The sequence below is a fragment of the Cupressus sempervirens genome, chromosome 10 (assembly GCF_028749045.1).
Source record: "Cupressus sempervirens isolate cs-2001-9-10 chromosome 10, ASM2874904v1, whole genome shotgun sequence".
Classification (NCBI taxonomy): Eukaryota; Viridiplantae; Streptophyta; class Pinopsida; order Cupressales; family Cupressaceae; genus Cupressus; species Cupressus sempervirens.
In genome coordinates this window covers 467369584-467440199 of record NC_143127.1, presented here as the reverse complement: position 1 = coordinate 467440199, position 70616 = coordinate 467369584, and the positions used below count along the sequence as shown (strand labels likewise).

At 34.3% G+C, this 70616-nt stretch overlaps 1 protein-coding gene across 1 annotated transcript; it reads right to left on the bottom strand.

Annotated features, from left to right (window-relative positions):
• Positions 1-26024: 26024 nt before the first annotated feature.
• On the bottom strand, positions 26025-56151 carry LOC149534722 (FHA domain-containing protein FHA2-like). The gene is made up of 3 exons (XM_089804178.1): positions 54852-56151; positions 30984-31141; positions 26025-26564 (listed from the first exon to the last, which is right to left on the bottom strand). The coding sequence occupies exons 1-3, from the start codon at positions 55471-55473 to the stop codon at positions 26355-26357; spliced, it is 990 nt and encodes a 329-aa protein (XP_089660304.1). The 5' UTR covers positions 55474-56151; the 3' UTR covers positions 26025-26354.
• Between the last annotated feature and the right edge of the window lie 14465 nt (positions 56152-70616).

Here is a 70616-nt window from a genome sequence, read left to right as displayed (position 1 = left end):
TCTCATTTTCCAATTCTTTATTTAACTTATTGTTTACATTTGCACCATTCTCCAAGTTTTTGTATAATTTTTTTGAAGATTCTTTTTCATCTTGAATTTTTTTTTTTCATCTTTTCCAAATTTTCTCTCAGAGTTTTCAGTTCTGCGTCCATTTGTTCTTGCTAATCAATTGCTTCTTTAGAGCCAGAGGATGAATTTGTTATCCTTTTCTCTAATTCTTTGCACCTGTTTACTGTTGCTTTCTCACTTGCCTTTACATTTGCCAGGTTTGCCTTTAACTTATCTATTGTGCCCTGAAGCTTTCTTTTCTCTCTCTCCAACTTCATCACTGAGTTGTAGACCAGTTGGTTAGTCATTTTGGACAAATTGATCTTGTCCACATTTTTAATTTTGGATAAATCCATTTGGAGGGTGCTAATTTGAAATTCAGATGGATCTAACTGACTCTCCGGTGGATTGTTATCTCTAGCTGGGGGCATAACAACCATGAATTCCATAATATCTTTATCTGGGTCATATGTGGGAAATAACCTTTTGGTTGCAGGTTCTGCATCACGAGCTGCAGCAATTGCTTCCATCTTCATTGTCTTACTATTTTCTCTATTCTTTTTTTTCTTTTTTTTTTCATAGTTAGTTACAAATTCATTGTAATGAAAATCAGGAATTTGTGAGACAAATGAATGTTTGAATGGTGAAATAGCAGTAGCGCTTGCACTGATGTACGAGCTTCCACCAATACCATGAGGATAACCAACACCTAGACCCATTAGTGGGGTTTGTGGACTATTCTGAGGGTTTTGTCCTAAAGGATGGGCAATTGTTGGACTCACAGTCACCATTGGCATTGTTGTACTAGTAGTACTACTAATACTTGTCATAACCTTCTGCTTCTTTACACTTTGTTGACCATGAAAGAGTACATATGTGCTCTCCATTTGTTATACATATTCCAATGCAAATACCCTCTCTGTTACATGTATTGGAAGTTTGCAGGGTTCTACCCATGAATTGTAAAACCTTAACACAGTGTACTCTTCCATTAAGTACCAGTCAGCCAATTGTAGTTCACTTCCGAGTTGAATGCAATTTCTACAAGTAACAGGCAATCTAGGCATTGGAGTGCCTATAATTTTATGGTACATTGGTGCCAAAAAGAAGTCTACAAAATTGTTGTAGTTCCTTCTGTTATCAATCATCCTTATCTGAGGTGTCCACTCATATATTGGATTTTGGCCTTGAGTCTGATTGCAAAGCTTGTTTGCCTTAAATAATGCACGATGCTTTTCTAGGAGAAGATAGCACAAGTAGGTTGTGAATCTAAATGTCTTCTCTGAACCTCTTTGAATCATTAGTAATTGATCTTGCATGCAACGAACAATGTGCTCAATAAAACGATATCTTACTGGTTCTTTTTTTAAATGAATATGATAAAGCATTTCAAGAATGCTAGCATCCACTTGATTGTTACTATCCAATCCCAAACAAAATGCTAGCAAGGAAATATTGTCTTGTGCCCATGGTACAAAAAATTCAAAATCATAAGGAGGCATATGATTTGAACTCAGCCTACAACCGCTTGTTATTCCTCTAATATAAGAATCTCTCTGTTTTGCATCTATTTTTTCATAATCATCTGCCAGCTTTCCCAATTCAATATGTACATTTGACTGTTGTTGTTGAAACCCTAGGTTCAACAGACTAGCAAATTCACTCTCAGTTATGGACAAAATTTCCTCCTGAGTAATTTTATTCACAATTGCTTTTCTATTTTCATCATAATTTTTGGCACAGAGCATAACAATTTTTGGGCAAGGGAATACTTGAGGTAATGCCATGTGTGCCGACCCAGCTACCCACAGTGCAATTTTATTTGCAGTTGCATTTACACTAGGGTTAAGTGTACAAAATTTTGAAGCCTTATTTGGATCGTTCCACTTGTTTTCAAGTGCAAATCTTATCTCCATTATACCCTTATTTCCATGAATAATAGGATCATGTATATCATCGAATAAATCATTGAAACTTGGTGTTTTAAGCATATTGTGGAATTCTATTATTTTGCCCATCTTGTTATTCTTGGTATTTGTTTTGCCCATCGTGGTAAATATTTTAACACAGCTACAAGCCTACAAGGGTGATTCAAAAGTAAAACCTTACAGACTAAATTTTTTTATATAATATAAACAGTAAAGTTGTAATTAAAATGCGGGACGTAAATTTTTAGGATTTTAGTAGTTACACTTACCCGTTCACGTTCACATTGCCCTTAGTTTTGATTTTTGCATAGAGTTGAGAGACTATAGTTTGTTGGTTTCCTCATACCACAATCCTCAACCTAGAAATTAAGAATCCATAACTTTGTTGTGCTGTAACTTTGTAAATTGCAAAGTTCAAACTCTAAGTTCTAACAAACTAACACCAAACAAACCAGACCTATCGACTACCAAAAATGAGATGAGCAATGATGAAAGAAGTAGCTTAATCGCCTATAAATAAGCTTGGTGGGTAGGGTGCCAGGGATTATTAATTTTTGTAATGCGTGTGAAGCTGCTTAACCGATGGAAAAGGCCAATTGTAATTAAGACTAATAGTACTACTGCTAGTGGACTGTGGCATGTCTTGTAATGCGTGCAAAGCCACTTAGTTGATGGAAAAGGCCAATTGTAAATTGTAATTAACAGTGACAAGACATAAATAAACTATCTCTTGCAACTTAAGTGATACACGCTCGACAGAAACGTGTCACCATTCTGGACACTTGAACAAGATCAAGGCTTCATTCCAAACATTTGGTCCCGAAATAAACCTTCAACGTTGATATATTATCATCAGACGGTAGTCTGAATCATGTAATTAATAATCTATATGTAATTAATGTTTATCATTTAAATAACCCAAGCTTTGTTCATTTTAAATTTTAAATTTTTGTCTATAATCTACATGTAATTAATATTTATCATTTCAATCATCTGTGAGACAAATGAATGTTTGAATGGTGAAATAGCAGTAGCGCTTGCACTGATGTACGAGCTTCCACCAATACCATGAGGATAACCAACACCTAGACCCATTAGTGGGGTTTGTGGACTATTCTGAGGGTTTTGTCCTAAAGGATGGGCAATTGTTGGACTCACAGTCACCATTGGCATTGTTGTACTAGTAGTACTACTAATACTTGTCATAACCTTCTGCTTCTTTACACTTTGTTGACCATGAAAGAGTACATATGTGCTCTCCATTTGTCATACATATTCCAATGCAAATACCCTCTCTGTTACATGTATTGGAAGTTTGCAGGGTTCTACCCATGAATTGTAAAACCTTAACACAGTGTACTCTTCCATTAAGTACCAGTCAGCCAATTGTAGTTCACTTCTGAGTTGAATGCAATTTCTACAAGTAACAGGCAATCTAGGCATTGGAGTGCCTATAATTTTATGGTACATTGGTGCCAAAAAGAAGTCTACAAAATTGTTGTAGTTCCTTCTATTATCAATCATCCTTATCTGAGGTGTCCACTCATATATTGGATTTTGGCCTTGAGTCTGATTGCAAAGCTTGTTTGCCTTAAATAATGCACGATGCTTTTCTAGGAGAAGATAGCACAAGTAGGTTGTGAATCTAAATGTCTTCTCTGAACCTCTTTGAATCATTAGTAATTGATCTTGCATGCAACGAACAATGTGCTCAATAAAACGATATCTTACTGGTTCTTTTTTTAAATGAATATGATAAAGCATTTCAAGAATGCTAGCATCCACTTGATTGTTACTATCCAATCCCAAACAAAATGCTAGCAAGGAAATATTGTCCTGTGCCCATGGTACAAAAAATTCAAAATCATAAGGAGGCATATGATTTGAACTCAGCCTACAACCGCTTGTTATTCCTCTAATATAAGAATCTCTCTGTTTTGCATCTATTTTTTCATAATCATCTGCCAGCTTTCCCAATTCAATATGTACGTTTGACTGTTGTTGTTGAAACCCTAGGTTCAACAGACTAGCAAATTCACTATCAGTTATGGACAAAATTTCCTCCTGAGTAATTTTATTCACAATTGCTTTTCTATTTTCATCATAATTTTTGGCACAGAGCATAACAATTTCTGGGCAAGGGAATACTTGAGGTAATGCCATGTGTGTCGACCCAGCTACCCACAGTGCAATTTTATTTGCAGTTGCATTTACACTAGGGTTAAGTGTACAAAATTTTGAAGCCTTATTTGGATCGTTCCACTTGTTTTCAAGTGCAAATCTTATCTCCATTATACCCTTATTTCCATGAATAATAGGATCATGTATATCATGGAATAAATCATTGAAACCTGGTGTTTTAAGCATATTGTGGAATTCTATTATTTTGCCCATCTTGTTATTCTTGGTATTTGTTTTGCCCATCGTGGTAAATATTTTAACACAGCTACAAGCCTACAAGGGTGATTCAAAAGTAAAACCTTACAGACTAAATTTTTTTATATAATATAAACAGTAAAGTTGTAAATCAAAAGGCTTGAAAAATTTAAAATGCGGGACATAAATTTTTAGGATTTTAGTAGTTACACTTACCCGTTCACGTTCACGTTGCCCATAGTTTTGATTTTTGAATAGAGTTGAGAGACTATAGTTTGTTGGTTTCCTCAGACCACAATCCTCAACCTAGAAATTAAGAATCCATAACTTTGTTGTGCTGTAACTTTGTAAATTGCAAAGTTCAAACTCTAAGTTCTAACAAACTAACACCAAACAAACCAGACCTATCGACTACCAAAAATGAGATGAGCAATGATGAAAGAAGTAGCTTAATCGCCTATAAATAAGCTTGGTGGGTAGGGTGCCAGGGATTATTAATTTTTGTAATGCGTGTGAAGCTGCTTAACCGATGGAAAAGGCCAATTGTAATTAAGACTAATAGTACTACTGCTAGTGGACTGTGGCATGTCTTGTAATGCGTGCGAAGCCACTTAGTTGATGGAAAAGGCCAATTGTAAATTGTAATTAACAGTGACAAGACATCAATAAACTATCTCTTGCAACTTAAGTGATACACGCTCGACAGAAACGTGTCACCATTCTGGACACTTGAACAAGATCAAGGCTTCATTCCAAACATTTGGTCCCGAAATAAACCTTCAACGTTGATATATTATCATCAGACGGTAGTCTGAATCATGTAATTAATAATCTATATGTAATTAATGTTTATCATTTAAATAACCCAAGCTTTGTTCATTTTAAATTTTAAATTTTTGTCTATAATCTACATGTAATTAATATTTATCATTTCAATCATCTGAGCTTTGTTCATTTTGTATTGGTAATAATAATAAGATATCTTTCGGCTTATTATATATAGTTATAGATAAACTAAACTGCAATGGTATTGGTAACTATCAATAAAAAACTATCAAAAATTGACTGTACAATTTGGGAAGTGGTGTGTGATTAGTGGTAGTGTACTAGCGAGAGAATTTTTCTATCACTGACATGGCATTTAATTCTTTTCGGGTACATTGTACTCCGCAAACAACTTACCTTGATATGTGTCAACATTTCGGTGACTACCTCGACAATTCTTCTTCCTTCAAGAAATGTTGGTTGAAATTAAACCTCGGCCATTGATCTTGGATCATCAGACGGTCTGAGTTCTCAAATAATACATTTAACATAATTATAGTGGTAGTGGCAAAGATTATGCTTCCATAATGTACGGTCAAACAACCACGTCTTTAAACCATCACTTGCCACTTGCCAATAATTTATGTAAGTTGGTATGTTAGGTTAGGCTACTTATTTCCCATCTTTTGAAAATAGCCATACCAACTATAACTTTCTGAAAAACATTCGCCATAACAAATAAATTAATTCAATTATTTGGAAAATAATTTTGCCATTTTTTTATAAAAAAGGTATCAGTTATTAAAATATTCACCAACCAATATCCATATTTCAAAACATAATTCGCCATCAATATTAATAATTTTATTAAAAATAAAAATTATAATCGCCATTATTTTATAAAAATTGTCTAAACTATTAAAAAATTCGCCACCAAATATCCATCGATTGACGCATAATTCGCGAACACTATTAAAAAAAATTTCACCCAAATGACATGTGATTCGCCACAATTTTATAAATTTTGGGAGGGGGGGTTCCTTAAAGTTATCCCTGTATATATATATATATATATATATATATATATATATATATATATATAATGTGTTAAATAAAACACATGCACATGTAATATATCTTGTGTATGTGTGTGCATGTGTTTTATTTAACACGTTATATATATATAACGTGTTAAATAAAACACATGCACACGTAATATATCTTGTATATGTGTGTGCATGTGTTTTATTTAACACATTGTGTGTATATATATATGTGTGTGTGTGTGTGTGTGTGTGTGTGTGTGTGTGTGTGTGTGTTTATTAATACATATATATATACGAAAACACAAACTATACACACAAATAACTAAATATATAAAAACATACAAACACACACACACACACACACACATATATATATAACGTGTTAAATAATATAAATGCACACGTAATATATCTTGTGTATGTGTGTGTGTGTGTTTTATTTTACATGCTATATATGTATGTATGTATGTATGTATATATATACATATGTGTGTGTGTGTGTGTGTGTATATGCGTCTATATATAGGTATACACACAAATATATATATGTTATATATATATATGTGTATATATAGTAGTAGTAGTAGTATATATACATATGTATTTATACACCCACATATATGTATATACATATGTATGTGTGTCCATATATATTTGTATATATGTATATATATATACATATGTATATGTGTATATACCTCTGTGTGTGTGTGTGTGTGTGTGTGTGTGTGTGTGTGTGTGTGTGTGTGTGTGTGTGTGACAACAAGAGTTGCAAGAACCAAGGGACAAAGTGTAAGAGAAAATAACGCTACAAAAAACTAAAAATTAGAAATAGCCCAAGACAAAGAAAAAACATGAAAACACAAGCAAAGAAAAGCCTAGAGAGGGATGGCGAGCTACTCAAAGCAAAGGAGGAGACAAAAAGAGATAGAAGGAAACCCCACTAGTGGAGAGGGAGTGACCAAGCAGGATGGGAAAAGGGAGCGGGGGGAGAGAGATTACCCCTTGTGACATTGGTCTATGTACCTTGAGGCTAACATTGGTTGCCACGAAGGGTTGAGGACCCAACCATCATCACGATTAAGGTTGATGGGGTGGTTATTGATCTCAACAGCTTCTTTAAGCTTCCTTTTGAAATAGTTGTCCTCAAGGTACAGAGACCAACGTTACGAGGGGTAATCTCTCTTCCCCCCCCACCTTTTCTCGTCCTGCTTGGTCGCTCCCTCTCCACTAGTGGGGTTCCCTTCTATATCTTTGTTTTGTCTCCTTCTTTGCTTTGAGTAGCTCGCCATCCCGCTCTAGGCTTTGGTTTGCTTGTGTTTTCGTGTTTTTTCTTAATCTTGGGCTATTTTTTATTTTTTAGTTTTTTGTAGCGTTGTTTTCTCCTACACTTTATCCCTTGGTTCTTGTGACTCTTGTTGTCATACACACACACACACACACACACACACACACACACACACACACACACACATACATACATATATATATATCTATAGGTATATACACATATGCATATGTATATATATGTACATACATATATGCATATGTATATATACGTACATATATATATATACAAATATATACATGGACACACATACATATATACGTGGGTGTATATATACATATATATACTACTATATATAACATCAAGGATAACTTTAAGGAAACCCCCCCCCCCCCTCCCAAAATTTATAAAATTGTGGCGAATCAAATGTCATTTGGGTGAAAAAATAATATTAGTGTTGGCGAATTATGCGTCAATCGATGGATATTTGGTGGCGAATTTTTTAATAGTTTAAACAATTTTTATAAAATAATGGCGATTATAATTTTTGTTTTTTATAAAATTATTAATATTAATGGCGATTTATGTTCTAAAATATGGATATTGGTTGGCGAATATTTTAATAACCGATACCTTTTTTTATAAAAAAAAATGGTGAAATTATTTTCCAAATAATTGAATTAATTTATTTGTTATGGCGAATGGTTTTCAAAAAGTTATAATTGGTATGGCTATTTTCAAAAGATGGGAAATAAGTAGCCTAACCTAACATACCAACTTACATAAATTATTGGCAAGTGGCAAGTGATGGTTTAAAGACGTGGTTGTTTGACCGTACATTATAGAAGCATAATCTTTGCCACTACCATGATAATTATTTTAAATGTATTATTTGAGAACTCAGACCATCCGATGATCCAAGATCAATGGCTGAGGTTTAATTTCAGCCAACATTTCTTGAAGGAAGAAGAATTGTCGAGGTAGTCACCAGAATGTTGACACGTATCAAGGTAAGTTGTCTGCAGAGTACAATGTACCCGAAAAGAATTAAATACCATGTCAGTGATAGCAACATTCTCTCGCTAGTATGCTACCACTAACCAAACACCACTTCCCAAATTGTACAGTCAATTTCTGACAGTTTTTTATCGACAGTCCCCAATACTATTGCAGTTTAGTTTATCAATAACTATATATAATAAGCTGAAAGATATCTTATTATTATTACCAATACAAAATGAACAAAGCTCGAATGATTGAAATGATAAACATTAATTACATGTAGATTATAGACAAAAATTTAAAATTTAAAATGAACAAAGCTCAAGTTATTTAAATGATAAACATTAATTACATATAGATTATTAATTACATGATTCAGACTACCGTCTGATGATAATATATCAACAGTTAAAAGTTTATTTCAGGACCAAACGTCTGGAATGAAGCCTTGACCTTGTTCAAGTGTCCAAAATGGTGACATGTTTTTGTCCAGCATGTATCACTTAAGTTGCAGGAGATAGTATATTGATGTCTTCTCACTATTAATTACAATTTACAATTGGCCTTTTCCATCAGCTAAGCGGCTTCGCATGCATTACAGGACATGCCACAGTCCACTAGCAGTAGTACTATTAGTCTTAATTACAATTGGCCTTTTCCATCGGTTAAGCGGCTTCACAGGCATTACAAAAATTAATAATCCCTAGCACCCTACCCACCAAGCTTATTTATAGGCGATTGAGCTACTTCTTTCATCATTGCTCATCTCATTTTTGGCAGTCGATAGGTCTGGTTTGTTTGGTGTTAGTATGTTAGAATTTAGAGTTTGAACTTTGCAATTTACAAAGTTACAACGCAACAAAGTTATGGATTCTTAATTTCTAGGTTGAGGATTGTGGTCCGAGGAAAGCAACAAACTACAGTCTCTCAGCTCTCTGCAAAAATTGAAACTAAGGGCAATGTGAATGGGTAAGTGTAACTACTAAAATCCTAAAAATTTACGTCTTGCATTTTAAATTTTTCAAGCCTCTTGATTTACAACTTTACTGTTTATATTATATTAAAAAAATTAGTCTATAAGGTTTTACTTTTGAATCACCCCTATAGGCTTGTAGCTGTGTTTAAATATTTACCATGATGGGCAAAACAAATACCAAGAATAACAAGATGGGCAAAATAACAGAATTCCACAATATGCTTAAAACACCAGGTTTCAATGATTTATTTCATGATATACATGATCCTATTATTCATGGAAATAAGGGTATAATAGAGATAAGATTTGCACTTGAAAACAAGTGGAACGATCCAAATAAGGCTTCAAAATTTTGTTCATTTAACCCTAGTGTAAATGCAAATGCAAATAAAATTGCACTATGGGTAGTTGGGTCGGCACACATGGCATTACCTCAAGTATTCCCTTGCCCAAAAATAATTGTTATGCTCTGTGCCAAAAATTATGATGAAAATAGAAAAGAAATTGTGAATAAAATTACTCAGGAGGAAATTTTGTCCATAACTGAGAGTGAATTTGCTAGTCTGTTGAACCTAGGGTTTCAACAACAACAGTCAAACGTACATATTGACCTGGGAAAGCTGGTAGATGATTATGAAAAATTAGATGCAAAACAAAGATATTCTTATATCAGAGGAATAACAAGCGATTGTAGGCTGAGTCCAAATCATATGCCTCCTTATGATTTTGAATTTTTTGTACCATGGGCACAGGACAATATTTCCTTGCTAGCATTTTTTTTGGGATTGGATAGTAACAAACAAGTGGATGCCAGCATTCTTGAAATGCTTTATCATATTCATTTAAAAAAAGAACCAATAAGATATTGTTTTATTGAGCACATTGTTCGTTGCATGCAAGATCAATTACTAATGATTCAAAGAGGTTCAGAGAAGACATTTAGATTCACAACCTACTTGTGCTATCTTCTCCTAGCAAAGCATCGTGCATTATTTGAGGCAAACAAGCTTTGCAATCAGACTCAAGGCCAAAATCCAATATATGAGTGGACACCTCAGATAAGGATGATTGATAATAGAATGAACTACAACAATTTTGTAGACTTCTTTTTGGCACCAATGTACCATAAAATTACAAGCACTCCAATGCCTGGATTGCATGTTACTTGTAGAAATTGCATTCAACTCAGAAGTGAACTACAATTGGCTGAATGGTACTTAATGGAAGAGTAAAATATGTTAAGGTTTTACGGTTCATGGGTAGAACCCTACAAACTTCCAATACATGTAACAGAGAGGGTATTTGCATTGGAATATGTACGACAAATGGAGAGCGTAGATGTACTCTTTCATGGTCAACAAAAGAAAATGATATTTCCCTCCTTGCCATTCTCCTTTGGAGGGTTCGCATTTGAGAGAAGAGGATTCAAAGTGGCAGAAGCCTTTTTTTGCAAATTTTTGATTTGATGTTGACAGTCACTGGCAGTATGATCCATTGAACATAATTGGAGCAAGGCTTAAGGGCATTGGGACTTCTGCAAGCAAATATCAACATGAAAGTATGCCTTTGATTGAAAAATTTAAAAACATGGACTCCTAGGAGGAGGTCAAAAAACAAATGGAGAAATATGCTGCTGAAAATAATATGTCAATACAGGAATTGTCATCACAAATAATGGCATTGCACAAACAGAAAGAAAAAGTGCAGGGCATGACATCGTCCAATTTCTACTAGAAAGTTGATAAACCATCTACAAAACCTATTCCAAAAGAGCTAATGAATGAATTTATAGATGCTGGATGGAGTCAAAGCAAAATTTCTCAATTTTGGGAAATGAGGAAGAATCTCGGTGAGCCAAAGACCTCTGCAGATCTTGATGAGGTTGAAGAGGATACAATGTTTGACAAAATGTGGAATAAGGAGCCTCGAGCTAAAGCACATCATAGTGATACTGATGATGATTACGATGACCAGGATTCTTTGAATCCCTCATCCAGTACACAAATTCAGAGAGAAGTTGATGCATCCACCAAACTTCTATATAGCAAAGGGGCAGAAATTGTAGAAAAAATGAGCTACCAAGGTTCTGGTGGTCTGGGTCCCAGTGGAGAAGGGGTTTGGTTACCACCTCAACCACCAGCTGTAGCACCAAAACATGGTCAGAAACCAGGCCTTGGGCATGGAGATCAATCATCAACTCAGTCAATTCCATCCACATTGGATTCATCTCAATTAATTAAATTTGTTCTTGCTTCATTTACAGTTCCACTTCCAAGCACCCAGATTCAATGTGAATCAACTGTCACTCCCACAGCTGTAGATATCATAGGTACAACTACAACTAGTGGTCTGAAAAGGACATTGTATATAGATGTTAAAAAATTTGGTCTCGAAGATCAAGAAAGTGTAAAGAAGCAAAAGGTTATGACAAGTATTAGTAGTACTACTAGTACAACAATGCCAATGGTGACTGTGAGTCCAACAATTGCCCATCCTTTAGGAAAAAACCCTCAAAAGAGTCCACAAACCCCACTAATGGGTCTAGGTGTTGGTTATCCTCATGGTATTAGTGGAAGTCCGTACATCAGTGCAAGTGCTACTGCTATTTCACCATTCAAACATTCAATTGTCTCACAAAATCCTGATTTTCGTTACAATGAATTTGTAACTAACTATGAAAAATCAAAAAACAAGAATAGAGAAAATAGTAAGACAATGAAGATGGAAGGAATTGTTGCAGCTCGTGATGTAGAACCTGCAACCAATAGGTTATTTCCCACATATGACCCAGATAAAGATATGATGGAATTCATGGTTGTTATGCCCCCATCTAGAGATAACAATCCACCAGAGAGTCAGTTAGATCCATCTGAATTTCAAGTTAGCACCCTCGAAATGGATTTATCCAAAATTTAAAATGTAGACAAGATAAATGTGTCCAAAATGACCAACCAAGTGGTCTACAGTTCAGTGATGAAGTTGGAGAGAGAGAAAGTAAAGCTTCAGGGCACAATAGATAAGTTAAAGGCAAACCTGGCAAATGTAAAGGCAAGTGAGAAAGCAACAGTAAACAGGTGCAAAGAATTAGAGAAAAGGATAAAAAATTCATCCTCTGGCTCTAAAGAAGCAATTGAATAGCAAGAACAAATGGACGCGGAATTGAAAACTCTGAGGGAAAATTTGGAAAAAATGGAAAAAAAAAACTTCAGGATGAAAAAGACTCTTCAACAAAGTTATACAGAAACTTGGAGAATGTTGCAAATGTAAACAATAAGTTAAATAAAGAATTGGAAAATGAGAGGGTAGAAACAAAAGAGTGGGAAGAGAAAGCAAAAGGGTGGGAAAATAAAGTAGAGCAAAAAAGAAAACATAGTGAACACCAGTACTCAGAAATGAAAGAAGACCTAAAGAAGGCAAATGATACTATTAAAAAATATGAAAACGACTTGAATGACCATGTAAATAATACAGTAAAGCAAATAAAAAATTACTTCTGTGGGCAAATAAAGACTTTTGCTGATAGGTTGTGTGATTGGTTCGAACTCTAGGAAGCTCTTACAGATGTTTTTGGGAAGCTAAAAGAGCAACTTGAGGAGAACAAAAGTTTTGGTCAGAGACAGAAAATTGCAAAATGGATTATGGAAGAAATCAACAGCATTGCTAACAGGCATTTGGCAAGCAAGGGAATTCAGGACCGCATTGGTTCAATAATAAAGGCGACCTCTGTATTTCATAAATGTCAAAAACTAACAGAAGCAGAAGAAGTTCTTGCTTTATTTGGGCCAAAGCTCGCCAAGATGAACAATAAAACAACCAAATTGATATCTCTTGGTTTACCGAGTCCTGGACCTGATTTCTCAACAATGGGTTTCGTTGGAAGAGAAGTTTACAAAAAAAAGTTGGAGGACCAAATAACCTCTGATTTAGGCAACCTTCCTCATAACAAAACTCATGAAGGCATTGCAAAGTGCATCAAAACATTCACAAATTTGCATGCACTAGTGGAAGGAACATTGCTTGAAACTCGCTCTTCCAAGTCTAGAATGCTGCTCTTCCAAGTCTGGAATGCTGCTCTTCCAAGTATGGAATACAGGTCATTTACCATAACATCAAATATTTTGCCCTTCCAACTGAAGAAGAATGGAGCATGCTACAAAAACTTATAGTATGTATGTGAAAGTACTTTCAGTTTCAATTATCTCTATATCTTTACTATATATGAATATCTTTCATATTAACCTACATACTACAGTCTAGACTCTAGAATTGAGTTTAAAGTAACAAGTTTGAACTTTTTTTTTTGAACAGGATCAATGTTGCAGTCTTGCAGATGCTATTGCCTATGCTAAATTGCTAATTTACTAAACCGGCCTGTCAAATGCAGAAATGTACAACTAAAGTTGTGGAGATGTTGTAGACTTGTAGATGTCTTACTGATTTAGATTTTGAGACTTCACATTAGGCAAATCGACCTGAAGTTGTTGTTGCTCCCTTGTTTCTATAAAATGGAATTTAGGGTCATTGGCTTACAAGAATTGTACCATATTAGCTGAATATTGCAAATGAAAACCATTAATAATTATTAATTGTGGAATTGAATCTATGAGTCTATCTAATTTTCATGTTTTCCAATTCAATGTATGTTGAATAAATGAATAAAATAGAAAACAAAATTTCATTCAAGAATTTCAAATTCAAATATGAATGATCATTGATGACATGATATAAACTACACTCTACAGTAATAATACTCTTTGTTCTCAAATTTTAATAATGAAACATAATACATTCTAATTTCTTGCTTTTCTAAAATGAACATTGAATGATAGGATATCATATAGTATTTAATAAGTTCAAAAAATACCTATTGGTTGCCACTACTAATTTAGCAGAAATTTCCTAAATTTTCCAATTCATCTCTATGGCGTCGTCATCATCCAATTCTGGTAGTCCATTTGTTTCATTGTTCTCTTCATTTTCGTTTGTGTCTTCTTCAACTTCAAGTTCACTCTGACCTCTGCTTCTATGACTGCCAATCCCATGGCCAGTGCCACTGCCAATTGTACTTGTCCCACTTGGAGTCGTTGTAGGAGATTGGTTAATGGTGTTGCCCACCCCTCTTCTTTTGCATATTTTCTTCCATATTTCCATTTCTTTTTGATAAGGAAAATTATTGACATCATACCTAGATGTGTATACCCTCAAGCATGATTCCAAATTCTTGTCTAGTTTGTTTCTTACCTTTGATTTTAGGAAGCCCAAAGCATTGAAAACTCTCTCATCCTCCACTGAACCCAATATCATGGTTTGGCATAGATCAGCAAGCTTGAAGTACTCTAAAATTTCTTCACGCAACAATGTGCTCTGTTTTAGTTCTGTCCAAAGCTTTGTTACCGGGCCCTCTTCATGTGGGTTACGCATTAATTGATATTGATGCTTCATGGTCCTTGCAAAGGTGCCTGATTGCTATCTAAGAAGACCCTAATCTAATATTTCGTTGATGGTCACTCCATTGAATTCTACAGATTTGCAAAATTCCTTTATCAAAATCAATAGCCTTCTACGATAATCTTCCTTATTGTTGAAGGACCAATATTGAAGAAACACAATTGACATGGCCTCAAGTAGTTGATCATATGGGAATCATGATATTATTTCAGAGGAAACTCTATAGGCTATGTCCCTTGTAGTAGATGCTATAGACTCGACGATCTTGGTAAACTCTTCCCTTGTAACTCTTGTAGCTCCCTTCTTTGGGGCACTGTAGTACATTGGTATCTGAAATCCCCTCACAAACATATAAATCTCCATTTTCAACGATCTTTAAATAATTATCAGGATCGTCCAAATCTATTAGTTTCTGCCAGTGATTAAATCTATCATCGGATAAATTTAGGTCAGTACGATATAGACTATCGAGGGCTCAGCATGACATTTTACGCAACTGAGCATATTCTGCAATATACATGGCTCTTTGCTAGGCTTTTTTCATAATTAACCTCATTTCTTCTAGCATGGGAAGAAGAGATGCCAAAGTCAAAAGTGTCTCTATATTGCTTAACCTTCGAAGCAGGTCGTTACATCTCTGATTTTCTGCATTGTCTCGATTTTCATACATCAGTCCAATCAAAGATTGATATTCGAAAAATACTCGATGCGCTAGTCCATCCAAAGATATCCATCTGGTATCAACATCTTTTAGAAGCTTGTTTCCATCGGTAATTCCATCAGCAAAGTGTTGAAATTCTCTAAAATGCTTGGGACTTGGACAAAAATATGCATACAACTCTCTTACTAAATCTTCAACCTTGTTTACTAAAGGAAACTTCTTCACAACTCTAAAAGCAAGATTCATCCTATGGGCCATACAGTGAATGGCAACAACATATGGTGAACAAGAAGCATGCATCTTTGTGCAAAGACCATTCCTTTGACCTTGCATTACTGAAGCTCCATCCACTCCAACACAGACCAACTTCTTCACTATTTTCAATTCATCCATAGCTCCATATTCAATTAAATTGCTCTTTACTAACTGAAATAAAGTTTCTGTTGTCGCATTGTCTCTCAATTTAGCAACAGATAGTAGATGTGGTTGGCAGACATTATTCTGTACAGTATAAACATGCATGCATACCCACGACGTATTATCTATTGCCGTAACTTTGTCTAAGGACAATGCAATAAAGGTTGACTCTTTTATTTTTCTTTGTACATCCTCTATTTCAACCTGCGCAATACAACTTGCCCATTCCCATCCATTGTTTATCGACCAATGACTGGCAGGATAGTTAGGAACTTTCAGAAAGTGTAACAAACCACTCATTTATGTATAGTCTGTCATTGGACGTCATCTGCCTTAAATATGGAAAACATTACTTAATTGAACAGGTTTTCCACGTTCTTCTACTTCACTTGCTTTTGCAAAAATAGCATTAATAGAACCTTGAACTTCACCAGGCTTTGTCTGAAATTTCTGAAACATATAATATTCTTCAGCATTCCTTTTATGTTGACATTGCTCCTTTGTTTTATATCTTACCACTTTTATTTCCTTACCATCTACAATTGAGGTTTCGTAAATCTTACCAACATGTTTCTCTATGGTGTCTAGTTTAAGCTGCAACCACTTTTCCTTTTTATACTTTCAACTACAAATTGCACATCTACATTCTCTTGGCAGCTCACCTACAATTGGATTGTCCACAGTCTCAATGAATGGATACTTTGTTGCCCAATCAAATTTAAATCTCCTGGCCATCTCCCATTGACGATTAGTTTTTTCTTTCAATTTTCCTCTCCCTTTAGTGTTATTAATTGCACCATCATCATCACTGAAGTAGATTGATTCGTCCTGGTACTGGTTATTTACTGGATATTCTTCTTCAAGGTCATCTTCATTAGAGATATCAGGTTTTGCAACTCCGCCACCAAATTTATTAGGCTCCCCAATTTGTTGAATGGACTCCTATGTAGGTTGAGATTGTTTAGGCTCCTCTGATGATGTACCTTCCTTACTTTGACCAACACTGTTGCATCTACCCCCGCCAAAGTATGAAGATATATTTCTGCATTTCTTTGGCCTCTCTTGGACATCTCCACCTTCATTAGTCCTACTCCTCTTCCTATTTAAATTTGATTGTGACATCTCCATCAAATTAAGGCTGTAATAAAATACTATGGACTTGTAGTCGTAGTCGTTCTGGTTCTCTACTAATCGCAATACTATGAAGAAGGCTCCTTCTTTCGGCATGTTTCAATAATGAAACTCATATATCTTAAATAGACAACTACAAATAAACTGTTTTCATTTTGGTGAATGGGTCGACCGTTACATATGATAAGAACTAATATTTGGCGAACCCTGCATAATTTCAAGTAATTGAGTGGGCAAATAGGGCGGGAATTTGGGACCTCATTGTGTGTGATGCATGGCGACTTGGGTCCTCGGACAAATAAAAATTTCACATAGGAAAATGGGAATTTGGCGAATGATGATTGTCGAAAGAGACACTCAAGTAATTCCGTGGCGAATAAGAGAAAACATTAAAGAGAAATATGGGCGAAGAACCCGACTACCAAACTGGAATTACGTAATAATAGTGGTGAACGTTCCAACCACTATATGAGTATTTTATAAAATCTGGGTGAACCGGTCAACTAGTATACGATGTTTTTTCCTGCCAATTTCTATAGCCCGACCGAGACATATTCACCAATTGGCAAATAATCGCCACTAAAAAAAATCCATATATATATATATATATATATACGAAAACACAAACTATACACACAAATATGTGTGTGTGTAGATATTTGTATGTATAGTTGGTGTTTTTATATATTGATATATGTATTAATTAACATACATTTTTATTTTGTTTTTGTTTTTGTTTTTGTTTTTTTTTTTAGTGGTGGATGTACGTTTTTACTACTCACTTACACACACTTGTTTTTTGAGATACACACGTACTTATATATTGTTTGTGAGCATTATATATAATAACCCTTATACATTTTATATATTTGGTTAATATAACACACATGCTTCACATATGCATGTGTGCAAACATATAATACATGTTATTTATTATAGTTTGACATACAATATTTTTAATAATAATATAATTGTTTGTAGTTATTTTATTTATTTTTAAGGTTTGGTTAGTTGTGACTTCCTTTCTTCTTTTTTCTTTCTTCCTTTTGATGTGTTATTTACTTATTCTCAATTTCCCACATCTAATTGATTGATTTCTTTTGTTCTCTTTTTCACTTCTTTTGCTCCTTCTTTCTATGTTGTTTATGGAGTCTGTTCCTTGTGGTTCTTGTCCAACCATCTTACCTACTTGAATCCTACCTTTGGTGTGCATGCAATCTCTCTTCCCTTGGTCCCTTTATCTTTTGGTCAGTCAACATCTACAACCCACTTTGTTTGGCATCTCTTTGTCATGAGCCCAAATTTAAGGATATATGAATATTCAAATAACATATTATACAATGATAATAATTAAGAATAATAATATTATAATTCATTATAATAGTGATATATTTGACAATATAAAACAATATATAAAATTATAGCATAATTGTAATGTTAAATATTATATTAAATAACAAATAAATAATTTGATTATAAATAATATCAAACACTAATAATAATTTTATAATGTACCTACACGGGATAATATTATAATATAATTGAGAATTACATATTATTATAAATAAAATACAAAGAAATATACTACGTAATAGTATTATAATGATATTATTAATATAATATATAATATGTTATATGTTATAATTACATTATAAATCTATAGCGGGTAATATATCTAACTATTATCACATTGATAACTAAAGGTAATGAATTGACTAATTAATTTAATATAGCAATGTACTATATTATGATCTAATAATATAGTTACTATAATCAATTAAGATATAGATCAATATCACCATATCATGTAATTAATATCATGAATACAATATGATAAATGATATAATATAAATATAATGAAAAGAATACAATTGTAATACAATATTAAGTAATACAATAAGTAATAGTCAATTAAAATAAATTTTTTAAAGGCAAATACTATGACCGATTGATATGATAATTAGTTAATAAATAATCAATTAATATTAATGCAAAGAAATCATTATACTAATAGCTATTAGATAAAACAATTGTCAAGGAGAGGTGCCCATTGCTTAAAGAAAGGTACAAGTTCGAAAAGATGCATCTCTAGTAATTTGCCCATTCCAGCATATATATAGGAATTTAAACTCATTGTTGGAAAATCATCAGAGAAAATATAATGCAAATGATACAAATAAGAGATTAAACCAGAAATAAATGATGGACCCCCAAATCAAGTTCATTACACTCTTGCTCTCTTTCATCCTGATGATGGATCGCATAGTGTGATCCGAAATGTTGGTGGTAAAAATCTTTACACAATCATATCCAAAAAAAAAAATCAATATATTTAATAGGGAATTTGTTCAAAAATATTTTGTTCAAGCAATCCCTTTAAACTTTTATGTGACCTTATAAATTAATATATTCGAGAATCATTTATTACTATTTAATTTTTGTGGTTGATTGACTACAAGTGACGAATGGGCCTATAACTAGATCATGACCTACAAACAAAATGACAACTACAAAGTTGTTTGCACACTAAGGATGTGCTTGATGTCCCCAAGATGAAGCATCTCAAGATATTGTTGTGAGTGCCTCAACACATATTGCAATAGTAGAGGTGGTTTCTAGAACTCTAGCTTCGAGACAAGCAATAATCTAATAATGTGGATAGTTAGCATAAAAGAGAGCTATGGACATGAGATATTTTCATGGCTTGGTGATTTTTATAGGGATCTTAGTAGTGTCTATGCACCCCTAACTAAAACAATTATTGTGAAAGGAACTTTAAGTAGACCACAAGAGTAGTCAAGAGTTGTGAAATGTTGAAGAAGAAAGTCATAGAAAAACCTATTTTAGCACATCTATATTTCAATAAGGTATTTCTAGTAGATTGTGTTGCTAGTTGGCATGATATAGGAATTGTATTTAGTCAAGAAGGTAAATGTAGACACTTAAATCTGATTACATCACTGACTAATATTATTTAGTCATCTTCTAGGACATTATTGATTAAATATTTAATATTTGATTAATTAATCGTTATCTCCTAGTTTATTTATTTATTTAATTCACTATAGTCCAATTGATAAAATCAAATGACAGCCCAAAGTCAAATTATCAATTAAATCCCTATTCCTCTATTAAATTAAATAATTGCACTATACATATTTAATTTAACCCCACATCCCCTTTTATTAAATAAATCATTTAATAAATCAATTCTCAAACCCAATCATTCTTAAACCCTATCATTATCCAAACTCAACTCATTCACCCATATTAACCTCACTTGGCCAGCTAATTAACCTATCTCATTAATGTCAAGTCACTTACATCATAATCCCCTCCTAAGCTAAGCCTAATCCCCCTCCTAAACATGTGCACAACTTTAAACAAGGGTTAAGACTTTCTAACCCAAACCAAAGTCAAATTCATATCCCATCCTTCTCACATTCCTATCCAAGGACTTTAAGGCTCTTACATGTCTTAATGACTCTTTAATGCCTCTTACATCCCTCTTCCACACTCCTCCCTCATAACTCCCTTTAACCTTTCATTTTGACCCTCTTCCCCCATCCAATCCCCTTGTTACACTTGTCACAAAGCTATGGATTTGAAGAAGCACAATCCATGTGCTTCCGCTTTCTTGCATCCTACCCATCCATCTCACTACCCCTTAGCATATAAATTGGACCCTTCCCATCTCACAAAAAAGCATAGTTTGATGCTAATTTTACAATACTATTGAGAGCCTAAAAACTACCAAAATACCATCTATAATGGAAAAATCCCTCCATGCTCCCATTGTTAAAACCCTTCACTCACCCTCATGATCAAATATAACCCATCACTTGAAGCTTGAAGCATGCTTGAGCACACATCCACCGTCATTTGGACACATAGAAGTATCAAGGTCGTACTTGAGGAGCTCACCATACTTGGTTTACTTCATCTATAGTGTCTCATTCATCCTCGCATAAGTATTGTTGTACTTCTTTAGTTGTGAATGTTAGATTTACTTTAATGTTAGATTTACTTTAATGTTCTTTGCATACTAGGATTTCGTAGCATTACAATAAACACATTGCACATTTCAGTGAAAATGAAATGATTCTAAAAAGGTATTATGTCTAATCAAGAGTGTTTTGCCATATTTAAGGTTTTGATAGAGTGGAGGAATCATTTGTTGTCAAAAGATATTGGATTAGATTTCCATAATCCATAACAATTGTACTGCCTGATTTTTGGATTTAATTGTGTATAATTTTTTGAATCAACATTTTGATCACACTCTATGATCCATCTCCTAGCTCTCATCATGATAATGGATCGTGAAGTGTGAACCTTGATTCAAAAACTAATAATACACAATTAAATATGGAGATCAAGCAATAAAAAAGAGATATTTTTATATTATGTGTCAACATTTAAAATATATTAATAGGTAGGAAAAATTGATCAAATGTCCAAAGTTGATACTTTTAATTTGAAGCACAAAATTGGAAGGTCAAATGCACTCCTTGATGTCTTAAATAGAAAGAAATTTTTATTTACAGAGATGAAGGTACAAGTTGTTGGGTTTGATGAACTTAAAAGCTTGTGTCCTAGATATCTAAACCTAGAACTTGTTTATTAAATCTAATGTGGATATTTATTCATAGTAGGTTAGATGTCCATTTTAAGGAGTTCTAGAGAAGACTTGATTGAGGAGAACCATATTAGAGGACTGACAAGACACTTTTGTTAAAATAAGACAAGTTCTCTTATTAGCAAGTATTATTAGTGGCCACAATTGCTATAGAATATGAAGAAAGTTGTGCAAAGCTGCAAAGTGCATCAAATGGTAAGAGAGAATGTTAGGCAACATTAGCCATTACCTGTACCAAAGAGTATGTGGGAAGATATCAACAGGAATTGTGTTATTGGTTTACTAAGGACACAAAGGGGACATGATTCAATATTTTTTGTGATTGAAATATTTTTGAAGATGGAACCTTTCATTATATGTCAAAAGACAAATGATGATGCTTGGAAGGTAGAGTTGTTTTTAAGAGAAGTGTTAGACTTCATCATCTATTATTATATAATATTTAAGATAAAACTATCAAGTTTGTTAGGCATTTCTATAGTGCCCTGAGGAAGAAATCAAAGACAAATTTTGGAAAAAAATCAATATGTCATTTATAGACTAGTGGAGAAATAGAGGTAGTGAATAGGGGTTTAAGAAATCTATTGAGCTCATTAGGATGAGAGAAGACCAAGGACTAGGATGAGATTTTGTCATAGGCAATATTCACCTATAATAATTTTATAATAAGAGTACCAATAAATATTTATTCCAAATTGTTTATGGGTATATTTTGATGGATGCTCTTGTGTGTGTGTGTGTGTGTGTGTGTGTGTGTGTGTGTGTGTGTCAAGGGTTGAGAGAGAGAGAGAGAGAGAGAGAGAACAAGTAGGAAGAGGTAAGGGAGCATATTAATAAGATTTATTCTCAATACAATACAAAAACAACATAGATCTAAAATTGTACATAATTCAAGGTTGGAGATAAAGCCATATTTCACCTAAGAAGATAAAGATTTGAAAGTGAAAAAGATTGGACTAAGCAAGATTCTAAATAGACGTGATTTAGGAAATACATGTGAAGTGGAATTGTTAAACAGAGATAATATTTCACCAATTTTTTACATTGTTGATTTGACATAATATCATAAAGGAGATGATGATTTTAAACCGTCAACATAGTTCTAGAATGCATCACAAACTGAGATATATATATATATATATATATATAGAGAGAGAGAGAGAGAGAGAGAGAGAGAATCTTGGATAGTTGTGTGAGTGGGAAAATAAGATTCCAGGCTCATAAGCAATTCCATTCTTGGTAACTAATGTTGAGTTTCCTCCAACCTCACGTGCATCTGTCATCCAATTGGTTTACTACATAGCAAGTTTTTCCTTAAGAATGGGTGTCGCATGCTAGTGAATTTTAATATTTTAGAAATTTTGATCTCCTACAAAAGTAACGCAACATTCAAGAGCCATCCATTAGGTTTCAGGCTATGTAATCTTAATTGTGTTGAATGAAAAATGGTTTCGAGCTATGTAATCTTAATTGTGTTGAATGATTAAAAGTATTTTTTTTTTACCACAATCTGTCATCATGATTGTTATCGTGTTCAATTCAAATTCTAATGCCCTTAGAATTATTTGAATAAAGATTTCATAATTTATGTTAAAACTTGTTATCATGTTCAATTTCAATTCTAGTGCCTCTAGAAGATTTGAAGAGACATTTAATTTAACTAAATCTTTCATCATTTACGTTTAAACTTGAATTCAGAGATTGTGTTCGATCTCCGGTAAGATTTCACTTGACCATTTTTTGATGTCTGCCTATTTATTAATGTAAAAGGAGAGTTGACATGTTTGGTTGACAGAGCTACATGAGCTACATGCATTGAATTTGTACATGGAGAGTTAATTCAACAAAGATATATTCTTCAATTTGGACAAGTAGTAGTGATAGCCATATAAGAGCTTAATGAATGAATCCATGATTTGACAGCTTTGCGTTCAAATAATTATTTGGGTTGCATAGTGGATCTTTAAATAGTGACCAGTTTCTATTCATATTTCATCTATTATGTTCGTATTTGTAGCACCCACAAGAACGTTGACTTATCAAAGCTACATGTGGCAGACGTTTGCATCTTCAAGTGCACGATCTTTTCTTTTTTCCTTTCATGAGTATTCCTTTTTTTCCTTTTATGTTTTATGCAAGCAATTTTCTATATTAAAAATACAAAATGTGATCAACTATGTGAATCTTGTTGCCTAGTTATGTTTTTCTTCATGTATTCCCTCGTTATTGCCTTCTATTATAAGAATGTTCTTGGCTAAAGCAACTTCCTAGAGAGTTGATGTCTATCTTAGAATACTGGGGCTTCGCCCTAGAGGTGGGAGAAGGTTGGGATTGATGCCATTAACAGGTTGGTGCCATTATTCTAGTAGGTTAATTAAGGGCTACCTTGTGTCCTCTAACACCCGACCGGTGGTCGACAATATGGAATTGAAAGACAACCAATTATGTATAGAGGGGCTATATCGATAAGACCATTCAAAGAGTTTGCCCGCCCTTCTTTCATATTATTTTGTGGTCCCCCAAAAATGATGGTAGATGTATCCTCCATAAAAGATCTGATATAGTGTATCCAATAGGCTCTAAACCTCCTTTGTTGCCTTTATATGTTAATGTAGAGTTCAATAGCTATACTGGACCACCTTGGGATCGTAGAAACCCAAAAACCATTCCAATACAATCCATATCGCAAGGCAATTGTACACATACCCCTCGCCACAACCTGGGCTCTCACCATACACAAATCACAAGGTCTTACCCTAGGTAGGGCAACAGTTGGTATAGGTCAAACTAAAAGACAAGGACTCACCTTCACAGCAATCTCAATAGTCAAATCCATCCAAGGCCTTCATATAGAGTTTTCCTCTCATTTGACCACTTCTGTAAGATGCAAAAAAAACCATACAATATTATTAGAAATAAAGAAGTGTCAAGTTTGCACTCACTCTCGCATGCAAACCATATCTATGAAGCTACTTCAAAAAAAAAGGTAATGTTTGACATTCTAAAACTATTCATTTTTTTCCTTTATTGGTTACTTTTTAGGACTTCCTAAGTAATTTGTTACTCTTTTCTACAAGTTGACATCTATTGAATTCAAAGGTGTTCATACACAAGAAATGCTCAATACAATTTCAAGTATGGCGAATTACTTTTTCAATGCTTTTCAAATTCCGTTAATTCTTTATTTTATAATAATGACACACATGTAGTTCCTCTTATCAATTAATCTCATTTTCCTTTAACCTCTCAAGTTTTTGTTGCCTTGCCAAGAAGAGGACTCCAATTAGTGGTGTATTTACAATAGATAAAATATTTCAAATATTGTACAATTCAAATGAACTCTTGAATTGGGATGTCAAACATTAAATGATATATTAAAGTTGTACAATTTCTAAACCTCGAAAGAAGGTAGTCATGGGTATGTGCATCAACTCTATATAAAGATTTAATTTCATACTATCAAATTTGAAATCCCTCTTTCAATTATACATCTCTTCAAATTTATTTTTTGTTAAAACCTATCAGCATATCCCTTGGTGCAAGTGCTAGTGTTAACTAGGTGAGAAATAAGTTACTGCTACAGTAAGTAACATAGTTGTTAATTTAACTCGCGTGGTGACAGATTTATCTGTTAGCATAGAAAGAGAGAATAAAAGTAGTTGAACCTAAATTAAGTGTATATATGTAATATAATCTTTCCATAGGAGCGGAAAGGAAGCTAAATGTTTTTTATTAAAAAAAAATTGTAAGGCTTGTACTTGGCCCTGGAACGTAATATAATTTTCCAATAGGAGTGGAAAGAGAGCTAATGTAAAGCTTCTACTTGGCCCTGTCCAAATCTCCCATATGAATCACCAGTTCTTAAATTAGACCACAAAGATATGTTTTTACATTTTAAGTATTCTTCCGACAAGTATTGTTCTCGCTTGTTTATGAAGTTTATATTCTGCTCCATTTTTTGTACCATCCTATTTCTCATTTTGACACAGTTCATAGGCCATCTTTGCACTATAAGAAAAAATATGAAGACTATTTACAACTGGAATAAACCCAGACTATATGAAACACCAAGTAACACAACAAATGAAAATGGCTGAAAAACATATACCAAGTCATATACTTAAAAGAAATTCTTGGGCCATTGGTAAAGAGTTTATATCTTATAGCTATACTAATAGAAAGGATGATTTCAAAAATAACCTATGAGCTTATTTGGTATCTTCCAAAAACTCCATGCATAACCTGCAAACTTGATATCGATATACACCAATGATCAAACAGTGAGTCTGAACTCCCAGCTCAACTAAAACCTTGTGATATAAAAACTAAATGCTGATAACTAAAGCATTACTTGAATTACAATCAATGATGTTAGTGCTGATACAGTTAGATTGTATATTACAACTTACAAGAAGTCGCCAACAATATTGGACTTGCATTATGATGCAAAATCTTAGGCACTACAATTGCTTGGCAATGAACATCAAAATGTATGTGTGTATGAGTATAGATCACAATGTCAAAAAGCAGAGTTGACGAGCTAATTCTTCAATTTGTCTTCATGTCGAAACCAGATACATGTGCTCATTGTTCTTCCCATTCAAGCATGTCTTGTCAGATGCTGTCAGATTATGAGAGAAGAGATACCAAAGACACAAACTCTGCAGTCATTCGCCCTTTAGACCTTGTGTTAATAACAAAATGCTCTGGATATTTTCTGAGCAAAGCTAAAAGTCCAACCCAGGGCCGGCCTTTACTTTCAGAAGCAGGCCAGTCATCTGCTGTCAAAAACTTCCTTATCCTGCTCTGATGCCAAACACCACTAAAATGTTCTAGAAGCTGTTGCAAGCAATACATAATTGTAAGTATAAACTGCATTAAAACATGGGCTTAACATATGCTTTTATAAATGTTCCTACTTCAGGTCAGTACCATCAACAAGCCTAATTTAAAAAAAGAAATTTTGAATCAGCTTGGTCAAATACACAAAATGAGAATTTTTGAAAGGGTGTGACAATAACCTACATATAGTACATAGAACTCTCACCAACAATTTAAAACAAATAAGATCTGATGATACTACTGATGCATGGATGGAGAAAACTCGTAAAGAGTCAAAATCAAATTTACAAACAAGCTGTCGCTTTGGACTAAGACAACTTAGATGCACACTAACACCAATAGCATTCACGATTTCTTCTTAGTGTATCCATAAATATAAAATTAGAAATTGAAATGCTACTAGAACAAAGTAAAAATGAAAAGCATCATCCAACCTTTGGACCTTCATCTATAACATATGCACTCATAACGAGTTGTCCAAACATTTGAAAACCGCAAACTAAACATAAACACAAACAGCCTATACACCATAAGTCATGCTTATCCTTCGTTATCAAAAGTATTTTCAGTAATTTATCCGTTTATAATCTAAAGACCTGATGTTTTCTTCATACTGCTACCTCTACAAGAAACAAGGAAATCTATTGATAAGTAGGAGATAATTTCCACAGCAAGTCAAATATTGATATTGTTATCAGGATTTAACTGTGTGATTTTGAGTCAAACTCATTGACCCATGTTTCATGAGTAGTGATTCAACATGAATCCATCTCTCATGAGAATAAATGGAACACTTAGCACTCATTGGATCTAGGTGATGCTCACAGGGGTGAAGCACCGGGACTTCCCAGGAGGTCACCCATCCCAGTACTACTCCAGCCTGAGCACGCTTGACTACAGAGTTTCCTCCATTGTTAAACCCAAAGCTTGCAACCCCATTTGCAAAACCTTCACCAAGTGTTGTGCCTTATGAACCATTCATTCGAAAGCCCCTTAAGCTCATCAATTGGTAAGTATTCCATTTATTCTCAAAATTATCTCCTACTTAATTGGTAAGACAATTTTGAGAATAAATGGAATACTTCAAAATTATCAATTGGCAAGATAATTTTGAGAATAAATGGAATACTTACCAATTGATGAGCTTAAGGGGCTTTTGAATGAATGGTTCATAAGGCACAACACTTGGTGAAGGTTTTGCAAATGGGGTTGCAAGCTTTGGGTTTAACCATGGAGGAAACTCTATAGTTAAGCGTGCTCGAGTTGGAGTAGTACTGGGATGGGTGACCTCCCAAGAAGTCCCGGTACTTCACCTCTGTGAGCATCACCTAGATCCAATGAGTGCTAAGTGTTCCAATTATTCTCAAGAGAGATGGATTGATGTTGAATCGCTACTCATGAAACATGAGTCAATGAGTTTGACTCAAAATCACAGAGTTAAATCCTGATAGCAATATCAATATTTGACTTGCTGTGGAAATTATCTCCTACTTATCAGTTGATGAGCTTAAGGGGCTTTCTAATGAATTGTTCATAAGGCACAACACTTGGTGAAGGTTTTGCAAATGGGGTTGCAAGCTTTGGGTTTAACCATGGAGGAAACTCTGTAGTTAAGCAAGCTCAAGCTTGGAGTGGTACTGGGATGGGTGACCTCCCGGGAAGTCCCGGTGCTTCACCCCTGTGAGCATCAGCTAGATCCAATGAGTGCTAAGTGTTCCATTTACTCTCATGAGAGATGGATTCAAGTTGAATCACTACTCATGAAATATGGGTCAATGAGTTTGACTCAAAATCACACAGTTAAATCCTGATGACAATATCAATATAAGGAAATCTATGTTGAAAATGTTGGCATTGATGTCAAAGGTTGATGATCAAGGTCATATAAATATCAGCGAATTACTGGGAATAATAGAAAATTTGGTTGTGCTGCTTGCTTCGTTGTTTGAGCTGCTTGAGGTGTTTAACGTGCTTGAGCTGCTTGGCTGTCTACAGCTGCCTGCTCGTCCTATTCAGTGGCCATGCCAGATTCTACGCACAGCATTGAAAATTCTAAAAGAGTATTTGACATTGGATATTAAAATGGCAAGGCGACTTTATTCTATGTGAACCAATAACTATGCAAAGAGGAGACGTGTGTATTTATGGAGGGCCAGGTGTTATCGTGCAAATATATGTGCTGAATGTTTTGTATAAGTTTGGCGTGTCTATAGAATAATCCATGTGACTGACATAAAAATAGGGCAGCAGGTTATTATTGCTGGCTTTTCACGCCGTGTTGAATATAAATGACGTATGTTATTTAGCTGTGCCCGTAGTGTTATTATTTAGCTGAGCAGTAATTGGAGCGTATAATAACAAAAGGCGAATCAAAGAAATTCCTCAGCTTTACGTTACTTACTTTGTGACATGGCGGCTCTTATTTAGAAAGCTGAGTCGTGCATTATCTATTTGTGAAGTTTGTAATGAAGTTGTGGGTGGCTGAAAATAGAGGCGGGACTTTTTCTAGGAGAAATAAAGTGGGAATAAGTCTTTTGTCCATTTTAATTTTGAAACAAAAATATAAAATCAGAAAAGGAGCTTTGCACATTGTATGCAGAAGATATTCATGGACAAGAGTAGCATTTTATCAAGCTTGAAAAGGAATCGAAAATTTTAGGAGCCAATTTTTTTAGTGAAAATTCGAATATACCATCTTACTGTTGTGATCGGACTTAGTATATGATTTTTTAGCGTGATGAAAGGAGTCTACAAAATAACTAAGTATATGTTTGATTCTGCGATGTTGAGGAAAGCGTGACAAGGAGATGATTATAAACAACAGAGTGACCTGTATGAAGAAAGTTATTGATTGTGTAAAATTTCCTAAGGGTTTTCTCAGCTGAGTATATAGTATGGTCTTCTTTTCATATAGTTCATGAGTTCTTGACTGCAGATATTATTGCTGTCAAAACTTTTCAGTGGGATTGCATTTATAAGTTTATACTGTGGAATGCTTTTGGGAGTTGCATGTGATTGAGGGTGCTGGGAGTGTGAGGGAGTAGGACAACGACTAAGAGTATCTTGCCAGGACTGGGCATATAAGTTGATAATATGTTTGATTCCTATGTTAGATATGTTGTTTGAGTTGTGCATAATATTGGAGGATGTCAATGAATTCGAGCAGATTGAAGATGTGTTGTTTTAAAGAGGATATTATTCTGATTTTGAGTTTCGTCTGGAGTTAGTACTTCAACTACTTGAAGTGGGTATTTCGAAGAGGGTTGGTGATCTCTCATTATTCCTTGTATGGATGTACTTTATTTGCTTTGAAAATGTTTACTATTTGGCACTGACCATAGTGGCTACTATTGGGTGATCCACTTCTACAAAAGTAGAAGTCCAAAGATGGTTTTGTGAATTTTATATTTGATAATGCTGTTTAAAATTTGTTATGCTGTTGTTATACTACTGTTCTCATGATTTGTTTATTTACATATTGATATTATTACTATCAGTTCTTGGCATCTCTCTCTTTCCCTCTATAATATATTAATATACTTGAAAAATATTTGCATATATGAATTTGTATCTGTCGTCCCGTTGTAATTTAGAAATATTAAAGTTTTAATTTAGTTATTTGATTTCCACAATCCATGAGGTAGATCTAAATCTCGTGTTTCTGAATTTTATTGTGTAAGTTTTGGCATCAACGTTACTGATCCATTAGCAGAATCTGAAAGAGCACAAAGAGTCCTGATTTACGTTAAGATTGTTATGTTGAGTTTAAATAGAAGAGTAAAACGATTTATTATATTGGGATATCAGGTCCACATTGGAAGGGTTCCATATTGGCCATCCAGTGAATCTGAAATTGACATTGGCATTGATGCACTACGATTTTTCCAGAAATAGTCACACTGCCCATTATACCCAGATTAAATCTGGCTGCACCCAACGACACAACAACAAACATTCAAAATTAAATCAATTATCAGAACATAAAAATAATGTTGATTTATAGGTCCACATAACAAACATTAACAACTCATTTATTCTGTAGTTTTTCCTAGTTCATACTCCCCCACCTTTCTGATGTCATTAGTTTTTAATTCTACAGGGCTACTGGAATAACAGAATTATAGAGCCACCAAAATCACTTTTGAAACCACTTAAGCATCTAAGCATTATGGACCTCCAGTGCATAAACCACACTGACCTATCCTACGTTTAATATTGAGACTCCTTGATAAAACTATCACAGTTATAAAAAAAATGTCAGAAGAAGTTTGCATCCTAAAATTGTCTATACCCATCAGCATATCCATGGTGCTTTTTCAAACCATATTTTTCGGATAACATTGACAATATGTTTTTCTTTACAATGTACAAAAAAGGCTTAATCCAATTTCATTTACATGGGAAAAAAGGCTTTACCTCAGAGTGAAGCTTTGCCATTGGCATCCATTCACCCGGCCCACAAAGATCAGAGAGCACAGTTGCTACAGCTGAAACGACATCTTTTTCTTCTGCCTGTATCTGCTGAGAACTATCAGTTTCATGATCCATTCTCCTCCGTGTATCCATCTTTTGATCTGAAAAATGACAAACTAATATTTAGAAAGTATACAAAGCAATAAGCTATTCTCAGACTTAGCCACAAGGCAGCAAGCAAAAGTTAAATCTATGAGAAACAAACATTCTATGGTATGAACAAGATCTTAGCTTACAAGCTAAATTGCCGGTTTGGATTCTTGTTCAGATGCAGGTTCAAAATTTGCTCAAAATTATTTTGGGCCAGGTTCGGGTTCGGGTTTGTTTTGGGTTCATCCATACAAGAATATTTTTTCTTTAAATTATATATATGTAAAGATATACTACAGCAAATAAATTCATATACCACTGCTAAAATAAAGCAATTTAGCAAAATACACCACCACATATATCAACAATTTTGTTCAAATGGCATGACAAAATGTCAAAATACACCACCATATCAATGTTTCAGTTCAAAATCTTTAAAACAGCAGTGTCAACATTAGTAATCAGTAATCGGTCATAGACTCATATGTGATCAAATATCAATGTATCATCAAAAATCATCAAAGAATTCATCATCATTAGGCAGTTGCTGACTAGAAGCACAATTAGTGCCACAAGCATCAGCAGTCTCAGCCATAGCTTCAGGATCAGCTCCATCATCACTATTTATCTCGGGATCACCATCTTCAATTGCAAGTGCATCAAAGTGGACTTCCAACTCCGCAGACTTCTGGTTCGACATCCCATTGTTTTGCCTCCCCTTTTCTGTAGGTATTCTCTTTGTGAGTTGGAGCCTCAAGTTTGAATGAACAAACACCAAGTTATCTGTCTTCTTGGAGTTTAGTCGGTCGTGTTTTGTTGAGTGGATGAAGTAAGTGCTCCAATTCCTCTCAGATGATGATGAACTAACAACCTATCAAGATTTGCAAATTTACCAACAAGAAACTAGAAATTAGAATCTTAAGATTAAAGAACTTACCTGTGATAAAATTTTGATGGCAATGGGTTGCAAGTGTTGGTATCTTTGTCCATGGAAGTACCATACTTATGAGCATCAGCATTGTTCTTGTCTTCAAGAGCATCAAGATCACAATCATCAATGCTTGCGAAACTCATAAATTCAGACTTCACTGCCGGTTGTAGTGCTCAGGAAAGAGTCTTCGAAGGACTGCCTTGCACCCTTGAGCAACTTCAGAATCTCTGTATGTGGAAACTCTAGTGGTACTCCCCTTGAGGATTGATTGGCTATAGAACCTGGGGCTAAATGCAAAGACAAGTAGATGCAAAGGGGTAGTCATTGTATTCCATCCTTCTACCATGATTACCTGTAGCTCCGTGAAGAACATTTCATCAGGATCTTACTCTTTCTCATTTATGATATTTCTAATGCCCTCAATCATGGAGTCAATGCCATCATATACCTCACCCAAGCAAGGCCTATCCATGTTAGTGCATTGGATCATGCTCAATATAGGCTCAGTGATCTTCCAAAGGTACTCATCACGATCCCGCCAAGATTCATCTAGTATCAATCCCCTTATGGCAACTGCCTTGGCACAATAAGATTGCCTCCATACACTCCAATTAGCATTGGTTACCATTCTAGACAATGCCTCTTTAACCTTGACAAGGCGTCTCAAAACAATAGTGTTGGAGGCAAAGCGAGTCTTGATAAGCTATTTTAAAATCAAAACAATAATAAATTAAAATTCGAAAACATAGAAAGTTTACTAAAGTGACTAGATTTCTAAAACATGTTTAAATTTTAAACAATTGAACTTACCTTCAAGCGCTACAATTTCAAGAATTGTCTGAATATGGCTTGCGTCAAATGGTGGTCTGTGATAAACATTTGGATCTCTTGTGCCTCTTCATACATTTTTTTATCCACTCAACCTTAGTGCCGATTTTTTGCAGCATTAGGTTGAGTGAGTGCACAGCAAGAGGTGTCTAAAAAATGTGTTCATATCACTCCTCAACCAGTAAGCCGGCAGCCCTACAATTCTTCACATTGTCAGTTATTAGTTAAACAACATTATGAGGGCCAACTTGCTCAATAGCTTGGGTGAGAATGTTTGGAATGAAAGGACCATTCTTTACCTCTCCTTCACAATCCACAGCTTTCAAAAACATTGCACCTCTTGTAGACACTGCAATAACATTTACCAAAGGACGATTCCTTGCATCTTTTCATCCATCCGATACTACTGTCACACCTGTTCTGACCCTTGAATCCTTGATGGGCAACATGGCATTCTCTACATGGGCCACCTCATCATCCAATAAAGTGGTATGTATCTTCTCATAACAAGGACCCTTGAACCCGTTTGGAGAATCATTTAACTACCCTCACCATGTATTGCCAATACAATGAGTGAATGACATTAAATGACAATCCATTTGCATAGACGCATCTGGCTATGGCTTGATCAGCAATATCTCTAGTTTCATTTTGGAATGATGATTCCAAAGGTCACACTACTATTACAATCTGCTGTTGAAGAGGACGCAAGAATGGACGGTCCTTTGTAGGTGGTTCACTAGGAGTGGTAGTTGAAGACATGGATGATGTTTTTCCTTTCCTTAAAGGCCTACCACTTTCCAACGGATGTGAAGAATTTCCCCTCTCAGCAGCTTTCCTCTGCTTGCTTTTGTTCTTGAGTAGATTTGTTTGCGATGTGATTTGGAAGGAAGGTTTTAGGTAGCACTCTATTTACTCTTGGCTTCTCAATACAAAATTTGATGACTTTTTGAGGAATAAAGCACAAATGTGCTTTTACTCTACTACAAGAGCTACAAAATTCCTCTTTGCAAAAGCTACAAATCTACACATAACCTCCTCCACTTGGCATTCGTTGAATCATTTGCACATATTTCCAAAGTGGGGAAAATCTATCAATTTTGAAGTGGGGGTTTCCGGCAACCGAAGCAATTGCAGCCATTCTTTAAATCTACAAAAGAATACACAACAAATAAAATGAAAAATGAAAAATGCTAATTTATGTACACAAACTATAACGGATATGGTATTATCAGTAAGTTTCATAATGAGAAAACTAAGAACAATTCAAATCTAAGAGTACCAGTTTGATCTCAATTTCTAAGAGTACCAATTTGATCTCAATTTGATTAAAGAAATTAGATTGCTATCAAACTGTAAGATTAAAGAAATTAGAATCTTACTTCTAAGAATGGTATCTACTATCAAACTGTAATTTAAATTAAAAATTACAATAATAAATAAGTTAATAACAGTAGTTCCTACCTCTTTTTTGATCTCTGGAGTTTGTTATATTGAAAGTTGTAGAAGAAAGGCCTCAAGAGTAATCGCTGCCTCAATTATCTGCTATCAAACACAAACTGTTTCCTTAGGAGTAATTGCTGCCTCAGGACTCAGGAGTAAAGGTTGCCTCAGGACTCGGGAGGAAAGGTTGCCTCTATAATTGCTGCCTCTGGAGTAAAAGGCGAATGAGAGAAGTGAAGGGAAGTGTGAACACAAACAACTATGAATGAGAAGCGCAAACACAAACTGTCATCGAATGAGGGAAGTGTGAATATGGGTGTAATGATAAATATTAAATGTGTATGAAGTGGGAATACGAGCGCCATTTTAGTGTTGGATCCTTTTGGGAGATAAAAAAGATTAAAATAAACAAAAAGCACCTCTCCAAAACATTAAAAAGTAATACATTTTTATCGATCGCCCAAATTCATTGTCATTTCGCCCGAGCTCTTCCATTAACTCCCAAAGTCGCTTGACATTTGCTAACATTCGTCTAGGGTTCGTAAAGAACAATCCACAGGGAATTCATCAGGTAAATGGCAACTTTGAACAGAACTGGGACTGACTTCAAATTTGCTACGAATCAAATGTCGAATTTGCAATGTGAGGGACGTATATGGTAACTTAGCACATTAGAGATTTCAATATCCAATAATCTAATGAGACCTATGTTACCCCAAGTTTCCCGGACAGATTTTTTGTTTCACGGGGTACGGGATGGTAGGGGATTGCAATGGAGAAAGCCATCTAAAAAATGGGGACATTTTAAAATATTTGTATGAAAACATAGATAAAGTATACTTATATACATTATAGAACCTTAACATTTAAGGTTCGTGCTAAACAATTTAAATTGAGATGTCGCATGAAAGTAGAAGTCAAACATATTATCAAAATCAGAACATTGATTTTCTGGGAGCCAGGGAACGGGTCTCTGAGGGTCTCGAGGTTTCCAAGTCATCCCCATATCCAGGATGGGTCAAATTATGCTAGGGACATGTCGCCAGATAACACCGAATGAGAGACATCTTTGAAGCCTCTGCATACGTCTATGTCATGTTACGTCTTTAGCACTACGTAGTCCAGATTGTCAAAGGCAAATACATTTCTGACAAAAACAAGCAGCTGGTTCAGAACTCAAGACATTCGGTCAACTGGGGATTACATTCGGGCCCATAGGTACAGAGATTGCAACCATGCTATATGTTTCCCAATTCTTCCATTGCTACCCGGTACAAGTTCCACAAGCTCCACTGAGGACTAGATATGAAGATCCATTGTTCTCACCAGGTACTTCAGTCTATTTCCTCCATTACACAAGCACTAAACACATTTCCAAATTCAGCAAGCCCTAGTAATTCTTGTCGGTCTTGCAAACATCAACATTTTCCTCTAGCACTCTAGGCATTACATGCCTTTAATACTTACCATATAATTGCTTAAAAATACACAGCAAAGGTTTGACTGAGGTATGTTCCTTAACCTATTCTCCCAGTTTATCTCTCCTCTACATACTCAGACAGGTTATTCCCCATTGTTATATTGGTAAATTTTCAAATTCTGCAAGCACCAGAGCTAGAAATAATTTTAGGTGAGCTCCACAAGCTTTTGTTAAGAAAGTAACCTGAATAACCTACAGGTCTATAGGTGCAGGTCGTGCCTTATTCTTCATGTCTTATATTCTCTATTGAATGACATTTGTATTATTTATAATCTCTATACAGGTGCCGATGATCACGATGAGATTGGTTAGTTTGGCATTTAACTAAACTTTAGTTAAGACTTATTACCAATTCCTAGTCGCCAACTTAGAGACATTAAACTAATAGGTGCATGTCAAGGGTTATGTCCCTTAAGGAACATACCCTCTAATGAGGATATAAAGACGGGTCTTGTATGCAGTTTATAGCACACACAGCAATCTACAGTCTGGTCTACAAGCATACATAACCACACGAGTTCCTTGCAATATTTTCTACACTCCAGTTTGCAATTAATCCAGAATTACAGTCGTATTAATATTCACTATTACTCTGATCTGAATATCAATTTTAGATCAGGGTTAACTTTGAGTCTCACCTAACTTTGATCTTAATCTCAGATCTTGTTATAAGAATCTGCAGATCATTACATGGTATCAGAGCCCTGTTATCAGATCTAGGGCTCTGCAGATTTTCTATTATCAGACCTGATTATATCCAGTAGATATTCTTCATTTTCAATGGCATATACAATCAGGCCTGAGGATAGATTCGATGGAAAGGAAAATTTTGAAGCATGGAAATTCAGAATCTTGATGATTCTCAAAGAAAATAATGTTAGACAGTTTGTTGATGGAGCATCCAAACAGCCACCTGTTGAACCTCACAAATCCATGTGAACAATGGAAACAGGAAAGCCATTCAGATCATCTTGGATGGAGTTAAGAATGATATTTTACCTATGCTTACAAAACTGCCTACGATATGATGAATGCATTACGAAATGCATTTGAAATAAATAATGCAACAAGGGTCCTTGCACTAAAGAGACAACTAAATCACATTCAAATAAAGAAAAGAGAACCAAATTAGAACCATCTGGAAGGAAGGGTATCTTTGTAGGGTATAGTGAAACCTCTAAAGCATATAGAATTTTCATACCTGGATAGAAAACTATTGAACTTAGCAGAGATGTAATCTTTGAGGAAGATCTTGCATTTAAAAGAGCAATAAATTCCCATGAACCCTCTCCTTTATCAAATTCTGAAAGAATAAGTGAATCTAACTCTCAGAGGGAGAACTTATAAGAGGTTGAAGATGAAATAAACTTTGAAGAAAGGTCAAAGAAAAGGCCACTTTGGGCCATAAAAATACTTGAAGCAGCTCAAAATTTTGCTGCACCTTCAGGATGGGTCAGAGAAAGTAAACGACCTAAAAGATTCTCTGGTTATACAACAAAGATGATTGATTTATCCAAAACAAAGCCAACCCATCCTTCTGATGCTATTAAACATCTAGCCTGGAAAGAAGCTATGACAAAAGAATATCAATCAATTATGAAAAATGATGTATGGGAAATAGTTCCTAGGCCAAAAGGAAAATCCATTGTGTCTTCAAAATGAATATTCAAAATAAAGCATGCGGCTGATGGAAGTATTGAGAAATATAAAGCCAGATTTGTAGCCAAAGGTTTTTCTCAGAAAGAAGGAATTGATTACGAAGAAACCTTTGCTTCTGTCGCTATATACACTACCGTTAGAGTTGTCTTAGCAACTGCCGCATCGAAGGGATGGAAGGTACATCAGATGGATGTAAAGACAGCATTTCTCAATCGAAAGATTTCAGAAGAAGTCTATATAGAGCAACCAGAAGGATTTGAAACTCATGATCCAAATGCCTTTGTTTGCAAACTCAAGAGAGCTCTTTATGGGCTTAAATAGGCTCCCAAGGCCTGGTATGGAAGGATTGATAAATATCTCACTGCCTTAGGATTCTCTAAGAATGAAGCCGATCCAAACTTGTATTATAAAAGAGATAAAGATGGTCTGGTAATATTGATATTGTATGTTGATGATTTATTAATCACAGGTGATGATCATCTTATAAATCAGTGCAAGAAAGATCTTATCAAAGAATTTGAGATGAAAGACTTGGGTCTTCTCCATTAGTTCCTAGGATTAGAAGTGTGACAGAATGCTGATAGTATCATACTGAATCAAAGGAAGTACACTTCAAATATCTTGAAGAAATTCGGAATGTGGAACTGCAAGTCCATGTCTTCTCCAATGGAGTCCAATTTGCATAAACTTAAAGAAGCAATTGCAGAATCACCTTCAATAGATTCTACTCTCTACAGGCAAATAATTGGGTCTCTGATGTACCTAGTAAATACAAGACTTGATATTTTCTATGCAGTTCATGCCTTAAGTCAGTTTATGTGTGAACCTAGTAAATACAAGACCTAATATTTGCTATGCGGTTCATGCCTTAAGTTAGTTTATGTGTGAACCTAATAAATACAAGACCTGATATTTGCTATGCGGTTCATGCCTTAAGTCAGTGTATGTGTGAACCTAAGGAGATTCACCTTGTTGTTGTTAAACACATTATGAGATACCTACAAGGTACTCTTAATTATGGACTCAAATATGAGAGACTTGCTTTAGATTTGCATGGATTCACTGATTCAGATTGGGGTAGAAGTGTTAAAGACAGGAAAAGCACTTCAGGATGATGTTTCAGTTTAGGATCAGCTATGATTTCATGGATATGCAGAAAGCAATCTTCAATACCTCAAAGCTCCACAAAAGCTGAATATATTGCAGCAACAATGGCTTCTCGAGAAGCAATATGGCTGAAGAAGTTAATTGTGGGATTATTTGGGCAAGCCATGAATCCTATGATCATTCATTGTGATAATTAGAGTTCCATCAAGCTCTCAGTGAATCCAGTTTTCCATGATAGATCCAAGCATATTGAAATTCTTTACCATTATGTAAGAGATATGGTAGACAAGAATTCTGTTAAATTGGAATACATTTGTATTGCAGATCAAACAACAGATATACTCACCAAACCTCTATCTAGAGTAAAGATAGAACATTTCAGAAAGAGACTTGGTATGGTTGAGTTGTAATTGATTTTGTACTAGTTGATTATTAATAAAAGATGAATTTTATTTTCTCAGGCTATTGACTATTATGGGCTCCACCATGTGTAATCATTATTTAGAGGTGACAATCTCTAAAATAATGAATACTTATGCAAAAGGCATTATGAGAGGTGACGACCTCTTAGATAATGTCCTAACAGTAGATTTTACTATAAGATCTAGGGGAATTTTAGATTGTCTTGTGGCATTGACATGTTCATGGGTCACAAATTGGATAAAGAAAGAATCCTAGAAATTCTTCGGTTTTATCCTGTATTCTAGTAGATCTTAAATTCAGAATCTAGTTGTGATTTAGAAATACCAGTTTCTATTAGTCACAACATGTGTCTTATCACTAGTAGCAGTGATTTGTCATATTACGGGTTTAGTAATATGCTTTGTATCATGTGTTTTATGATACTATGTATTAAGAAGAGATAGACAGATATAGAGTATTAATTCTTGCCTGACATTTGTATTGATGTTGCTCAATATAATATCTATCTATAGGATTAGCGGGTCAGGAGGGAGTGTTAAGAAAGTAACCTGAATAACCTACAAGTCTATAGGTGCAGGTCGTGCCTTATTCTTCATGTCTTATATTCTCTATTGAATGACATTTGTATTATTTATAATCTCTATACAGGTGCCGGCGATCAAGATGAGATTGGTTAGTTTGGCATTTAACTAAACTTTAGTTAAGAATTATTACCAATTCCAAGTCACCGACTTAGAGACATTAAACTAATAGGTGCATGTCAAGGGTCATGTCCCTTAAGGGACATACCCTCTAATGAGGATATAAAGACGGGTCTTGTATGCAGTTTGTAGCACACACAGCAATCTACAGTCTGATCTACAAGCATACATAACCATACGAGTTCCTTGCAATATTTTCTACACTCCAGTTTGCAATTAATCCAGAATTACAATTGCATTAATATTCACTATTACTCTGATCTGAATATCAGTTTTAGATCAGGGTTAACTTTGAGTCTCACCAAACTTTGATCTTAATCTCAGATCTTGTTATAAGAATCTGCAGATCATTACAGCTTTCGGGGTCACACAGACATTGGACACTAGCATCCCCAAAAGGTCAGTAAAGCCCATCATATATGCAGCACAAGATAAAACTAGAGAACAAAAGAACTCAGGTTGACTTGGGAAAACCCTCCAACCTGAGGAGAAAAAACCCAGCCACAAAGATTACTTTAGTAATGATAAACAGAAGTCTGATACACGATACACAAACTGAAGAAAAAATGATTTCTCCTATAAATCTGAAGACACTTAATAATGAATACAAAGAAATACACTAAAGACAAGAATATTGAACCAGTGATATATGTTTTCCACAACTATGACAGCTAAAAATAAAATTTCTCAGATGAACACCACCACAAAGCGATAACCTCAGAAACATAACCTCGGACAAACTACAAATACGCTGCAAGAAAATGAACCCAACTACTACACAAGACCGACTCTTCAATGTTAGTCTGTTGTGTTAAAAGAAACAACTGCTGTCACACAAGGTGTCTTCAGAATCTTGAACCGACTGTCCACGCAATGCCTCCATCATATAGCTATATGAAACAATGACTGCATAAATTGCTTTAACTGTAGAAGCATATGAAAGAATAAACACAGAAGAGTAAATGAAGGATGATCAGCTGACTTGATTAAATGTTACCAAACAATATTGTCAGCGGCGGAGAATGAATAAACACATCACGAAGAAAGAAGAATCGGCAATCTGATCAACGATGACTATCTCAGACAGACACAACTATCTCAGATACCAAAGAAAGATATCTCCTGAAACTACATTATCAACACATTAGACACTGATGTTCCAACGACACCGGTGGCATTGCTGGACCCCAAAGCCCAGCTAAGTTCACTGGCCCCTTGTTGGTCACAGCCATCCAGGGAGGTCCCTACCCTCTGCACATTTTACTGAGAGCCCTGTAAATGTCCAGAAGTTCCTCCAGACAACTTTTTAGCCTTCCACAACCAACCCTACAATCCTCCAGATATATTTTTGTCCAATCTTATTCTCCTTATTTTAATTCAATTCTAAGTTCTAATGTTTGATTACACACTTAGCATAGAAACCAAATATGCTATACTTTTTATTACATTGAAAGGAAATCCTACTAGTTCAGTAGAGTAAGCACATTGAAAGTTAAAGCAAAACAAAATTAGCTCGGCATTGGGTATACCGTATAATTTATTTTGCACAACTATATGCTCATCTTTGTGGCAGCATATACTGGATGATTAAGACAATACTCTTCAACTATACTGAGCCAGCGTGACCAACCAACACAAAGGCATTCCAGTTTATTTGTTGTGAACAATGCAGTCATCAAATTAAGTGTCTCTCTTTGATGTTGGTGGTGCACAGAAGCATAGCTTAATACACCCTTACACGTGGAAATCTAATTTCACACAGAAGATACAGAGCTAGGGTAAGAAGGTTTTCTTTTGTTCATTGGTGGTTACAAGAAATGCATTTACAACTTGTACAAAACCATCTACATATGAAACCTGCAGGCCAACATGACCACTAAAAGCAAATAAATATAAAACTAAGCAACCAAAAAACAAAGATCAGGCAGCCACCTTGTGGTCTCTGAGAGACAGTTAAACACTCTAGTACTTAAAATACTATTTATTAGGCCAAGAGGCATTCTACAGTCACATACAGATGTAAAAAGCTTTATCAATTTATTAATAACTCATTTCATTTGACAGCCATTCTATAAGTCACTAGCCCTTGACGTTATACGTTGAGATATGTTCTGAAGTCACATATGTATGTAAAAACCTTTGTCAATTTATAGACGACCCATTTAATTTGACAGGCATTCTATAAGTCACTAGCACTTGACATTACAAACAAGTAGCACAGCTGTAATTACTTACTCTATTCAAATAGATTTCTAGTTTATTTTTAATCGTTTCTTCCATGAACCATTTCTTCAATACAATTCTATACCTTCCCTGCACTGTAATATAGATTACACCTGCACCTCTTTCACTTCAGCATTCCCAAAAGGCTATATAGACTATTGACAAAAACCATTAATCTATCTAGTCATAATCCTAGACCTGTCTCCCTGCCCACCTGCTAGAAAGTTCAAATAATATATTGCTCTATGCATTTGTTTTGTGTTTGTTCCCAAAATACAAGAAAGGAGTTGAAGTCCCTTGAAGAGTTGTTCAGAGATTATGGAGTTGGGAACTTGGCAATAGCCCAGATGGCTTAAAGAAAGTGGATTGAGGATGACCAAAATACATTTGCAGTTATCATTGCATCTTAAGAAATATTATAAAGTACATATTTTCTAAGAAAAGGGAAATTAGCCTTATCTACAATGATAATTATGCAAGAAGTTAATGTAGTAAGAAACTGTGTCTATAAAATGGAGATGCTTGCTGTCGTTTCCAATTTTACACTGATGGTTAAACATAGTCAGTTGATTAGACCCGTTTTTTAAATCTTAAAACCAGAAAGAATTAAAGAAAAAAGACATAGCCTGGTGTCTGATACTATAAAGATTTTCGGTGAATGAGAGGAAGATATTCATCGAATCTTGTTATTAGCAAGAAAGGGTAAATTAGAACCATACATGCATCGATGCGAAATCCCAAGTATTTTGGTATGGTTGCAAATCTGTTTTTCTGTCATTGAAAATTTCAAGGGTTGAAATGATTTGGGTGTACAGATTGATTAGATTAATTTTATAAAATTGCAAACAATGTATTGGTATCTTCAAAATAGAAAATAATTTTCCTCACCTAAAATATACAAAGATGTATAGCTTTTTTTTAAGAGGAAAACAGAGGAATTAATTCCATTCTGTGTAGAAGCATGTGTTTCTTTGTCTGACATGAAATGATTTGCATGTACAGTTTGATTAGACCAATATTTTGGCTCTAAACATTTCAAAGGCATCTTCAAAGGAGAGAACAATATTGTAATTTATGATCTAGTATATTTGGTGGATGTGAGAAATTTGAGATACATATTGAAATAATTGAATGGAATACTTTGCTGTGTAAAAATATGTAATTCTTCATCTGGGATTAAATGATTTGCATGTACAGTTTGATTAAACCAATATTTTGGCTCTAAACATTTTGAAGGCATCTTCAAAGGAGAGAATGATATTGAAATTTATAATCTTGTGTATTTGGTGGATGTGAGAAGTTTTACATACATATTGAAATAGTTTAACGGTGCTGATCTTCTAAGTGTAAGTGTTCTTCCTTGCTTTGTTTAGATGTGCAAGAAAATAACAAGTGTTTGAGTATTTTGACGTGGTAGGAATTAAGAATTTTGTTGAGTGTGAGGAAGATATTCATGATTTGTATATAAGTTGCCAGTTTGGAAGTGGGTTCAAGATTCAGGTCCAAAATCTGTACACATTTTTGGGGGATGGGTTCGAATTCAATTTTGGGTTCCTCCATACAAAGGCATGTTTTTAAAAACATATATGCACGCATGTGTGTGTATATATGCAGCAGCAAATAAGTTCATACAACACTATGCTAATAGTAAAGTAACAAAATACACCACCATATATATTAATGTTTTATAGCCCAAATGACATATATTTCAACTTTTTGGCCTTTATGGAGGTCTATTTTATGCTTGGAGGGCTGGATCAACTAAAATAGACCAAATAAACTTTAAAAAAGTCAAAAAAAAAAAATTCTGGCCAAATTAGGCCTGGGTCCTGCCGCAGATTTGCAAATTTGCCATATAAATAGCAAAATTCATGCTGGGTTCATCTGACAGAATTTGAGCAGACTTTAAAGGTCTGCAACAGACTTTGGGGTTGCCAAGGAAGAATTTGGTAACATAGATTTGTATTAAAGACAGAATTTATAGAATATGGTGGAAGCAAACTTGCAATTGCATGGGGATTATATTTATTAGAGACCTTCAAAGGAATGGTGACAATGTGAAGATGGTGAAAATAAAAATATGAACATTGAAATATGATATACAAGTTTCAAAGATAGTGCATTTTAAGTAAATTAGGTGTGTTAAACTATCATTACCATATTGTATTAGTTCAGGACTCATAATTGAAATGATAGACTCTATAAATTTCAATATTTGTTGATAAAATTTAATAAACATTTAAGATAATAATAACAAAATCAATTATTTCCTTAGGGTTGCATTCTCGTGAATATGCTGATTCTTCATCAATTTGGCATCATTTTATTAGCACCATGTACAGTTGGAATCCATTAGTACATGCATAAATTTTTCTCTATTTCTCTCTTTCTCATAGATAGGTTTCAATTGAAAACTAGTTGTGTTTCTTTTTAACAATATTTACAAAACATCGTCAAAATCTAAATATATTGAGAAGAAAAAGTGTTACTAATATATTTTTATATTAAGTAAATTTTAGGTTACTTTTGACTTAATTTTCATAAATGACATTATTTTCCTACCACAATTGTATGTTGTTGGGATGAGTGGAAGAAATTGTTAGCATGAATGCTGATGATATTCCTATGCGGGAGTATCCTAGCATTGCTGAAGCATGTGGGAGATTGTTAGTGCAATCATATGTTGCATTTATGGCAATGTTTGTCATTGGTGTTAACATACTGAAGATTAACAGAATAGCAAACAAAGAGTGAGATCGTACGGATTGAGGAGTGCATATGAGATCAAGCATGGTTGAGGACGTCCTACAGAGTGTTCTGATGTTGTGGGTAAGAGCACATGCAGAAAGATGAAGATTGGAGATAGTTATTTGAGATTTACAAAAGACAGTATATAGACAGAGGTCTTGAGAAGTAGTTTCTAGCAATCGGATTATATCTCCTAGCAAAGATAGAATCTAGTTGAGCGCAGTTAGACAGAGGTAGAAGACATCATGAAGATGACATCAATGAGCGTGCAAAGTCCGAGGTTGCACATGTGAAAGATTTGTAAAGACTGTGAGCCGACAATGTTATGTAATTATGAAAAGATGTAATGTAATGTGTATTGTTTTATCTTAATGTAGTCATATTGTAATTGTAAATTGGGAAAGCCTCAAGACCGACTCAATAAATTAATTTGAGGACTTGGTATAAAGGAAAGTTGTTTTCCTTGTGATTATGTAATGATATGAATTGAAGTAAGCACACGAATTGTAAGTACGAATTACATATGAGTAAGCGATCTAAGGGATTTGTGTGATGTGAGTTTGTGGATCTAGTACTGAGATTAGAAAAACATTCGAGGCAGTAAAGGCACAGTAAATGAGCGTAGTGATTATATCTGGCAGAGAGTGCTAGTGGGACAATTGATCTTTTGGTATTGTTCTGAAGGGATTTATACAAAGGACAGTTGGATATTGAGTTCGGTGGTCTTTCCCTTGAATCTGTTTGGACAGCAGGTCCTTCTGCCTTCCACAACTCCTAAGAGGGTAGGACTATCCTCACAAGGATTCAAAGTCTACTAATAGAGATCGATATGTTCTGAATGTATTCCATTGGCTCCTAACAAAGTCCATCCTCTTGCAAGGAATTTATATCTTAGCAAATCATTTTGTAGGGATTATCACCACCGGGGTTTTCCCTCTAATCAAGGGTTTCCCTAGTTAGCAAATCCGGTGTTATTGTGTATGATTACCTTCTTGTGGTTATTGCACTTGCTGATTTCATCTTTCAGATTTAATAAAGATAACAGAAGTTGTTGTGATTGCATAACTTATTCAACCCCCCCTCACCCCACCCTTAGTTATCTTGGTGGACTTTACTTTCTAACAATTGATATCAAAGCATCGAATCCTTGAAGAAAAAGCTTAACAGCTTGAAGAAATCTATGGTGAATCATTTCAGAAAGGATAATCCAAAGTTTGATGGAATCAACTATGAAACTTGGAAAGAGAAGATGAAGACACATTTGTTGTGCATGGGTCCAGGATATTGGTTGATTACTAAGAGAAAGAAAGATGTGATTGAAGAAGACAAGCTTGAAGATTGTACTAAAAGACAAAAAGAGTTGTTCATGTGTAATATGCTTGCCAGAGAACCACTCTTGTCAACCCTTCCTGAAAATGAATACAGTCAAGTAAAATCTTTTAGATTATCAAATGAAATGTGGAAAGCTTTGGAATCTACTTAAGAAGGTGATGTACATGCTACAAAGGGTAGATTACAAAATTGGATATGTTTGTTTCAAAAAGCTAAAATGATGGAAGATGAATCTGTCAGAAGCTATTTTGGTAGGATCTCAAAAAATGTTGCAAGAATCAAAGCATGTAATGAGAAGAAGGATGAAGATGAAGTTGTATGGAAGCTCTGGAAAACACTAACACCTACATATAAACAAATAGCGCAGATGATTGAACAGATCATACCCTACACAGAGAAGTTCACAAGAGAAACTCTTCTTGGAAGATTGGAACCAGCAAAGATAAGTCTAAGATAGAGTGGAGATTGGCCTAGAATTGAAACAGCATTCAGCGCATTGAGTGTTAGACCTACATTGACAAGGAGTGCAACCATTACTGGAGATTATGCTAGCAGCAGCAGAGGAAGAACTAAAGAAGACAGAAAGATTAAAGAAGGTATTGCCTTACTTGCGAAAAGAGAACTTGAAGGTAAGAAAATCTTTAAACTTTGGACTTGTAATGAATTTGGTCATTATGCTTCTAAATGTCCTAAAAGAGTAAAGAAGTATAAAAGGAATTTCAAGCCTAGGAGATCTAGATAATGTCTTTATGCAAATGATGAAGATCTGGAAACTAGTGTGGAAAGATTCTTGAGTGAAAGTGATAATGATAGTGATGAACAAGGATTTATTGCAATTAAAGATAAAAGTCCTAAAAAGGAAGAAGTTAGAGAAGAAAAGGCATTAATGTCACAAGATGAAAAGAAGAAATCTGATTGGATCATAGAAAATGGTTGTTCACGTCATATGACTAGTAATATAAATAAATTTGTTGAGTTCAACAGTTGTGAAGGAGGAATTGTTAGAGTTGGAAACAATGCGGCTTGTCATATAATGGGAATAGGATCTATTACTCTTGATGGCAAAACTAAAACCGATGATGTTTATTTTGTTGATGGACTGAAACATAATCTTCTAAGTGTTGGATAGTTAGTTGACAAAGGATATCAGTTGTTATTCACGGAAAAGACATGTATTATCAAGGATAAGAATGGTAAGATGATTGGTACTGGCACAAGATCAAGAAGTAATGTTTTTCAGTTGAATCCTACAAAGATGGCATGCTTGGTTGCTAAAGTTGATAGCAGTTGTTTATGGCACAAAAGATTTTGTCATATAAATTTTGATAACATTGTAAAAATAACCAGTACACTTGTTGTTAGAGATTAACCTAAAACAATGAAGCCTACTAACATGGTATGCAAGGAATGTGTTATGGCAAAGCAGAAGGAAAGCTCTTTTCCAAGTAAGAAGTTCACAACATCAGCAAAGTTGGAGATAGTGCACACATATTTGATCAGTTCTACAAAAACAAGAGCATTCTATGGTGAAAGGTACTTTATGATTCTTGTTGACGATTTTACAAGGATGATGTGGGTAGCATTTATGAGAGAGAAATCTGAAGCATTTGATAAGGTGTTTAAGAACATAGTTGAAAATGAATTTGGATTAAAGATTAAGTGTTTAAGATCTAATAGAGGTGGAGAATATACCTCAAATGAGTTTAACAATTTTTGTGAAGTAAATGGCATTAAAAGACAGCTTTCAGCCCCTAAGACACCTGAGCTGAATGGTGTAGTGGAGAGGAGAAACAGATCGATGACAGAAGCAGCAACAGCTATGATGTTTGAGAATAATGTATCAAAGACATTTTGGAGAGAAGACGTTAATACAGCCATATATACAATGAATAGAGTACAGATCAGACAAGGTATTGGTAAGACACCTTATGAGCTTTTGTTTGGACATGCACTATCAGTTAAATATTTCAGAATTTTTTTAAGTGTTACATTAAGAGAAAAGTTGACATTAGTAAGTTTGATGCAAGAAGCGATAAAGGTATGTTTCTTGGTTATTCATTGAAAAGTAAAACATACAGATGTTCTAATCAAAGAACTAAGACTATTGTTGAGAGCACAAATGTTAAAGTTGATGAGAAGTTTGGAATTCAAGAGAGAATACTTGATTATGATTCTAATGAAGAAACTAATCAAAAAGCTAACCAAGAGAATGTTCAGTTGCTTTATGAAGCTGACACAAATCTACAGAATGATATACAAAATGTGGAACAGAGAGAAGAACCAAGGAGTGAACCTAGAGCTGAAGTAAGAGTTGAAATAGTGACACTTAACAAGAACCTAATAAAGAGTCATCCCGCTGATCAGATTATTGGAAGCAAAGACAAAGGTGTGATGACAAGAAACAAGGTACAAAGATAAGAACTATTTTTGATTCTCAAGTAGAGCCTAAAAGTACAAATGAAGCTCATAAAGATGATTTTTGAATTCAAGCTATGAGAGAGGAATTAGATCAGATTGAGAAGAATGATACATGGGGATTGGTTCCTAGACCTAAGGATAAGAACATTATAGGAACTAAATGGGTTTTCAGGAATAAGATGAATGAACAAGGTAAGGTTGTGAGAAATAAAGCAAGTATTAGAATGTAAAGGATATTCACAGCAAAGAGGCAATGATTTTGAGGAAACATTTGCACCAGTTGCTAGAATGGAAGTAGTTAGAATGTTTTTAGCTTATGTGGCTAACAAGAAATTCAAAGTGTATCAAATGGATGTGAAGTCAGCATTTTTGAATGGAGAACTTGAAGAAGTTTACATTGAGCAGCTTCAAGGATTTCCTTTGACAAATGGAGGAGATATGCTCTGCAAATTAAAGAAAGTGTTGTATGGTTTGAAACAAGCACCTAGGGCTTGGTATGCGAGGTTGGGCAAATATTTGGCAAAATTGGGATTTGCTAAAGGTACTGCAGATGGTAGCTTGTATTTAAAAGAAATTGAGAATGCTTTGCTGATTATTGAAGTATTTGTGGATGATATAATCTTTTGAGGAAATGATGGAGCAAGTGAAGCATTTGCTAATGAAATGGAGTTTGAAATGAGCACGATTGGCGAGATGAAGTATTTCTTGGGTTTGTGGATTGTGCAGAATAGTGAAGGTATTTTCTTATCATGGACTAAATACTTGAAAGACTTGTTGAAAAGAATTGGTTTGGAAAGTTGTAAACATGTTGGTACACTTATGGTAATGTGTCATAAGATAACTAGCAACGATGAGACACCTATTGTTCAGCAGAAGAAGTACAAATCCATGATTGGAGATCTACAATATCTAACACATACAAGACCAGACATAGCTAATACAGTTGGCATTGTTGCAAGATTTCAAGCTGATCCTAAAGAAGCACATTATGCAGTAGTAAAAAGAATTTTCAGATATTTGAAGGGTACACCTAATTTTGGGTTGTGATCAAATGACTTTACTCTATGTGCATATACTGATGCAAATTGGGCAAGCAATATGGATGTCACAAAGAGTACAAGTGGTGAAGCTATTAAGTATCATGTTTTGAGAGAGAAGGTTGTAGAGAATGATATCCGATTGTAGCATGTTAATACAAAGGAGCAAATAATAGATACATTTATAAAGCTTTTACCAAAGGATACATTTGAGTATTTGAGAGGTATGCTTTGGGTTATGCCCCTGCCTACTTCAGAGTAGATGATGCAAAGATTGCATCAGCCCAATGGTACAGAGCACTATTGTTATCTGGATTGGATGCTGATGCATCCTCTATGGGGGAGTATTTGTGTTTGAGTTGAGTCATGAAGGACTCTTGTTGGTATTGAGCAGTGTCTTTGGTCACTCAAGCTTGTTGAAGCTATTCTTGCAGCAGCTTGACATAATGATGCCTTTGTCATTGATGTCAATAGGGGCAAAGTACATGAAAAACATCTTCTGGATATAAGGGAGAAGTTGTTTCTATTACTGGAAAAGAAGTGTAGTTAAAGATTGATGAATATTGATGGAAGTATATCAATGGGGGAGAGATGTTTCTATGAGACATTAATTTGATTGAAGAGGATTTGAAAAGAAGATGAACACAACAATGGAGCAGTTGCAGCATAGTGGTATGTTTGGTATTCTTGGAACTTAGATGTTTTTCATCTATGTTGACATCAATGCTAAAGGGGGCGATTGTTAGCATGAATGTTGATGATATTCCTACAGGGAAGTATCCTCTATGTCTAAGAATCATGTGTTACATTGTAAGACAAAGCACATATCTATTCATTATCATGTTTTGAGAGAGAAGGTTGTAGAGAAAGATATCAATTTGTAGCATGTCAGTACAAACGAGCAAATAGCAAATACATTTATAAAGCTTTTACCAAAGGATACATTTGAGTATTTGAGAGGTATGCTTTGGGTTATGCCCCTACCTACTTCAGAGTAGATGATGCAAAGATTACATCAGCCCAGTGGTACAAAGCACTATTGTTATCTAGATTGGATGCCGATGCATCCTCTATGGGGGAGTATTTGTGTTTGAGTTGAGTCATGAAGGACTCTTATTGGTATTGAACCACTGTGTCTTTGGACACTCAAGCTTGTTGAAGCTATTCTTGCAGCAGCTTGACATAATGATGCCTTTGTCATTGATGTCAATGGGGGCAAAGTACATGAGAAACATCTTTTGGATATAGGGGGAGAAGTTGTTTCTATTACTGGAAAAGAAGTGTAGTTAAAGATTGATGAATATTGATGGAAGTATATCATTGGGGGAGAGATGTTTCTATGAGAGATTAATTTGATTGAAGAGGATTTAAAAAGAAGATGACCACAACAATGGAGCAGTTGCAGCAGAGTGGTATGTTCGGTATTCTTGGAACTTAGATGTTTTTCATCTATGTTGACATCAATGCTAAAGAAGGTGATTATTAGCATGAATGCTGATGATATTCCTATGGGGAAGTATCCTCGCATTGTTGAAGCATGTGGGAGATTGTTAGTGTGATCATATGTTGCATTCATTGCAATGCTTGTCATTGATGTCAACATATTGAAGATTGACAGAATAGCAGACAAAGATTGAGATCGTACAATTCGAGGAGTGAAGATGAGATCAAGCACAGTTGAGGACATGTTCTACAGAGTGTCTTGATCTTGTGGGTAAGAGCGCATCCAGAACGATGAAGACCATTGACAGTTATTCGAGATTTACAGAAGACAATATACAGACAAAGTTCCTAAGAAGTAGTTTTTGGTAATCGGATTATATCTTCTAACAAGGATTGAATCTGGTTGAGCGAAATTAGACAAAGGTAAAACATCATGAAGATGACATCAATGAGCGCGCAAAGTCCGAGGTTGTATGTGTGAAAGATTTGTAAAGGCTGTGAGTCGACAATGTTATGTAATTATGAAAAGATGTAATGTAACATGTATTGTTTTATCTTAATGTGGTCCTATTGTAATTGTAAATTGGGAAAGCCTTAAGGCCGACTCAATAAATTAATTTGACTTGGTATAAAGGAAAGTTGTTTTCCTTGTAATTATGTAATGAAATGAATTGAAGTAAGCCAGCGAATTGTAAGTATGAATTACATGCAACTAAGTGATCTAAAGGATTTGTGTGATGCGAGTTTGCAGAGCTAGTAATGAGATTTGAAAAGTATTTGGTGCAGCAAAGGCACAGTGAATGAGCGCAATGATTATATTTGGTAGAAATTACTATTGGACAGTTGATCTTTTGGTATTGTTCTGAAGAGAATAATACAAAGGCCAGTTGGACAATGAGATCGGTGGTCTTGCCCTTGAAACTGTTTGGACAATGGGTCCTTCTACCTTACACAACTCCTAACAAGGTTGGAATCTCCTCACAAGGATTCAAAGTCTCCTAACAAGCATTGATAAGTACTGAATGTATTTTATTGGCTCCTAACAGAGTCCATCCTCTTGCAAGGAATTTATATCTTAGTACATCATTTTGTGGGTATCATCTCCACCAAGGTTTTCCCTCTAATCAAGGGTTTCCCTAGTTCACAAATCTAAAATCTAAAATTATTGCTATATCGTACACACACAATATTTTGAAGACATTAAATATAACCCTAATTACTTCATAAGTTCATATCTTTGAAATAATATCTCTCAGCATACTTAAATAGATTTTTTTTTAAATACAGGTGTGCTAGTCTAATAGAAGTTTGAAACCTAAGATGTTCACTTTGCCACTTGATTTACACCAGTAAGCATGTTACATTGTCTATCCTCACTTTAATTTATTAAAATTTGTATTTTACTACTTAAGCGAGAAGTGCTGTCAATTTGCATCCCAAAAGTTTGTTGTCAAGAGACAAACTTGATTTAGAATCTAGATATATATATTTTTATGAGTACTTAGGATCACATCATCCCATGAGACTGGGGACAACTATTTCTGCTGCCTAGGCTGTTGCATTAAATCAGAAAAAAATAAAAACAAGAAATTTGCAGAACTCACAACAATATTATTGAGGATTTGACAAATTGTTTCTGTTGAATGCATGCTTCCATTTAGTGTAAACATTTCCCACATTATTCTGTGGTAAGTTTAATCGCTGATTCCTAAAAATGATATATAGCTGAATATCTTATCTCCCTAGGAATTATTGTACCATGAACGTCTTCATCAACAAATAAATAATCAATTCTATCAAAATTGAACTTATATTAGTTATTGGGTTTTGTCACTGCCCTGTATTATTCTGGTCGCTTCCCTTGAAGTGCATAATAAATTTAATTTATATAATATCGCCTACTTATCAATTAATTTTATATGATTAAACATTACCTCAAACTTGCCCACTCTAGTTTAGCACCATTGGTATAATATTATTCAAGCCATCAACATGAAGAGCATATACACAAAGGATTGGATCAGGTTTGATGATTTCATGACTACGTATTATGCCTGTAATTATTTCAGGCACCCAATCCAACCAAATGTTGTAAAATTTAAATGATATCGTTAGAACGCTGAAAGATACCAAACTCAAACTTAAAAATCTAACTTTAAAGCTAAACATAACAGTTATACTAATACTCAGTGACTCTTAAGGAAATATAAATTTAGATCATAGAACTGCCATATATATATATATATATATGCATTAAATTAAGGAATGACTACATGGAAATTCAGAATTGTTTGGGAGACTACCCCTTCACCTCGAGGAAACTGATATACAAATTAATACTGAAGAGTTTAAATTTCCATACAGTTATTTGCCGAGCTAGGTGTAAAATTCAATTTGCAGATTATTGCACCTTGTAAGTGGCCCAGCATCCTGCCTGCAGTATCCTTGCACTAATGGAGAGACAGGTGTGCAATCCCATATGCTTTGACTGGTGTTCTAGTAGCTCACTGCACAACTGGAATGTAGGCTATGTTCAGGTTGAATGGGCCTCTTCAAGAGTGGTCAGGATATGTTGACCTCCAGCCCACAACAATGAACTCAAACTAGTGAAATGATGCCCCACTATAGAATGTGAATTGACAGAACTGGTGAATAGAGTTTGAGTCCTACTAACAAATGACTTCTCAAATGGGCCTCCAAGAAGATGCGCATTCGAATTAGTGTCCACACAGTGAATCCCTTTGCATCATGTTTAGGTATTGGTGAGACAATGTCGGCCCAGCAAGAATTTAAAATAATCATCGAAGTGAGTTGGTCTCCAGGATAAAATATTTAATAATATTTCCTTATATAATGCAGGTCAGCCATGAGGATAAAATATTAAAGGTTATATTTATTAAAATTTCCGTCCCATTTTCACCAGGGTCGAATTACAAATGCCATCGAAATATTGACATACATAGCTTCTGATTTCCTTTCCTGGCTTTATCCTCTCCTGGGATTTTTTGTTAAACTTAACTGACTGATGTACAAGCTGTTATGGTTGCCTGGGCTGTGCTGAATTTTCGTGATCATTGGGATTCATATTCTAATGTTTTAATAGTCCATACATCTGTAAATGTAAAGTGACATTTTCAATTTAGCTAGGATGTATTCCAGATCTTTTGATGGTTTGAAGTGCCCATTGTTGTGCTGAATGTTCTTGCAATATCCTGTCCTGTTACGTAGACACAGTTCTCCTGGCATTTACCCAGGTTCGGAAAAAAATAACCACAAATTGCAAGGGCAAAAGCATTCCAAGCTTTTCAATACAAACACCTAATGAGTCACATGGTCGCCTCTCCTAAATCAAATATTAAGGGGCCGTGCAATTGTGGTTACTTACAAACTCATTTAACTCCTGAAGATCAAAAAGCATAGGGAAACTGATTGCAACCCCTATTTCATTAGAAACATGGTGATAACAAGCGTCAATTGCAATAATGTAAAATGACAAGAGACTGGAGGGAAACAATAAAGAATTGCCATCAGTAAATAGACTCTGGAAAATTAACCTAAGCTCGAAGGAAATGATATTATAAATCCAGGGAAAAAGACACTATAGACAGGCTCACACAATCATCATTATCATTAATTGAATTTTTGGCTCGATCTCTTTCAACGCAGAACTTATGTACATCGAAATTAAATTTTGATAAACAGACTGCATAGATTTTGAACGAAGCTCCACGGAAATTCAAATAACATGTACCGAAAGCCAGAAAAATGAAAACCTAAAATAGGCCCTGATACTCCTCATCATCGTCATTAACGTGAAAAGAATTCTAGATCTGGTCCAAAATGAAAGTACACCACACCACTATTTCACATCCAGTAAACAGACCTTTAAACGAAAAACGGAAGAGGGAAAGGAATTGAGAATGGGAGAAACAAGGAAGAAACACTCACCGAGCTGATACGCTCCAAATCCTTGCCTACCAGTCGCTCCACCGGGCATAGCATTGTAAGTAACAATATCGTGGTGCGATGATGGCCAAACATTAGAAGACATCGGCCGCCCCATTTCCACATTATTATTGTTAATATTACCCCCCTGACCCTTCCGACCCTTCTTGTGATTGTTCCCATCGTCATCACCAGCTCCTTTAGGCCTTCCGGGCCTCTTCTTAGCCGCAGCCGTAGCACCGTGCGACGCAAAAGTCCCGCCAGGAAACATCGGTGGAGGCTTAAGAAGATTTCGGCATGGCAACAGAAAATAAAACTTCTTGTCCCCCATTTGCAACTGATCCTGCGAATCCAACTTCACAGGAGGATGCCCGGGCAAGTAAAGCACTCCTTCTACAATACACCCATTTTTCCCTAAAACTTCGAGCGCAAATCTTCGCCGATCGAAATCATAGAAAATTCTCGCGTGCTGACGAGAAATATTCATTCCGCCCCCGAGGCTAGCCAAATCCACATCAACGGACGATTTCTTGCTGTTCCGTCCCAGAGTTATGGAATACGTCTGCATATAATACTCAAAATCCTCCCCCTGCAATTTCGCAAACCCTGCTTCCAGGTCTGCCATGATTTCCTTCCTTATCAGAGATCAGAGACCTACCGTCAAGAACTCGGAAAACCCTACACAATTTGCAGTAGCAAATACCCGTATGAGTGCCAAGGACAGGAGGGCGAAAAATTCATGGGCAGTCTCAATTTGCGCCGAGGAATGTTCGAGGTGGTCAGAGGATTGCAAAAAATGAATTTTATGGTCATTGTGCAGTACTCCATTTGGTTAAAATTAGTAAAACAAGTAATAAAAAAGGAAAAACATATAAATAAATGATGCTTTTATCGAATTTGATTGAAAAATCGCCTATCTGAAGATTTGTCTTAGATTCTTCTTCCAAGACATTGTTTTTAAAAAAGATTTCCAGACTGGAAAAATAAAAATCCCATTTTTAAGAATATTGATTCGAACTAAAGTATGATTTATATGCAGCAAATCATTCAACTCTGAAGGCCTAGTTTTCTAGCAGAGAAGGAGCCGTCCGAAAGTCATAAATTCTCAGCCGTATTTCTTGTTTTTAAAGTTTTGTTTTTCCTTCGGCGATTTCTTTACGCAAGTAAGTACTTTCATACTTTGAAAAGTATTATTGCCGTGAAGAGAATCATTTGGTAGAGCCTCAGAAAATCCTTTTGATTTTTAACAGTTTTTCGGGGGTCGGATTCTTTTGGTTTTTCCTACCATGGCCTTTTTCTATTTCGTTTGCTCTTCTTTCTTTTTGTTTTGACGACAAAAATTGGTGCAAGAAAATGTTGAGGAAAAATTTTTAAAATTGGTTTGTGTGGTTCCATGATCCATCGCCCCCTTTCTACTTTTGAGTGTTTTTTTTAATAAAATTGGTTTGTGTGGTTCTATGATCTATCACCTTCTTCCTACCTTTGAGTTTTTTTAATATTCTTTCCCTTTCTCAAACTTCCAATTTTGAAGAAAATTTAAAATAATTGGTTTGTGTGGTTTCATGATCCATCGCCTCCTTCCTACCTTTGAGTGTTTTTTATGTTCTTTCCCTCTCTCAAACTTCCAGCGGAAACAAGGGTTGAGATTTCTACCAATGAAAAGTGTCTTGACTTAGCATTTGAAGTTGGGAAAAAAAGGTTGATTTTTGGTGGTGTTTGATTTCAATTATTTGGTTGTGAATTTGGTATGCTATGTGGAATTGATATGGGTCATATTGGAGAAGATGAGTTTGTCTTTTGTATTTATGATTTCTAAATATATCAATATGGTGTCTATATTCTTTGAAAAGTTTGTTGAATTGGTAACTACACAAAAAATTTCGTGTCATCTTTTAAACAAGTTTTTATTAATTTTCTTGTTAATTATAAAGTATGATCTTATGAATAAATTTACACGTTGAATGTCTTTAAATATCTTGATATAGAAACATGTCACGTGAAATTCATGTGAGTTCAATTATAACAAATAGTAGAAAGAGGTGTGAAATTTGAAATTTATATTTTAAAGTTTGTCATGCACTGATTGGAATATTGTAGCATTGATCTTGTGTCACTTGGAAATGAACCAAAGAGATAAGATGTTGATCTTGATGTAAAGGAGTGAATGTACTGTATTAAGTGAGGAAACACTTGACAAAGGGTACTCCCCTTAATAACACAAATACAGAGAAATAACAACAAGTGATAAGAACAAAAAGTTGGCTTATTATTATCTCTAAAAGTATGGAATTACAAATTTTAGAAATACAACATACAGAGTCATATGGATGTTTTCCTTACAATATTATGTAAGCAAGAGACACCACCAATATCCCATAACTGTCCTGGACAACCCTAAAAACCTTCTTTATATAGGTGATTTCCCACCTACAAGAAGGTTCTAGAAGTTTAACCCTAGGCCCTGAGGTCGACCAACCTTGTATTATTATTATTTCTCATATTTTATTACATTAGAGTAGGCCCCAACAACTTTTGGAACTCAAAAGAAATTTTGAAAAAAAATCATTTTGCTCATTCCAGGTGGCACACCTTCCAAAGACCATAACTTGTCACCAATTACTTTGATTGACTATTATGACTGTTAGAAATATAGGAGGAGTAACTGAGAGGGGAGGGGTGGATCAGTTACCACAAAAATAAATCCCAAATTCCTTAGATGTCAATACAAATCAAAACCAAACTCTAGTGAAACTAAAAATACTATTGTAACTCGATTAGCACTAAATCACTCGAAAAACACTAAGAATTTTTGTTACTCGACAATTACTAAAATAAATGTTTCTTAAGATGTTTAATGTTATTAACCACAATTAACTTAGTTGCAGAAACAGAAAGCAAATAACATGAACACGTGTGACATCGGGATTTAAAGTGGAAACCCAATTTGGGAAAACCACCAATTATAACTATTCATTGTTTTTCACTATTCTGAAGTGAGCCATGTTAGGAACCAACCATGTTAAAGGTTACAAAATAGATTGTTAGGTGTGACCTTATTAAAGGATTTAATCACCCTATTAGGAGAGGTCGTGTTAGAGGTTTTTAGACACTTCAATCTAGAAATGCCACCTTATTAGAGGATTTGGCAAATAGTTGTTAAGCTAACTTTGTTAAGAGATTTGATACACTGGTACAATTATTAGAGAGTAACAATGATATGACCTAACTGTTGATGCAACTGTATTGTTGATTTTAGATCTCTATTCTAGGTTGAATACTTGATCCTCATTGATCAGATAAAACTTTGTAGCTCGATCAACTCAAGATACTTTGTTATCCTTCTAATTTGCTTTCTTGGTTTATCTTTTCAATCCCATACTTCACTTCTTCAATCCCACAACTTGACCTCATACTTATATATATTTGCCTAGTCAAGTTGGCTTGAATACACTTACAAATATTTAATATTCATCTCTTAAGTCAGCTAGACTTAACAAATAAATTCATCAAACAAAATATATTGATTCAAGAAAATTCTTTGTTAACCGACCCAACTCGATCAACAATAACTTAGAAAAGACTTTCTTTAGACTTCCTTTGTTAACAATATGAACTCAGTTAACAGTGCATCCTGAAGTGAATTTCCTTTGGTAACCGAGTGAACTTGGTTAACACTAGTTTCATGCTAACTTCTCTTTGGTGCCCAAGTGAACTCGGCAGACACTGTCTTCCTGCAAACTTCCTTTGGTGCCTGAGTGAACTCAGTAGATACTGTCTTCAAACATGATTAACTCTGGAACACTCAGTAGATACTGGAAACTATCTTTGTCACCCAAGTGAGCTTGATAGACATTGACTGGTAAAGACTTCACATTTTGTGTAACATCAAAGACAATATACAATTGAACAATTATTTTCAACAATGACCTCATTTTAAAAAATCCACGACCTAATCTACACTATTTAACTCATATAAGCTTAAGTCATTTGGGATTTGACCCCTTATCAAAGCCTCTAAAGCCTTCAAAACTGAGTTCAAAGTTTTTATATCCTATTACCAATACTGATTTTTTTTAATAACTTCACAAATGGACTCGATATTGCAATGAGACTTTACTAGCAGGCTAATATATCTAAAATGAACTTCCAAAGATGAAATTAGAATATTTCGAGCTCAAACAACCAACTTACTAAAAATAGTAAGCTTCCAGAATAATAAGTCTACATTGATATAGCCCTTATTGAAAAGATAAAACAAAAATGTTTTTGGGTGATGCAAGATTGCACTTATACCCAAGATGTTCCTGCATCAAAACTAGGGATGGGGAGATAGAGAGTACATAAGAATAAGAGAAATAAAGGTGGAATGTCATATATAGGGATCAAGCCATGAGAACTTAGCATAAGAATCCAACGCTTTTTTGTATCTTATTGCATTAAAACATTATATGTCAGAGTACATAAAACTAAATGAGAAATGACATTGTTAGATAATCTCACCATCACTTTTTGTCACTTTTGTTGTGCGTGTGAATTTTATCATGAACATGCATTTTAAAATATATAAACATTCTCACCCAATATAAAAGACATATATTCATATATTCATAAAAAGGATACTAATTTGTATAAAGTAACATATGATTCTTAATTTTTTCTTAGTATGAGTGTCGCATTAAGTTATAAGATAACAAAAAAAAAATGAATAACATCTACCACATGATAAATAAAAAAGAAAAAGAAAACACAACATAAAAGTTATAAAGTACTTTAAAAAATGAAAAGAGAAGGTATAGACAATTATGTCTATTTGAAAAGTGTTGTTTAAAAATTTGTGCAATACAAAATATGGAATAAGAGTTCATGTGATAAAATTCTATGTGGTCTGGAGATATAAACATGCATCTACATATATAGCATTTGATATAACAAAATTATGCAGTGCAACCATGTAATATGAAATACTCTACATGATGTCATAAATCTCAACATAATTTGGGCATGTCTCAACAAAATGCTATAACTATACTTGGATACAATAATGAGACTCTATCTAGAACAAGATGTCATCTAAAGTCTTAGCTACAGTATTGTCTTTAATTTTAACTTAGCAAAATCATGAGGTAGCTCCTACAATTTTTTGTCCAATTCATAGTTTGAACTCTAAGGCATACTTTTAAAGAGATGTAACTAACATATTCTTGAATGCTTTGACCATTGATTTGTTTGGCATCTATTGGAACCCTATTTTTTGCAAAATTTAGGGTTTCAAACAATGTGAAAACCCTAAACAATAGTCTCCTAAACTCCATGCTTAATGATTGATGAGATGATGGAGCAAATGAAATGGGATACAACATCAAATTATTTTTAATTCAAAGTTGAAGGAGTAAGCAAGGAATCTTTGTGACATAAACAATAAGAATTTAGTAAGCAAAGGATTCAAAAATGCTAGAATTTCAACTTGTTGCAAAGATGATGTTGATAGAGGATGAAAATGATTGGAAATTGAAAACATAAAAAATACCCAATTTAGAAAAAAATCAAATGTCTATGTTGTAGTTAAAATCTTAGCATGTCATAAAAAAATGGGTTGCCAACCAAACCCAAATTCATAAGGCACAACACTTGGTGAAGGTTTTGCAAATGGGGTTGCAAGCTTTAGGTTTAACCATGGAGGAAACTTCGTAGTTAAACATGCTCAGGCTGGAGTAGTACTGGGATGGGTGACTTCCCAGGAAGTCTCGATGCTTCACCCTTATGAGCATCACCTAGATCCAATGAGTGCTAAGTGCTCCATTTATTCTCATAAGGGATGGATTCATGTTGAATCACTACTCATGAAACATGAATCAATGAGTTTGACTCAAAAATCACACAATTAAATCCTGATAGCAATATCACAATTGACTTGCTATGGCTTATCAATTGATGAGCTTAAGGGGCTTTCTAATGAATGGTTAATAAGGCACAACGCTTGGTGAAGGTTTTGCAAATGGGTTTGCAAGCTTTGGGTTTAACCATGGATGAAACTTTGTAGTTAAGCACACTCAGGCAAGAGTAGTATTGGGATGGGTTACCTCATGGAAAGTCTCGGTGCTTCACCCCTGTGAGCATCATCTAGACCCAATGAGTATTCAATGTTCCATTTATTCTCATGAGAGATGGATTCATGTTGAATCACTACTCATGAAACATGGGTCAATGAGTTTGACTCAAAAATCACACAGTTAAATCCTAATAGCAATATAATAATTTGACTTGATGTGGAAATTATCTCCTACTTATCAATTGACAAGCTTAAGATAAGTAGTTATTAGTTAAAAAGTTGAATACTTTTTGAAAAAGATGTTTAATAGGGTGGTGCCTTTTCACCGTAAAGGGGTGTGAAAACTATTTAACCACACACACACACACACATGTGTGTGTGTGTGTGTGTGTGTGTGTGTGTGTGTGTGTGTGTGTGTGTGTGTGTGTGTGGTGTAAAATATAGAGAGAATAGAAGAATCCAAAAGCAAATCCAAAATGTATTTACCAAATTAAATAAATAAAAGATATTATTTAGTGTTCTTATTTTTAAATATTATGGAAAAATTCTCAATTTGATGAGTTCCTCTATGATTCCTCTTCCAAAAAGTAGTTGTCTCGAGCCTTTTTTCAAGAGAAGTTACTTATGATCATTGCAATTCAATTATCAAAAATTATATGAGAAGTTGTTGTCCGTACGAATTTGATCCATTTGTCCTTTCCAACAAAGTTTAAACTCTATATAACTAATTGTAATATTGAATCATAAATAAAGGCATTAAAGGACATATTAGTAGATAGGTTCATCCCATTGGTGGTCTGAAAAATTATGTCTCAAGAATTATACGTTATGGTCAAGGAGAGGAGTGACTTTGTAATCCAACGGGAATAAGGCATTGGTATATCATCATCAAGCAAACAAAAGTAAAATATATTTTTTTAGTAGGAGTTAGTATTAAAAGAGATCTTGTAGTTAGTATTAACAAAGTAGCAGAGAGATGAGGAGTAACAATAATAGAAAGTAGATGAGAAGTATAGAAGACACCAATTATTTGGGTTATCAAATTATTCTATCTTCAAAGGTACATGTCACTTTGAGATAGAAAATATAAGAGAAACAAATCAGATTTACTATAAAAGGCTTCAACACTAGAAGATATAGTTGGAGAATAGGTACACCTGCCTTGGTCATGTATAGCCTGAAGTGCAGGAATTCAATCTCATAGAAGATAGAATTTATTAGTTGGCTAAATCAATTAGAATGTTTAACACTAGAGCTTGGCATACTTTGAGAACTTTATAATATGTTGATCTGGGAACCAACAATGTGAAAGGTCTAAGTTCTTGATTTTTATTACAATAATTTTTTTAAGTTTCCTTTTTAAGGTTTCTAGCAATTTTAGGTTTTATATGCCCCATTATAAATGAGTTTTCATTGTTATATGCAATAGAAGACTCAGGTTTTGAATTGAACTTACAATTTGAGTCTTAAGTCTTGAATTGCAAAATATGGAAATATAAGCACTTTAAGCAACATTTCAAAAATACCCTTTACTCTTTGCAGACAAAACTTTAAGTCCCAAATATAATAGATATACACATTACTTCCTTTTGTAGTTAGAACTCTTAAACCTCTTATCTGACAAAGGTTAGAATTAGGATTTTCTTAATGTTATCCTATGTTACTACATCTTCCATTCTTGGCACCAACTTTGACCCTTAAAAATGTGCATGTGTGATTAAAAGAGTTAAATGGTCATGGTCGTCGCTCACTAGCACAATGTGTTATTTTTCTTGTCTACATGAGTTCCCAAGTTGTTGTAATCATAGTTTTCATGTGTGTTGGTCCCTAATGTTATCTCAATGACATAATGAGAGTTCCACATTATTTTTTATTAAGTAAAACAAGTTTTAATAGGTGCCTAAAACTCCACAGTAAACAAAATAATACTAAATTAAAGTTCAGAAGAAGAACAATAAACAACAAGCCAAGGAAGGCCGCAAACTAGTCCTAGGACAAAACACCCTCTAAAGGAGCAAGAAAACCCAACTAAACTAAAAAACCAGGGGGGGGAATAGAAAAGCTAGGAGAATAAATTAGGGTACCGTATCTTTGACCATTTGAGTTGTCTTGAGCTCTAGCTTATCCATGGCCTCTACTACTTCAATCATCAACTAATTTTCGTCTGGAGTATCTTCCATGTCCCTCTTCCTCTTGTTCGATCTCGCTTTACAGCTCGAGCTTTCATCCAGGGGGTTGGCATCCTCTTTAGGAGCCTTGTTTTCCTCATTGAATATGTCAATTCCTATCTCTACCAACCTTCGCCATCATTCTAAGAGTTCCACATTGTTTCAACGAGTTATAGACTTTTTTTTTGGCACAATCATTCATTTTATGGTGTTTTCTTGGTGAGGTGGTGGGCATTATTTTTTCCTCAACATGTCCCCATGTGGTAATGTGTGTTGTTATACTCTTGAGAGTGAGTATGTGTGGGAAAGATATGCAATGAATGTATTCACTTAGTAATGCATTGGACATTTCTTTATGCTCCAACAAGATGATGAGTCGAATAGTTGAAAAGTATAAAATATCAATTGTTCTTACTTAGTGGCTTGGCATGGTCTTCTAAATATTTAACTAATTCATTGGTTTTCTTATGGATGTATAGGTGTACATCCACCTCGATAAAGGAATGATAATGTTGGAATCTTGGTCACTTGGAAAGATCTTTCATATGTTCCAACAATCCACTAAGTTCAATGAAGTGATAATTGGTTTGGTGGGCCTAAGGATTTATTTTGTTTTGTTTTGGTGTGTGTTGAAGGCTTCTTTGTATTTTAATGAAATGTTGAGTATGATGTGGCAAGTGATGTAGGATTTTTAATTTTTTTTGTGGTGGCTCATTGAGAAATTTAGTAAAACAACACTACCTGTGCTTGATTGTATCTTCTTAATTTCTCTAACTCTTCTCAACTCAATTTTCCTCTTCCTGGCTAGACTAAACTTTCCACTTCTTCACACACAAACCGAACCATGATCAACAACATCAAACCTACCCTTCGTTCACCTTTATATAATGGTTTTTCCACTTCTATCAACTTAACAAAACCCTAAACATATTATTATTGGCATATTCAAATATCTCGCTTAGATCTAACTACTATAAAATGTTAGCTTGTATTACAATTCACTTTACATGACCATACCAACTAATTCATAGTAATATGTGCCAACGGTTGAATATGTTTTGACTTTTCATGATATTCATCTAGAGTCTTCCATAGAAACTCAATCTCGATCATTGTGTTGCTAAATCATCACATCTACATGTACATCCATGTCACTAAATCATAACTGACTCACTCCAAGTCATTGCCACATTGTCACCTATCACTATTTCTAGTTAACTAATCATCACTCAATAATTCATTATTTGTTAATCTATTTGTTACTTCTCTAATATGTCTATCATAACATCACATGTTAGTTGTATCTTTACCAGTTTGTTACACCAGTCAACTATCTCAACTAAAATTGTTCTACCTTTCATCGTTCCATTCTAAAAATACTTTGCCTATCATAATAAAAAGTTTCTAGCATAACCATATCAAATCCATTGTGCAGTGAGCATCATACTACAATCATTCCACTTCATTCATCATGTATTTGATAGACCAATCAAATCACCTATCATTTTTCACTAATTATTCTACTACTAGTCTTACTTTCTCTTCAGTAACATCAATTAACATATTCATCTTAGGACATATCCCCAATGATCTCTCGATGATCATACACCTAATTCTTACTCAATTTTCCATACTTATGCTTGGAAACATACAAAGAACATTGGTTAATAGTTGACATCAATAAAAACATAACAATTGATCATCATGCCATCAAATCATCATTATTCTCACCATCATCACATAATCAATTATGCCAAAAAAAATTACTTCAATAATTCATATCCTTGTGACCAAATATATTACATTTGAAATATTGACCATTAAAAGAGTGAAATTTCATACTTACCTGAGGATTTGTCAAAACCTTATCTTTATCAAGTCGATCATAGGTAGGTTCACTTTGACTTATCGGAACAAATTTTTCTCCCATGAGTATTGGTCCATGTAGAAATTAAATGATATAAAATCCAAGTACTTTCTTAAATTTTAGTTATCTTTGAGCATTTAGAATTTCAACCAAATTTTCAGACCTAAAATCTAGTTTTCTTCCCACTTTTCAATCTCAGCGAGATTTTCTTTGAGAGATAAAATATCTTGTTTAGGATTTTAATTTCCATAGGTCTTTCTCTTGGCTTTATAAGTTTATTGGTCTAATAAATTTCTTTAAGTTTGGATTTCAGATCAATGATGGTTTCATTTGCGAATTTATAATCATTGCTAACTTCTTTATGTATGGATTTGAACTTTTAGATCCACTCCTTCAATTTTTAGATACACTTATTTACTAATTAAAGATTTTAAGATAAGGCCTTGTTTTCATCTTTAACCAATTCTAAATATTCACATATCAATAGGAACTCACCTTCATCCATAAAGGATGTCATTATCAAGGGTTCAAGACCCTAGATCTCCTGCAAGTAATTAGACTCTTCCAAAGGACCTGGCCCTAATACCAATTGTTAAACACCTAATATACTAGGAGGGGAGGTGTGAATCAATATATAATTAAGAAACTTAAAGAGCACAATAATTTTATCATTTAACATATTTCAACTTTGTATAGAGGAAATAGGAAAGTAAATGTTGCATCGCATAGCATTATATTTTTTGTAGAAATCCAAGATGAAAAAAACCACACGAATGGATTATATCTCAAGTATTATGTAACTGGTTAAATAATACATATGGTGGATCACTATTGGGTGGCTCATCACAAGTAATTTACTATCGAAATATAAAATATTAGCACTGATGACTCGATATAAAAAAAAATGAACTAGTGAATCATGCATCAATGTATGCACGAGTTATAATTTATAGTAAAAATTCATTACCTCTTATCTTCATTAACATGATATAACATATACTATTAGTTTACATTAGTTTTCATGTACATAGAAACATAATATTACATTGATCATATGTATATAATGTATGTACATCACTTCTACATATATACTAATCAAATGTATAATTATCTTCATTGTTAGTTGTGCACCAAACATGTAGATACTTTTTTTTTTTTTTGTAGTTTATTGTTGGTTGTACATAATTAATTAGTATAAAAATTTCAAGTAAATATGGATCAAAAAATCTTGTCAATAATGCTACAAGATGGGATTGTCATTGAAATTAGTTGATGTTGTTGATGATAAATGTTAGTTCATGCCAAAAATATCAATAGTGTACAAATAGGATCATACCGATACTGATATCTCTAGAATAGTGACATCAATGCCAACCAAAAATAGGGAAGGCTAATAGATAGGATATAAAGGAAGGACTCAAATGTCTTTCTCTTTGTATGGTCTATTAGGCCCAAGAGGAAGCAAGCATTGTTGTCAGAGGGCGGAGTGGGGGGGGAGTAAATCAGTTGCATAGTAATAATTAAAACTTTGAACCTCTTAAACCAATTACAAATATGAATGATAAATAGTATTGCAATATTTACAACATTTAGCACCATATATGTTCTCGAAGAAACATAGTCAAGGGAAACCTTGGTGGGAGTCAAACCTACAAGATGAATGTACCATGCTAAAAGTATTGTTCGATTAAGAGAAAGATGAGAAAAAAATGAGAGTGCACATGCATTCTCATTCCTATCACCTAGAACACACTTATCACAATACAATATCATGATTTGGCTCTTTGTTAAGTTCACCAATCAATCTCATATTACAATTATAAAGGCACACAAAATGTCCAATACAATCAAGCTAACTGACAACATTTCTAATTCCAATATAGTTCCAATGAAGCACAATTTATAACTTAATTATAGAATACATACAATAGCTCTGTTCTCCTCTTTCCCATGATATAACTTAAATTATAAAGATGATCTCTTTATTTATATGCATTGTAATGAATTTTAAAAAAAAGGTCAACCAAGACCTAGAAGAACAAATAATACAAATACTACGCTCAAACTTGAAAGCAATCTAAATCAAGTTGATCAATAATTAGATAGGACCCAAAACATTGATCTTAAACATGCAACAACATTATGAAAATCATGTCAAGAATTGCAAGATGTTACTTCATTGATTCAAATCAAACTTGAATGAAGAAACACCAATACACTAGAAAATCAACACAAATGATCACCATGACTAGTTCAAACCATCAACACGGTCATAAAATGACCCAAGAACACCGATAAGAAACATGAATAACATCCTCAAGCTTCACCATAATTCAAACTTAAAACCAAATCTCATCTTTGCACCGATCAATAATAATATAAACATTAAATCCTATGACATAAAAAAGATAGCTTGCCAAACTCTGGATCATGAACAACACTAGCTAAGGAAGTAATTATATGTGCCAATTGTACTACCATCTCCACATCAATTTAAATAATCAAACCAATCTATACCAAAGAAAATACTCAACCATTGAGCATAAGACTACTGGAATATAGTCAACTGATAAATTAATCATATCTCACTTAAGTTGTCATGAAAACCTTTATAAGTTGACTAGAATCAACTATAGACATATCTAAAATTCCGAAATAAATAGCTATCAAAGATCTTCAAAAAATCATCTAAACAACTAATATCATTTGAACTAAACAAGCAAAACATAGTCTCTATGACATAAAAAGTATGTTGACATAAAAAAAAAACACTAATGCTAGCACACATAGTTAAAGCCTAATAAAAAATCTCTTGCATGATCAATAAACTTTCAATAATCTCCCACTTTGGCATTTATGGCAACACATAAAGTAAAAATATGGTCAATGTACAAAGTCATAATATATCCACCTAATCACTTTGAACATCTAGCTTCAAAGCTCTCAATACAATCTCTATTGATTATTATCTATTTTTATGACAATATTTCCCCCTTTGACATTGATGGCAAAGGGCCAGAGACATCAAAAAGAAATAAACTCTCCTTAAAAGGATGATATGAGGATTTGCAACATTGAACCACAAAAAGATAAGGCTTTTCTTCCTAAGTTGTCATCCCCAACACACCAATCCAATGAATAATATACTGATAATGTACTAGATTGATGCCAACCCTGGCATCTTTGAGATACTCAAATGTCTCCTTTGATAAAGGCTTTCTAAAGATGTCAGCAATTTGTTCCTTAGTAAATACATTTTCCAATCCTACTTTCCTTTCACCAACTTTATCCTTCAAGAAATGATACTTAATAAAAATGTGATTTTTCCTTTAATGTTGCACAAGATTCTTTGAAATATTTAGAGAACTAGAGGTACCACAATAAATTACAATAGGTTCATAAATCTTTATCTTTAAGTCCTACATTTGCTTCATCCAAATAAGTTGAGTGCAATTTTTAGTAGAAACAACATACTCAGATTCAATAGTAGATTGAGAAATTTAATCTTGTTTCTTACTTTTCTAAGAGGTTATCCTCTTACTCAATAGTAATGCACCACTACTAGCACTCTTTCTTTCATCCACATCAACTTCCCGATTAGAATCTATATAAGAACAAAGTGTGAAATTATTATCCGTATTGAACCATAAGACATAGTCAATTGTTCCCTTCAAATATATGAATATTATTTTAATAGAAACACCATGTGATTCCTTTAGACAACTTAAAATCATTTCAAAACACAAACAACATTCATTATATCAGGTAAAGTCTAAGTCAAGTAAATCAACCCACTGATCATTAATTTGTATCTAGTTTGATTTTCATGAGGGTATTTATCATCTTTACTCAATTTGCAACTAGTAATAATAGGAATTCTAATTGGCTTTGAATCTTCTATACTAGATTTATTCAATAATTATTTGACATACTTGGATTGTACAATAAAGATTCCTTTATATAACTATATAATTTGCAATCCAAGATATAATTGCATCTCACCTATCATTGCCAAATCAAATTCTTTTTTCATCTCACCAACAAACACTTTTCTTAATTCATCATCAACAACAAATATGACATCATTAACTAAAACTTCAACAATCAAGATATTGTCATCAATTAAGTTTTGAAATATAAATTATTTTTAGCGATATCTTTACTGAATCCAATATTTTTCATGTACATGTATAATATGTCATACTGGTCTCTAAGAGATTTTTTTAATCCATATAATGCTTTCTTTAATTTGTAAACCATATCTCATTCATCGGCGGGGGAAAATCCATCAAACTGTTAAATGTAAACATCCTTCACTTATTCACCATTCAAGAATCCAAACTTAACATCCATCTCATATACTTTGAATTTTTTGTAAGCTACATAAGCAAGAAGTAATTGAATACCTTCCATTTAGGAATATCCTTTACATTCTAGTCTATCTTTGTTCAAAATCACCTTTCCATCCCCATTCAACTTGTTTGTAAACACACATTTAGTTCTTATAACATTATTGTTCATAGGCCTACAAGTAAGAATTTAGTTCTTGTTTTTCTCAGTCTAATCAAGCTCTTCTAATTTCATTTCTCTTACCAAAATTTCATCATTGCATGCTTATTTCACATCTTTAGGATCAAAATTTGATGTGGTGCAAGGCAAGGTGTACCTCCAAAGGAGATGACACAATAACAAAGATATAGATCACTCCAATCCTTATGCATACATAGGACAAGATCCACCAATATGCCTCGAACATAACCCTAACAACGTGAAACACAAAGTCCACAAAATCTAAGCCTAATGCTTTTGCAGGATTGCTCACTACCTTCGAATGCTCATGCATTAGATATCCTAGGTGTGAAAATAATGTTCTTAGCAATTGGAAGAATATCTCGTAGGATTCAACACATAAACCTTGAATTGGTTATTCACATACATGTCATCCAAGTTATCAACTTGTCCACTCTTGCCTTTGTTCCACTTCTACAAATCATTTCTTGCAACAAGCAATTTTTCTTTTGTTCTTGGTGTGTAACAGGTCTGTCTCCCATGCCGATCTATAACCCTTTGAGAATCCTTCAACTCAACTCATCTACCAACACTCAGGTTTCTCCTGCCAAGCCCTAAATCTTGAAAAGGAAACAAGGAAAACTTCCTACCACCCTTATCAACTATAAATAAATTCTTGGCATAATTATGCATTGCCCTAAAATCATATTGCCAAGGTCTAGCAAGTAATATGTGACCACTAATCATGTCCACAATATCACACAATACTTGATCGACATATTTTCCAATCTAAAAATTAACAAGACATTGCTCTCTTACTTACAAAGCATGTTCATCTTGTAACCAACTGGTTCTATAAGGACAGGGATGTCTCACTCTCTTCAAACCAAGTTTATGAACCATCTCATTAGCAACTAGGTTATTAGTACTACCACCATCTACAATCACATTCCAACATTTACCTTCAGACTTACAACACCATCTGAAAAAATTCCTCCTTTGACAAGGTTCCAACATCTTCTTCCCAAATAATACTCGTTGAACCAACAAGTTCTCCTCCTCCCACTTGCACTGATTCACTGAGTGGTCAACCTCATTTATCACAATAATTCTTTGATCAATAGTCTTCCTATCAACATTATGACATTCAAAAGATTTATGTCCTTCCTCATCAC

Excerpts from the sequence above, each read along its gene's own strand:
- LOC149534722 (XM_089804178.1), bottom strand. The coding sequence starts at position 55,473 with ATGGCAGACCTGGAAGCAGGGTTTGCGAAATTGCAGGGGGAGGATTTT. Across the intron at positions 31,142-54,851 it reads ATTTGGAGCGTATCAGCTCG|ATCAAAAGATGGATACACGG; the intron begins GTGAGTGTTTCT and ends GTCATTTTTCAG. Across the intron at positions 26,565-30,983 it reads TGGCAAAGCTTCACTCTGAG|CTTCTAGAACATTTTAGTGG; the intron begins GTAAAGCCTTTT and ends TGCTTGCAACAG.